Source organism: Anomaloglossus baeobatrachus, chromosome 7 (genome assembly GCF_048569485.1).
Source record: "Anomaloglossus baeobatrachus isolate aAnoBae1 chromosome 7, aAnoBae1.hap1, whole genome shotgun sequence".
NCBI lineage: Eukaryota > Metazoa > Chordata > Amphibia > Anura > Aromobatidae > Anomaloglossus > Anomaloglossus baeobatrachus.
Window position 1 is genome coordinate 14,808,902 of NC_134359.1, and position 72,089 is coordinate 14,880,990.

The 72,089-nt window shown below is 46.6% G+C and overlaps 1 long non-coding RNA gene across 1 annotated transcript; it reads left to right on the plus strand.

The window, feature by feature from the left end:
* The first annotated feature begins 11,168 nt into the window (after positions 1-11,168).
* LOC142245801 (uncharacterized) lies at positions 11,169-50,349 on the plus strand. Its single transcript, XR_012724793.1, has 3 exons — positions 11,169-11,381; positions 11,493-11,589; positions 50,269-50,349. It is a non-coding gene; the product is annotated as an uncharacterized LOC142245801 (long non-coding RNA).
* The last annotated feature ends 21,740 nt before the right edge of the window (positions 50,350-72,089 follow it).

Consider the following 72,089-nt stretch of genomic DNA (forward strand, 5'->3'; position numbering starts at 1 on the left):
ACGGAGGTAAATATGACTTAAAGGGGCTTTACACGCTGCGACATCGCTACCGATATATCGTCGGGGTCACGTCGTTAGTGACGCACATTCGGCGCCGGTAGCGACATCGCAGCGTGTGACACCAAGGAGCGACGATCAACAAGCACAAAATCGTTCAAAAACGGTGATCGCTGAAACGTCGTTCCTTTCGTTAATATCGCTGCTGCTGCTGGTACGATGTTGTTCGTCGTTCCTGCGGCAGCACACATCGCTACATGTGACACCGCAGGAATGACGAACATCTCCTTACCTGCGGCCGCCGGCAATGAGGAATAAAGGAGGTGGGCGGGATGTTCCGGCCGCTCATCTCCGCCCCTCCGCTTCTATTGGCCGGCCGCTTAGTAACGCTGCAGTGACGACGCTGTGACACCGAACGCACCTCCCCTTGAAGGAGGGATTGTTCGGCGGTCACAGCGACGTCGCTGACAATGTATGTGCGTGTGACGCTGTCGTAGCGATAACGTTCACTACGGCAGCGAGCACCAAATGTCGCACAAATGGCGGGGGCGGGTGCTATCGCTAGCGATGTCGCAGCGTGTAAAGCGGCCTTTAGTCATTGGCCTTTGGAAAATGCTCTTTCTACATACAGTATGTGCAGTCTGACCTGTAGACCTATTCCTGCTCACAGCTGAAGATTTGTTACAGTTGTATCTAGTCTAGACACTTGTATGTGAACTTTACAGTCTTGACTACAAGTTGATACATTGTAACACTGAGTTCACACGTCCAGTAATCATCCATTGGAACGGATTCATCAGCAAAAATGTTCGCAAACAACTTTTTTTGTCCATTTTGAAAATATTAATTTTTGCAGGATCCGTTTTTTTAACATTGGAGTCTATGAAAAAAGGATCCGTTAACAGATTACTTTTTATCTTCCATTTGAAATGGATCTTTCACAAATGAAAGACAAATGGAGGACTTAGAGGATTGCTAATTAGTCATTCATTTTACTTTCATTTATAGAGGATCCATTTTTTGCTTAATGGAAATGGAAGATAAATAGTAATCCATTAATGGATCCGTTCTCCATAGACTCCAATGTTAAAAAAAGGATAATGCAAAAATCAATATTTTCAAAACAGAAAAAAAAGTTGTGTTTGCAGAACTTTTTTGCTAATGGATCCATTCTAATAAATGATAACTGGACGTGTGACCTGAGCCTAAGGCTGGTTACAGACGTCCGTGTTTTAGGTACATCCATTTTTAACACGGATGCCACATGCATGTTATTCTATACTGGTACGCACACAGCTGTGTTTTCACACAGACCATGTGACCTCTCGTGACCCCGCACGCACACACAGAGACATGTCTGTTTTTTCTCCGGCAGCACGGGTGTCACACGGCCCGAACTCTGATGTCATCCGCGTGACACGTTCCAGAGAAAACACGGGTCCTTTAAATAAAAAGATGTTCTATATTCATCTGTATCCAGCGCTGTTTTCTTCGGCTCTGCTGCCTCCCGCTCCTGACCCCCGCTCATTATACTCACCGAATATTCACTCCACTGAGGAGCTGGAAGCCGGAGCATCGCGAAGACTTCAGTGCCGAAACCGCATCGCCAGGGACAGGTGAGTATCCAGGTGTGTGTGTGTTCTGTGTATACATGCATGTGTGCAATGTGTGTGTATGTGCTTGGTGTATCCATGTATGTCTGCTATGTGCGTAAACATATGTGTGTATATGTGCTCAGTGTGTGTATGTGTCTGTGTCCTGGGTGTGTATGTGTCTGTGTCCTGGGTGTGTGTGTGTGGGTGTGTGTGTGTGTGTGTAGTGAGGACCTGGAAGCCGGAGCATCGCGGGGACAGCATTGGGGACTCATCAGTTCTCAATGAACTCTGATGAACCCAAAGTCACTGTCCAGAAACCCACTGTAGCGCGGGTGCCACGGGGGTCATCAGGAGGTCATTAGAGTTCATTGGGAACTCCAATGACCTCCTGGACGTCACTGCACATTGCTTTGTGAATATTCACATATCCTCGCGATGCTGTCCCTAGCGATGCTGTCTCCGGCGCTGTCCTCGCGATGCTGTCCCTAGCGATGCTGTCTCCGGTGCTGTCCTCGCGATGCTGTCCCTAGCGATGCTGTCTCCAGCGCTGTCCTCGCGATGCTGTCTCCAGCGCTGTCCTCGCGATGCTGTCCCTTGCGATGCTGTCTCCAGCTCTGTCCTCGCGATGCTGTCCCTAGCGATGCTGTCTCCGGCGCTGTCCTTGCGATGCTGTCCCTGGCACTGTCCTCGCGATGCTGTCCCTAGCGATGCTGTCTCCAGCGCTGTCCTCGCGATGCTGTCCCTAGCGATGCTGTCTCCAGCGCTGTCCTCGCGATGCTGTCCCTAGCGATGCTGTCTCCGGCGCTGTCCTCGCGATGCTGTTGTGACGCCCTGGGCAAGCCAGGGGTCACAGGTCATCACACCACCACACCCTACACCCCAGTTAGGAACACCCAAGCTACCAAAATCCTTGTTGCCCTCCTCCAGGGGCTGATGTTCACACCAGGGGGTGGGCCAGGCGGTTGGCTCCGCCCACCGAGGAGTTCACAGCTCTGGAGGCGGGAGAAGCAGGCAGATAGAGTTTGGAGGAGGAAGTGAGTAGAGTGTTAGTCAGCTCAGGGGGAGCTTAAGTGAGGAGCTAAGTGGAGGAGTAAACAGTAGAGTCGAGTGGAGGAAAGTGAAGTGAAGTGGAAGGAAGCAGAAGTAAAGCTAAAGAGAGAAGCTGAAGTGACAGTAGTAAAGCCTGAAGTTGGTCCGGGTGTGTGCCCGGACAGTGACAGCAAGGTCAGCAGACGGCGGTGACAGTCTGGAGGGGGACTGCTCGGAGGTTGCTGGAAGGACCGCGGACGGGTAGTGGCCCGGCGGTCTGGAGCAGTACACGAAGAACAGTCAGCACCAGGGCAGGGGCCTCTCGGACCCCGGCAAGGCTAGGAGTCGCCGTGAATTTGCCAAATCCGTCAGTGAAGGGGACGTCTGTCTCCAAACAACCAAGTCCCGATTGAAGGCAACAGTCCAACCATTGAGGAGAGACACCGCCACCGCCAGGGCACCAGTTTCTCAGGGCCAGCGCCTGCGGGCAAGAGAAGTGGGGCTCCTCCGGCCCAGATCCAAGCCGGGGAGCGGGTTACCGGTGGGAACCCATCGCTACCAACACAGAAACATTAGGTGCAGGAAAAGGGACATCACCGTCACCTACTGGGGAAAGCAAGTGCAGCCGTCCGTGGGAACCGTCTTTCCAGGCGTGTGTTTACCGAGAACTGTGTCATCGTCTCAGGCTGAGTGAGTACCACAGTGCCGCAAGGCACAGCGCTGCCCCCGCGTCCCTGCGCCCACCAAGCCCTGCGTCACCCACCTCATCTCACTGGGCCCCGGGATCACCAACCCCTACCCACGGAGGGGCAACACAACAACTTGCTGCTCCCCACCATCATTCCCGGGATCCCCATACAGAGCAGCGGTGGTGCTAACAAATCACCACAACCGTGGGTGGCATCATGGACAATAGACTATATCCCAAAACCCAATCCCCTTTCACTCACGGGCGAGGAGAGCCGCTCGAGAACCCCTGGGATCCGGCCCACCGCTCGAGCCATCACTGAGCAGCAGCAGCCGGACCCGAGCAGAGGGGTGAGCGCAGTGCTGACACCCTCCTCCCCGCCCGCGACACTGTCCCTGGCACTGTCCTCGCGATGCTGTCCCTAGCGATGCTGTCTCCAGCGCTGTCCTCGCGATGCTGTCCCTAGCGATGCTGTCTCCGGCGCTGTCCTCACGATGCTGTCCCTAGCGATGCTGTCTCCGGCGCTGTCCTCGCGATGCTGTCCCTAGCGATGCTGTCTCCAGCGCTGTCCTCGCGATGCTGTCCCTTGCGATGCTGTCTCTTGCGATGCTGTCTCCAGCGCTGTCCTCGCGATGCTGTCCCTTGCGATGCTGTCCCTTGCGATGCTGTCCCTGGCACTGTCCTCGCGATGCTGTCCCTTGCGATGCTGTCCTCGCGATGCTGTCCCTTGTGATGCTGTCTCCGGCACTGTCCTCGCGATACTGTCCCCGCGATGCTGTCCAGCGCTGTCCTCACGATGCTGTCCCTAGCGATGCTGTCTCCGGCGCTGTCCTCGCGATGCTGTCCCTAGCGATGCTGTCTACGGCACTGTCCTCGCGATGCTGTCCCTAGCGATGCTGTCTCCGGCACTGTCCTCGCGATGCTGTCCCTAGCGATGCTGTCCCTAGCGATGCTGTCTCCGGCATACTGTCGCCGCGATGCTGTCCAGCGCTGTCCTCACGATGCTGTACCTAGCGATGCTGTCTCCGGCGCTGTCCTTGTGTTGCTGTCCCTAGCGATGCTGTCTCCGGCGCTTTCTTTGCGATGCTGTCCCTAGCGATGCTGTCTCCGGCGCTGTCCTTGCGATGCTGTCCCTAGCGATGCTGTCTCCGGCGCTATCCTCGCGATGCTGTCCCTAGTGATGCTGTCTCCGGCGCTGTCCTCGCGATGCTGTCCCTAGCGATGCTGTCTCCGGCGCTGTCCTCGCGATGCTGTCCCTAGCGATGGTGTCTCCGGCGCTGTCCTCGCGATGCTGTACCTAGCGATGCTGTCTCCGGCGCTGTCCTTGCGATGCTGTCCCTAGCGATGCTGTCTCCGGCGCTATCCTCGCGATGCTGTCCCTAGCGATGCTGTCTCCGGCGCTGTCCTCGCGATGCTGTCTCCGGCGCTGTCCTTGTGTTGCTGTCCCTGGCGATGCTGTCTCCGGCGCTGTCCTCGCGATGCTGTCCCTAGCGATGCTGTCTCCGGCGCTGTCCTCGCGATGCTGTCCCTAGCGATGCTGTCTCCGGCGCTGTCCTTGTGTTGCTGTCCCTAGTGATGCTGTCTCCGGCGCTGTCCTTGCGATGCTGTCCCTAGCGATGCTGTCTCCGGCGCTGTCCTTGCGATGCTGTCCCTAGCGATGCTGTCTCCGGCGCTATCCTCGCGATGCTGTCCCTAGTGATGCTGTCTCCGGCGCTGTCCTCGCGATGCTGTCCCTAGCGATGCTGTCTCCGGCGCTATCCTCGCGATGCTGTCCCTAGTGATGCTGTCTCCGGCGCTGTCCTCGCGATGCTGTCCCTAGCGATGCTGTCTCCGGCGCTGTCCTCGCGATGCTGTACCTAGCGATGCTGTCTCCGGCGCTGTCCTTGCGATGCTGTCCCTAGCGATGCTGTCTCCGGCGCTATCCTCGCGATGCTGTCCCTAGCGATGCTGTCTCCGGCGCTGTCCTCGCGATGCTGTCTCCGGCGCTGTCCTTGTGTTGCTGTCCCTGGCGATGCTGTCTCCGGCGCTGTCCTCGCGATGCTGTCCCTAGCGATGCTGTCTCCGGCGCTGTCCTCGCGATGCTGTCCCTAGCGATGCTGTCTCCGGCGCTGTCCTTGTGTTGCTGTCCCTAGTGATGCTGTCTCCGGCGCTGTCCTTGCGATGCTGTCCCTAGCGATGCTGTCTCCGGCGCTGTCCTTGCGATGCTGTCCCTAGCGATGCTGTCTCCGGCGCTATCCTCGCGATGCTGTCCCTAGCGATGCTGTCTCCAGCGCTATCCTCGCGATGCTGTCCCTAGCGATGCTGTCTCCAGCGCTATCCTCGCGATGCTGTCCCTAGCGATGCTGTCTACAGCGCTGTCCTTGTGTTGCTGTCCCTAGTGATGCTGTCTCCTGCGCTGTCCTTGTGTTGCTGTCCCTAGTGATGCTGTCTCCGGCGCTGTCCTTGCGATGCTGTCCCTAGCGATGCTGTCTCCGGCGCTGTCCTTGCGATGCTGTCCCTAGCGATGCTGTCTCCGGCGCTATCCTCGCGATGCTGTCCCTAGCGATGCTGTCTCCAGCGCTATCCTCGCGATGCTGTCCCTAGCGATGCTGTCTCCAGCGCTGTCCTTGTGTTGCTGTCCCTAGCGATGCTGTCTCCGGTGGGGGCTGTCCTCGTGATGCTCCTGCTTCCAGGTCCTGAGAGCAGTGAATAATCAATGAATATAATGAGCGGGGGTCAGGAGCAGGAGGCAGCAGAGCTGGATACAGGTGAATATAGAACATCTTTTTATTTCACAGACACGTGTTTACTCCGATACATGTCACACTTATGCAAACATGGATATCACACGTGTGACACATGTATGACCATAACCATGCGTGACTTGTACTTGATTAAACACGGACGTTTAAAACCGGCCTAAGGCTATCTGCCCACGGGACAACGTACCTGCGGACTTTTCCGGCAGGTATTTCCGCAGGTTTACCGCAGCTGTTCCCCGGAATCCGCAGCTATCCATTGCTGCGGTATTTCTGTGGAGTTGTTACGGTAAACCTGCGGAAACAGTGCCGATTTCTTGCAGAATTCCCGCCCTGTATCTCCATAGTCGAGGAGCGGGAATTCCGCAGATATTTCCGCAGGAATAATTGACATGCAGTTACGTGCGGCTGCGGGACATCCGCAGCATATTCTGCAGCCGCACATACCGCACCATTGATACAGCACTCCCCAAGTCCCATAGGATAACATGGGGAGTGTCTGTACTTGCTAGAACCTGCGGATTTATCTACAAAATCCAGATATATCTGCAGGTTTTCCACGCCATGTTCAGATTGTATCTTGATCTAGAGCGTCTTCAGCCTCCAGATTTCCCAGAATGTGTCCAGGCTGCAGAAATCTCCGGATAAGGTTCAGTATGTGCCATGTTCTGGAGCAGGTCCACAATGTTCTGTGCTTCACACTATTGTGTATATGGGTTATCCTGAATACACACAACCTGTCACTCCTCAGCTCCACCGTCTTTCTAGATATTTACCACCACTAGACAATGCTGATTAGTGTCTCCCTCCATTAAACCTGCACAATGCTGCATTCACCCTCTGCTATACAGACACAGCATAGCAGTGAAAACATGGCTCCTATGTATTCTGTGTAGAGTCCTGAATATTCCTGACATCTAGTTATAGTAACAGTATAACGGCTTATTGCAACTGTATAACGAAGCATTCAGCAACGAGACAGTGGAAGCTTAAAGCAGCTTATAATGTATATAATGTATACACTGTATATACAGAAGGCTTCAGCGCGGGATTCCTGTCACTAATGGGAAAACTGGAAAAGAAAAGCATAGTCCTAAATATAAAGATGAAAAGTATGACGTAAACTCAATGATTAAAATATATTATAACTACTAAATTAAGATGGGTGCAACCACCTGTCAGTGAGCGGTCATATGTAATGAACAAGATAATAATAACTATAATACTGCCCTCTATGTACAAGAATATAACTACTATAATACTGCCCCTATATACAAGAATATAACTACTATAATACTGCTCCTAAGTACAAGAATATAACTACTATAATACTGCCCCCTATGTACAAGAATATAACTACTATAATACTGCTCCTATGTACAAGAATATAACTACTATAATACTGCCCTCTATGTACAGGAATATAACTACTATAATACTGCTCCTATGTACAAGAATATAACTACTATAATACTGCCCCTATATACAAGAATATAACTACTATAATACTGCTCCTAAGTACAAGAATATAACTACTATAATACTGCCCCCTATGTACAAGAATATAACTACTATAATACTGCTCCTATGTACAAGAATATAACTACTATAATACTGCCCTCTATGTACAGGAATATAACTACTATAATACTGCTCCTATGTACAAGAATATAACTACTATAATACTGCCCTCTATGTACAAGAATATAACTACTATAATACTGCTCCTATGTACAAGAATATAACTACTATAATACTGCCCTCTATGTACAAGAATATAACTACTATAATACTGCTCCTATGTACAAGAATATAACTACTATAATACTGCTCCTATATACAAGAATATAACTACTATAATACTTCCTCTATGTACAAGAATATAACTACTATAATACTGCCCCTATGTACAAGAATATAACTACTATAATACTGCCTCTATGTACAAGAATATAGCTACTATAATACTGCTCCCTATGTACAAGAATATAGCTACTATAATACTGCCCCTATGTACAAGAATATAACTACTATAATACTGCTCCTATGTACAAGAATATAACTACTATAATACTGCCCTCTATGTACAAGAATATAACTACTATAATACTGCTCCTATGTACAAGAATATAACTACTATAATACTGCCTCTATGTACAAGGATATAACTACTATAATACTGCCCCCTATGTACAAGAATATAACTACTATAATACTGCTCCTATGTACAAGAATATAACTACTATAATACTGCCCCTATGTACAAGAATATAACTACTATAATACTTCTCCTATGTACAAGAATATAACTACTATAATACTGCCCTCTATGTACAAGAATATAACTACTATAATACTGCCCTTATGTACAATAATATAACTACTATAATACTGTCCCCTATGTACAAGAATATAAGTACTATAATACTGCCCCCTATGTACAAGAATATAACTACTATAATACTGCCTCCTATGTACAAGAATATAACTACTATAATACTGCCCCCTATGTACAAGAATATAACTACTATAATACTGCCCCTATGTACAAGAATATAACTACTATAATACTGCTCCTATGTACAAGAATATAACTACTATAATACTGCCTCCTATGTACAAGAATATAACTACTATAATACTGCCTCCTATGTACAAGAATATAACTTCTATAATACTGCTCCCTATATACAAGAATATAACTGCTATAATACTGCCCCTATGTACAAGAATATAACTACTATAATACTGCTCCCTATGTACAAGAATATAACTACTGTAATACTGCCCCTATATACAAGAATATAACTGCTATAATACTGCCCCTATGGACAAGAATATAACTACTATAATACGGCTCCTATGTACAAGAATATAACTACTATAATACTGCCCCCTATGTACAAGAATATAACTACTATAATACTGTCCCCTATGTACAAGAATATAACTACTATAATACTGCCTCCTATGTACAAGAATATAACTTCTATAATACTGCTCCCTATATACAAGAATATAACTGCTATAATACTGCCCCTATGTACAAGAATATAACTACTATAATACTGCTCCCTATGTACAAGAATATAACTACTGTAATACTGCCCCTATATACAAGAATATAACTGCTATAATACTGCCCCTATGGACAAGAATATAACTACTATAATACGGCTCCTATGTACAAGAATATAACTACTATAATACTGCCCCCTATGTACAAGAATATAACTACTATAATACTGTCCCCTATGTACAAGAATATAACTACTATAATACTGCCTCCTATGTACAAGAATATAACTTCTATAATACTGCTCCCTATATACAAGAATATAACTGCTATAATACTGCCCCTATGTACAAGAATATAACTACTATAATACTGCTCCCTATGTACAAGAATATAACTACTGTAATACTGCCCCTATATACAAGAATATAACTGCTATAATACTGCCCCTATGGACAAGAATATAACTACTATAATATGGCTCCTATATACAAGAATATAACTGCTATAATACTGCCCCTATGGACAAGAATATAACTACTATAATACTGCTCCTATGTACAGGAATATAACTACTATAATACTGCTCCTATGTACAGGAATATAACTGCTATAATACTATCCCTATGTACAGGAATATAACTGCTATAATACTGCCCCTATGTACAGGAATATAACTGCTATAATACTGCCACCTTCAGATGTAATTACATTTTGCAGTGAGTCTTATATTTACAGTGAGGAGGACACAATTCCGTGCCGCAGATTTCGGGGCTTGTACTTTCGTTCCTCGGTTTATTCTCTCGTTTCTTCCTCACCTCCTATATAATCTTCCAGTGAAGTTGTGAACATGAATATTTCAGCGACTGCGCTTTGCTGTCAAATTGGCAATCATAAGGTAGGAAGGTTAATCCTTCACCACAGGGGAACATTAAAACTTTCTGCTTATTGTCAGAACTTCTTGTCTTCCCGGCCATACTTCCCAGCTTGTACACTTAACCCCTTGGGCGCTTTAATCCACCAAAGAACCTGCTCCTTACGTCAGTGGTCAAGTCTTTGGGTGGAAGCCCAGAGTTTTCTCATATGGGCTTCATAGAATTTCATTGTTAATTAAAGGGGTCAGAAAAGCTTACAGATTTGCACTATAATGTTGTCTAACTAGGAAGGGGTTAGAAAATCCTCCAAGGTCATGGACTTTCTCCTGCTGGAGATATGACCACATAATGTTCCTCTAGATCCAACAGAAATTCTGCCAAGGCTTATGTTATTAACCTTTCCCATCTAAGTGAAGGAAAATGTACATCTGAACACGATATCTCCAGTAACCCAATTATATTTAATTACAGACATATCAAGTTGACGTTCCCCAGTGGATGAAAGGTTGGCGTAGACAGGAGACTTGGCCAACGATGGAGGTGCCATTGCAGACGAAGAGTAAGCTGCTGGCTCAGCTTGGAGTCCACCTAAGAAGGAACAGCCAACTCCAGATAAAGCCAAGACTTCAGCTTAGTCATTACAGCTGTGACAACAAGGAGTCTATGAGATACTGTTCAAGACTGATGTCAACGCTAAGACATCTGCTGCGTTTTTCAATATCTACCGCCAGTTTTCTTCCCGGTGATAGACCCGGGTGTATTTTTATCCTGGTCCTCAAGGACATCTTTTTCCTCCGAAACCAAGTGAAGGGGAAAAAAATAAGTAAAAACAAAATATTAACTGATGACTTGAATCGATCTTGCGGACCTTGGCGTGTCAGCGTTTCCGTGTACTACAGGTTTTTCTAAGAAAACTATGGTCTCATTATTGACTCTTTGCCGAGTCTGGATCCTTGAGGTTTCTTGATGAGCTTGGCTTTACCGAGATACAAAAGATAACCTCAGCTTCAGATTATGTGATTAGTTCACGATACATTGATGTTTTCCAGATTGCTTCAGGCAAGGGCGTCCATAACACAGAGAAGATTCACTTGGTATCTACCAATATTTTGGTTTCCCACGAGAGGCTTTTTGGAAGTTAGAAGAGATCGTCTATATATTGCCAATAATCAGGTCATCAAAAATTGTATCCAACAGAGCCCTTTAGACAACAGATGACATATTCTCATGTAATTGAGGCAACTCTCCAAGCCAGCCTTATGACCATGGACATTGTTCTCCACCAGATATGGATGGTTCACATCTTGCACTTCCACATTGGTTTAGATGAATGGAATCCCTGAACGTAAGAAGAAAGACGGGTCCGACATGCTGAATTTCTATGCTGATCCTTCTATTTTCCGGGAGATAGGCTGCCACCTCCACCCATTTCTAGATTTGGAGGTAAGTGTTGATAGCCCTTTGGCCGATGGCTATTGAAGGTGTAATGACCAGTTTGACGCAGACTTCCCAGTGTTCGGAATCAAAGTAACCTAGTCTTTCCTTCCTCTTCAGCCACACAAGGAGGTATAGGATATCTTGGTCAGATCCCCAGGTTGATGTCCATGGAGGGGTCATATATTGGTAGGAGCAGTTCTTGTAAGGATTTCAGGTAAGGGCACCATCATGTAACAAATGATTGGGTCAGAACAGCCAAAGGTCAATGTTAAGAAGAAGATCAGAATCAGAAGTACAAGAGAAGATCCAACAACATGTAGCTACAGCACCGAGCGAGGTCAAGGTCAGAGATTCCCAAAAAAAAGGAACCCGGTGGCATAAATCATAAGGATAACTAGTTAACAGATTCTTTGACCCTAAACTAACATCATCCCTGTAAAGAATCGGAAATGTTGATGACATCTATACCTTTTTGTATAATGAGTCAGATTCTCTAAAAATCCATCGGCGCATGTTTTCGCAGTTGATCTCACAAGTGCAGGGGCTAAGGCGCTACACTTATGGATCTCGGGCCTGTCTTTCTTTTTCCCCTCCCACTGCCGGCCTTCTGTTAGTGATTGACAGCTCACTTTTCTTTATAACTTGCTCTCCCCTGCTGATATCTCACATGTGCTACTATTCCCCGGGAGCAGCGCATGCGCAGATCAGTAGACGGACTTTTGCTACGTCATTAGGCCACCATACACATGTGCCACCCTTGGGAATGATAGTGCATGCACAAGATCCTGGACATGGGAGCAGGTCGCAGAGAAGGGTGGTCGGAGATCTTTAAGTGCTGGGCCAAGCCCACTGATTACCCCACTCCTTCAGTGTTCATACATCTAGCGTCCAATGTGTTTTATATTGTGTGCATCTTAATAGTCCAGTGTTGCAGTCGCTGGGTGTCATGGCAGCATTGGACTCTGTTAACACTGCAAAGTGCGACAGGCAGCCTGGGATTCCTTAGTTGCACAGCCTGTCATGGGCAGCGGCTGAGTCTGGCTGTGCTGCTGTCCAGTTCAGCAGGAGATAATTCCTGCTGTGAGCTCAAGCTGCTGATTACCATCCTCAGCCGCCTTCATCTTTTATAAGGTTCTGAATTCTGAGGCTGAGTGCCAGATATAGCTTCTGCTACCTCGGTTCCTTTAGTTATCCACTTCTATGGTGATCTACAAGTTGTGGTTCTGCGTGGTGAGTTTTCCAGTTGTACGTTAATTCCCTAGGCCTTTTTATGTTTATGAATGGAATGGTCACCTCTGTCGAAAAGAATGAGGTGCATCCAAAATCATGGGGAACCGGAATCTGAGGTTTCAGCAATGTCTGGAGGGCCATGAGCAGCTGTGGTGATGGTATCAGGCCATGGTGGTGGTAAAGTGAGGAGAAGAGAACAGGGCCGAAACCCTGGAGCAGGTGCAAAACCCATGTCACCTATGACTGGTGTATAAATACTCACACCCTCCAGTATCTCCCCCTGAGATTGTCCTCGGAGGGTCTTTCACATAGGACTGCCGGGCACCGTAAACTATCAAGACTGTACCAAATTGTGTCACTCGCGGCAAAGGGCAGTTATTCTGCAATTTTTGGCCCTTTCCTTATTATTTTACTACTCTTGTGTTTTTCTTCGCCTTTTCCTGCAGATCGTTTTCATTGCATTCTGTATATTTAGTTATTTACGTGATTCGCGGAGGTCGGCTGAACGTCTGGAGGTCGCTCTGCCGCCCCAGGGACAAATTTACCAATTAACTACAGGAATCTTCTTTTTTTTTTTTTCTCTCACTAAAGCTGCAGACCACACACTGGAAATATGTGTGGGGTTTTACTTTTCTAAATATGGCCCATGATGAGGCCGAGGCAACTCCTGATGAGTCTCGGAGGAAAACAGCTGTTCTTAAACAGGAAGGAAAATTTTCCTTGTCCGACTTTTATAAGTCACCATTCCTCTACCACATAGGAATCAATACTTGTAAGAGAGAGAACCACAAGTAACAGGCGGATAAAGGGGCACTCCACCGATGCGAAAAATCGCAATCCACTCCACCAGTGCGAAAAATCGCAATCCATTCCACCGATGCGAAAAATCGCAATCCATTCCACCGGTGCGAAAAATCGCAATCCACTCCACCAGTGCGAAAAATCGCAATCCATTCCACCGATGCGAAAAATCGCAATCCATTCCACCGGTGCGAAAAATCGCAATCCACTCCACCAGTGCAAAAAATCGCAATCCATGCCACCCCTGTGAAAAATCGCAATCTATGCCACTGGTGTGAACAATCGCAATCCACTCCACTGGTGTGAACAATCGCAATCCACTCCACCAGTGCGAAAAATCGCAATCCACTCCACCAGTGCGAAAAATCGCAATCCACTCCACCAGTGCGAAAAATCGCAATCCACTCCACCAGTGCGAAAAATCGCAGTCCAGTCCACCAGTGCGAAAAATCGTAATCCACTCCACCAGTGCGAAAAATCGCAATCCATGCCACTGGTGTGAACAATCGCAATCCACTCCACTGGTGTGAAAAATCGCAATCCACTCCACCAGTGCGAAAAATCGCAGTCCACTCCACCAGTGCGAAAAATCGTAATCCACTCCACCAGTGCGAAAAATCGCAATCCATGCCACTGGTGTGAACAATTGCAATCCACTCCACCAGTGCGAAAAATCGCAATCCACTCCACCAGTGCGAAAAATCGCAATCCACTCCACCAGTGCGAAAAATCGCAATCCACTCCACCAGTGCAAAAAATTGCAATCCACTCCACCAGTGCGAAAAACCGCAATCCACTCCACCAGTGCGAAAAATCGCAATCCACTCCACCAGTGCGAAAAATCACAATCCATGCCACCCCTGTGAAAAATCGCAATCCATGCCACCCTTGTGAAAAATCGTAATCCATGCCACCGGTGTGAACAATCGCAATCCACTCCACCGGTGTGAAAAATAGCAATCCACTCCACCGGTGTGAAAAATCGCAATCCACTCCACCGGTACGAACAATCGCAATCCATTCCACCGATGTGAAAAATTGCAATCTACTCCACTGGTGAAAAAAATCCTAATCCTCTCCACCGGTGCAAAAAATCGCAATCCTCTCCACCGGTCCGATAAATCTCTATCTACTCCACTCATGCAAAAAAAATCCCAATCCACTCCAACAGTGCGAAAAATCACAATCCTCCCGCCATTGACTTTTATGCTTTGTTTTTACAGCATGGATTGTGATTCCCAAACCTGTACACGGAACCGTGCAAAAGTATTAGGCAGAGAAAAAAATCTGCACAGTAAGAAGCAAAAATAGAAGAGTTAATGGATTATTTTTATCAATTAATAAAATGCAATGTGAATGAAGAAAAAATAAATCTAAATCCTTTCAGTATTGGGTGTCGCCGTCCTCCTTCCCAGCCCCGTGTGCATGACACGTCCTACGTCATCCACACAGGGGCCAGCATTGCTCTCCTGCGCATGCGCTCTTCTATCTGCCCGGCTGAGGACAGATCCAAGTATTGTAGTGTGCATGCGCAGGCAGTCTCTGACCTTCCCTTTCATCTGCGCATTACAGTACTTTGCTGGTGTTTCTCACATTCACACACCACAAACAGTCAGATGCCTTCCCACCGGGGGGATGGCCTGGGGTAGATAGGGGGGTGGCCATCACGACGCATGGGACTTTCCCGGACACTAGGGCGGGCACCACTTGGGAAAAAGGGAAGGAGCATCTTGACACATAGTTAACCCCAGGCACAGATTGGGGTGAGAGACACACCTGGGACCTCGGTTCAATCTTCTTCTACTCACACTTCTGGGGTCACCATAGGGCTTGTGGCTTGGAGCAGACAGCTCAGCCCGGGTTCTCTACAGCTAGACGGGATTCCAGGGTCTGCAGAGAGTGCAGGAACAACCCACAGCCCGTTCCATATTCCACATACACCGGTATGGGAGGGACCTCGACCAGAGAGGACTCACAGTGGGAACAGCGGTGGTGACCTCAAATTGCTCGGGATCGGCTGGAGACCATCATGGGGGGTGACCGTCATCTCCTGGGTAAACCAGGACTGTGAGTAAAGACACCTTGAACCTACAGAGACTGTGTCCGCCTGTCCTTGCTGGCGCCCCGTGCTTCATCGCCCACCATTACCACAACTCTCATCATGCTCGCCGGGGGCCCGCTCCACCTGTGGGAGAAGAAACATCTTAGCTACTACTACCATCAGCCCTGGAGGACAGCGACAGCAGCGGTGGCTAATTCACTGGCCGCATACCACAGGTGACGTCACGAGACAAATCCTCCACCATCATCATCCATTTCCCCCCTCCTTTATTGTACACCTCAAGGCGACGAAACCGGGCAAAAGGGCCAACCGTGATATCCCCAGGCCCGACATCACCAGGGCCAGCGACGAGTAATTTAACCCTTGCCCCGTGGGCGCAACACATATACAGTACAGACCAAAAGTTTGGACACACCTTCTCATTCAAAGAGTTTTCTTTATTTTCATGACTCGGAAAATTGTAGATTCACATTGAAGGCATCAAAACTATGAATTAACACATGTGGAATGAAATACTTAACAAAAAAGTGTGAAACAACTGAAAATATATCTTATATTCTAGGTTCTTCAAAGTAGCCACTTTTTGCTTTGATTACTGCTTTGCACACTCTTGGCATTCTATTGATGAGCTTCAAGAGGTAGTCACCGGAAATGGTTTTCCAACAGTCTTGAAGGAGTTCCCAGAGATGCTTAGCACTTGTTGGCTCTTTTGCCTTCACTCTGCGGTCCAGCTCACCCCAAACCATCTCGATTGGGTTCAGGTCTGGTGACTGTGGAGGCCAGGTCATCTGGCGTAGCACCCCATCACTCTCCTTCTTAGTCAAATAGCCCTTACACAGCCTGGAGGGGTGTTTGGGGTCATTGTCCTGTTGAAAAATAAATGATGGTCCAACTAAACGCAAACCAGATGGAATAGCACGCCGCTGCAAGATGCTATGGCAGCCATGCTGGTTCTGTATGCCTTCAATTTTGAATAAATCCCAAACAGTGTCACCAGCAAAGCCCCCCCACACCATCACACCTCCTCCTCCATGCTTCACGGTGGGAACCAGCCATGTAGAGTCCATCCGTTCACCTTTTCTACAAAGACACGGTGGTTGGATCCAAAGATCTCAAATTTGGACTCATCAGACCAAAGCACAGATTTCCACTGGTCTAATGTCCATTCCTTGTGTTCTTTAGCCCAAACAAGTCTCTTCTGCTTGTTGCCTGTCCTTAGCAGAGGTTTCCTAGCAGCTATTTTACCATGAAGGCTGCTGCACAAAGTCTCCTCTTAACAGTTGTTCTAGAGATGTGTCTGCTGCTAGACCTCTGTGTGGCATTGACTTGGAATCTAATCTGAGCTGCTGTTAACCTGCGATTTCTGAGGCTGGTGACTCCGATAAACTTATCCTCCGCAGCAGAGGTGACTCTTGGTCTTCCTTTCCTGGGGCGGTCCTCATGTGAGCCAGTTTCTTTGTAGCATTTGATGGTTTTTGCCGCTGCACGTGGGGACACTTTCAAAGTTTTCCCAATTTTTCGGTCTTTCTGACCTTCATTTTTTAAAGTAATGATGGCCACTCGTTTTTCTTTACTTAGCTGTTTTTTTCTTGCCATAATACAATTCCAACAGTCTATTCAGTAGGACTATCAGCTGTGTATCCACCAGACGTCTGCACAACACAACTGATGGTCCCAACCCCATTTATAAGGCAAGAAATCCCACTTATTAATCCTGACAGGGCACACCTGTGAAGTGAAGACCATTTCCGGTGACTACCTCTTGAAGCTCATCAAGAAAATGCCAAGAGTGTGCAAAGCAGTAATCAAAGCAAAAGGCGGCGACTGTGAAGAACCTAGAATATAAGACATATTTTCTGTTGTTTCACACTTTTTTGGTAAGTATTTAATTCCACATGTGGTAATTCATAGTTTTGATGCCTTCAATATGAATCTACAATTTTCAGAGTCATGAAAATAAAGAAAACTCTTTGAAATGAGAAGGTGTCCAAACTTTTGGTCTGTACTGTACATATACATACATACATGCACACACACACACACCCACTCAGCTTTATGTATTGGTGAGTAAAAAATTCAGAACGATTTTAAATAAAAAATTGTTTATTGGCTCCATTTTCCTTGGCTTGTATATTTTTATGTAGACTTTGATGGAGCTTTGTAGTGCTTGGTTTATTTTATTTGTTGAGCTATAATTCATAAAACTGAACCCTAAAAATGGCCCATGTGTCTGTAACTGTAAAAAGTATCAAAAAAACAAATCAATCAGGGGAGCAGCGGGAATAATAAGGGAGCAGACACTGGATACTTTGCCACTTGTGACACATCTTCAATATATATATATATATATATATATATACAGTGCCTACAAGTAGTCTTCAACCCCCTGCAGGTTTAGCAGGTTTGATAAGATGCAAATAAGTTAGAGCCTGCAAACTTCAAACAAGAGCAGGATTTATTAACAGATGCATAAATCTTACAAACCAACAAGTTATGTTGCTCAGTTAAATTTTAATAAATTTTCAACATAAAAGTGTGGGTCAATTATTATTCAACCCCTAGGTTTAATATTTTGTGGAATAACCCTTGTTTGCAATTACAGCTAATAATCGTCTTTTATAAGACCTGATCAGGCCGGCACAGGTCTCCGGAGTTATCTTGGCCCACTCCTCCACGCAGATCTTCTCCAAGTTATCTAGGTTCTTTGGGTGTTTCATGAGGACTTTAATCTTGAGCTCCTTCCACAAGTTTTCAATTGGGTTAAGGTCAGGAGACTGACTAGGCCACTGCAACACCTTGATTTTTTCCCTCTTGAACCAGGCCTTGGTTTTCTTGGCTGTGTGCTTTGGGTCGTTGTCTTGTTGGAAGATGAAATGACGACCCATCTTAAGATCCTTGATGGAGGAGCGGAGGTTCTTGGCCAAAATCTCCAGGTAGGCCGTGCTATCCATCTTCCCATGCATGGGGACCAGATGGCCAGGCCCCTTGGCTGAGAAACAGCCCCACAGCATGATGCTGCCACCACCATGCTTGACTGTAGGGATGGTATTCTTGGGGTCGTATGCAGTGCCATCCAGTCTCCAAACGTCACGTGTGTGGTTGGCACCAAAGATCTCGATCTTGGTCTCATCAGACCAGAGAACCTTGAACCTTTCTGTCTCAGAGTCCTCCAAGTGATCATGAGCAAACTGTAGACGACCCTTGACATGATGCTTTGAAAGTAAAGGTACCTTACGGGCTCGTCTGGAACGGAGACCATTGCGGTGGAGTACGTTACTTATGGTATTGACTGAAACCAATGTCCCCACTGCCATGAGATCTTCCTGGAGCTCCTTCCTTGTTGTCCTTGGGTTAGCCTTGACTCTTCGGACAAGCCTGGCCTCGGCACGGGTGGAAACTTTCAAAGGCTGTCCAGGCCGTGGAAGGCTAACAGTAGTTCCATAAGCATTCCACTTCCGGATGATGCTCCCAACAGTGGAGACAGGTAGGCCCAACTCCTTGGAAAGGGTTTTGTACCCCTTGCCAGCCTTGTGACCCTCCACGATCTTGTCTCTGATGGCCTTGGAATGCTCCTTTGTCTTTCTCATGTTGACCATGTATGAGTGCTGTTCACAAGTTTGGGGAGGGTCTTAATTAGTCAGAAAAGGCTGGAAAAAGAGATAATTAATCCAAACATGTGAAGCTCATTGTTCTTTGTGCCTGAAATACTTCTTAATACTTTAGGGGAACCAAACAGAATTCTGGTGGATTGAGGGGTTGAATAATAAATGACCCTCTGAATAAACTTTTCTCAATTTAAAAAAAAAATATAAAAAGAAATAACATTCTTTTTTGCTGCATTTCACACTTCCAGGCTGATCTACAGTCCAAATGTCACAATGCCAAGCTAATTCCGAATGTGTAAACCTGCTAAATCTGCAGGGGGTTGAATACTACTTGTAGGCACTGTATGTATATATATATATATATATATATATATATATATAATTATAAAAAAGTGAAATGTAAAGATAATTTTAATTTACTGCAAAGATTTTTTAAAAAAGATTTGATTATTTCAGAAAGTTGTAAAGTTTTTCTATCGCGCTGTTCCGTGATTTTGGCGCCGCTTCGCACCACTTTGTGTCACTTTGTCGGTGTGTCCCTTTAAATCGCGGATTCGGCTCTGCTATTCTCATGACACTTTCTGGGTAAAATATTTTTTGCCTTCCTTCAGATAAAACCTAACACGGGAGCCGGGAGGAGGGATGATGCAAGCCGTATGTTTAGAGAAAAAGTTAACGCTGACCTTTTGTTGTGCCAAAACATAACAAGCAGGAACTTTGGAAAGCTGCTTTTTTTCTAAAGGGCAGAAATGATGAGCATTTTCCGACGAGTGTGAAAATGAATGAAAAACAGCGATTTGGAAAAAGACCTGAGACAATTAGACTGAAAGCAAATGATTTGTATGGAATGTAAGAGGATTTAGGCATCGGATGTGGCGCTAATGGAAGGGAATTCATTATTTATTTATTTATTTATTTAATTATTGACTTAACTTTTTGTAACTTTTTAAACTTTTTAAAACTTTTCTTGGTCACATGCTGGATCTATATAATATGTGTTACTAGAGGTTTTCCAGAACATTAACATTGATGACTTATCTTTAGAAGAGACCATTAATAATCAACTTCCACGCCACCGCTAACAAAACGGTGTGCTATGCTGCCCGAATCCCCCTGCAGTGTCAGACAAAACTGTATCTGACATCTACCAGGATAACGTCTTCCCACCCCACCCCTCATGATTGACAGGTCTCTCCCTAATGTATGTCTATAGACAGATACCTGTCAGTCAAGGGAAACTGCTTTGGATTAGTGACGCAGGTTGCATGTTCCTGCACCCAAGCATGGTAGTGCCCGCTCATCACTAGTTACCAGTACTGAGCACCTGAGCATGGTAGTGCCCGCTCATCACTAGTTACCAGTACTGAGCACCGGAGCATGGTAGTGCCCGCTCATCACTAGTTACCAGTACTGAGCACCCGAGCATGGTAGTGCCCGCTCATCACTAGTTACCAGTACTGAGCACCTGAGCATGGTAGTGCCCGCTCATCACTAGTTACCAGTACTGAGCACCTGAGCATGGTAGTGCCCACTCATCACTAGTTACCAGTACTGAGCACCCGAGCATGGTAGTGCCCACTCATCACTAGTTACCAGTACTGAGCACCCGAGCATGGTAGTGCCCACTCATCACTAGTTACCAGTACTGAGCACCCGAGCATGGTAGTGCCCGCTCATCACTAGTTACCAGTACTGAGCACCCGAGCATGGTAGTGTCCACTCATCACTAGTTACCAGTACTGAGCACCCGAGCATGGTAGTGCCCACTCATCACTAGTTACCAGTACTGAGCACCCGAGCATGGGAGTGCCCACTCATCACTAGTTACCAGTACTGAGCACCCGAGCATGGCAGTGCCCACTCATCACTAGTTACCAGTACTGAGCACCCGAGCATGGCAGTGCCCTCTCATCACTAGTTACCAGTACTGAGCACCCGAGCATGGCAGTGCCCACTCATCACTAGTTACCAGTACTGAGCACCCGAGCATGGTAGTGCCCGCTCATCACTAGTTACCAGTACAGAGCACCCGAGCATGGTAGTGCTCACTCATCACTAGTTGCGAGTACTGAGCACTCGAGCATGGTAGTGCCCGCTCATCACTAGTTACCAGTACTGAGCACCGGAGCATGGTAGTGCCCGCTCATCACTAGTTACCAGTACCGAGCACCCGAGCATGGTAGTGCCCGCTCATCACTAGTTACCAGTACTGAGCACTCAAGCATCGTAGTGCCCGCTCATCACTAGTTACCAGTACTGAGCACCGGAGCATGGTAGTGCCCGCTCATCATTAGTTACCAGTACAGAGCACCGGAGCATGGTAGTGCCCGCTCATCACTAGTTACGAGTACTGAGCACCCGAGCATGGTAGTGCCCACTCATCACTAGTTACCAGTACTGAGCACCTGAGCATGGTAGTGCCCGCTCATCACTAGTTACCAGTACTGAGCACCCGAGCATGGTAGTGCCCGCTCATCACTAGTTACCAGTACTGAGCACCTGAGCATGGTAGTGCCCGCTCATCACTAGTTACCAGTACTGAGCACCCGAGCATGGTAGTGCCCGCTCATCACTAGTTACCAGTACTGAGCACCCGAGCATGGTAGTGCCCGCTCATCACTAGTTACCAGTACTGAGCACCCGAGCATGGTAGTGCCCGCTCATCACTAGTTACCAGTACTGAGCACCCGAGCATGGTAGTGCCCGCTCATCACTAGTTACCAGTACTGAGCACCGGAACATGGTAGTGCCCGCTCATCACTAGTTACCAGTACTGAGCACCTGAGCATGGTAGTGCCCGCTCATCACTAGTTACCAGTACTGAGCACCGGAGCATGGTAGTGCCCGCTCATCACTAGTTACCAGTACTGAGCACCTGAGCATGGTAGTGCCCACTCATCACTAGTTACCAGTACTGAGCATCCGAGCATGGTAGTGCCCGCTCATCACTAGTTACCAGTACTGAGCACCCGAGCATGGTAGTGCCCGCTCATCACTAGTTACCAGTACTGAGCACCCGAGCATGGTAGTGCCCGCTCATCACTAGTTACCAGTACTGAGCACCAGAACATGGTAGTGCCCGCTCATCACTAGTTACCAGTACTGAGCACCTGAGCATGGTAGTGCCCGCTCATCACTAGTTACCAGTACTGAGCACCGGAGCATGGTAGTGCCCACTCATCACTAGTTACCAGTACTGAGCATCCGAGCATGGTAGTGCCCGCTCATCACTAGTTACCAGTACTGAGCATCCGAGCATGGTAGTGCCCGCTCATCACTAGTTACCAGTACTGAGCACCCGAGCATGGTAGTGCTCGCTCATCACTAGTTACGAGTACAAAGCACCCGCGCATGGTAGTGCCCGCACATCACTAGTTACGAGTACTGAGCACCTGAGCATGGTAGTGCCCGCTCATCACTAGTTACCAGTACTGAGCACCCGAGCATGGTAGTGCTCGCTCATCACTAGTTACCAGTACTGAGCACCCGAGCATGGTAGTGCCCGCTCATCACTAGTTACCAGTACTGAGCACCCGAGCATGGTAGTGCCCGCTCATCACTAGTTACCAGTACTGAGCACCCGAGCATGGTAGTGCCCGCTCATCACTAGTTACCAGTACTGAGCACCGGAACATGGTAGTGCCCGCTCATCACTAGTTACCAGTACTGAGCACCTGAGCATGGTAGTGCCCGCTCATCACTAGTTACCAGTACTGAGCACCGGAGCATGGTAGTGCCCGCTCATCACTAGTTACCAGTACTGAGCACCTGAGCATGGTAGTGCCCACTCATCACTAGTTACCAGTACTGAGCATCCGAGCATGGTAGTGCCCGCTCATCACTAGTTACCAGTACTGAGCACCCGAGCATGGTAGTGCCCGCTCATCACTAGTTACCAGTACTGAGCACCCGAGCATGGTAGTGCCCGCTCATCACTAGTTACCAGTACTGAGCACCGGAACATGGTAGTGCCCGCTCATCACTAGTTACCAGTACTGAGCACCTGAGCATGGTAGTGCCCGCTCATCACTAGTTACCAGTACTGAGCACCGGAGCATGGTAGTGCCCGCTCATCACTAGTTACCAGTACTGAGCACCTGAGCATGGTAGTGCCCACTCATCACTAGTTACCAGTACTGAGCATCCGAGCATGGTAGTGCCCGCTCATCACTAGTTACCAGTACTGAGCATCCGAGCATGGTAGTGCCCGCTCATCACTAGTTACCAGTACTGAGCACCCGAGCATGGTAGTGCTCGCTCATCACTAGTTACGAGTACAAAGCACCCGCGCATGGTAGTGCCCGCACATCACTAGTTACGAGTACTGAGCACCTGAGCATGGTAGTGCCCGCTCATCACTAGTTACCAGTACTGAGCACCCGAGCATGGTAGTGCCCGCTCATCACTAGTTACCAGTACTGAGCACCCGAGCATGGTAGTGCTCGCTCATCACTAGTTACGAGTACAAAGCACCCGCGCATGGTAGTGCCCGCACATCACTAGTTACGAGTACTGAGCACCTGAGCATGGTAGTGCCCGCTCATCACTAGTTACCAGTACTGAGCACCCGAGCATGGTAGTGCCCGCTCATCACTAGTTACCAGTACTGAGCACCCGAGCATGGTAGTGCTCGCTCATCACTAGTTACGAGTACAAAGCACCCGCGCATGGTAGTGCCCGCACATCACTAGTTACGAGTACTGAGCACCTGAGCATGGTAGTGCCCGCACATCACTAGTTACGAGTACTGAGCACCCGAGCATGGTAGTGCTCGCTCATCACTAGTTTTAAAGTTGGGATATCGTTCAAAATATTTGGCTGAGATTGTAACAACTGATAGTTATATGAGGATAATGTCATGAGTGTATTCCGCCCTGGGGAGACCTCCGGCGAGTTTGGGACCAGAAGGTCACAACGCCTTATTGTTTGCAGGTCTACAACTGGTATTTGAATGTGTCTACTCTCTTTTAGTGCTGCAGGGGTTAAGGACTCTTTTCTATCTGGCTGTTCTTTGTAGCCTTAATCTCAGGTGCAGCTCTTTTGTGACCACTCCCCTTCGCTATAAAAAGTCACGTGTCTCACCATCTGATGCCAGTTCTAGGTTCTCAGTCTATTGCTGAACACTTTGGAAGGAGCTAGTCTCTGGAAGAAGCTGAGTGACTATTGTACTGGTGAGATTAGTGCTCTCATCGGCCTTCTCACTAGCCAGGGTGAGTTCAAGGCAAGTGAGGGCTTAAAGGGAACCTGTCATCAGAAATTTAGCTATAAACCTAAACGTTCCCCCCTCTGCAGCTCCTGGGCTGCATTCTAGGAAGCTTCCTATAGTTTTTGTGGCCCCTTTTATTCCAAAATAAATACTTTATAAACTTGTACCTTTTCGTATGCAAATTTCTTAAATCTTCCATGGGGGCGGGCTGCCTGATGTACGTTGCTGTCCTCCTGCCGATTTACGCCGCCCCTGAACGCTGAATTTCAAACCTCAGGACGTCGCCCCTGGGCGCCCGTGGTCCAGCACATGCGCTGTGCTACTGTAGCGGTGCCGTGCACTGCGTGCACGTGTGACCGCTAGTGACGCTTTGCGCGGGCACGAGGTTATGGGCGGTGCTGTGAGTGTCATCAGCAAGTGATGCCGATAACCTCGTGACCGCACTTTCCCCTCTTCCTCCAGCGTTCTGTGCAAACGCTCGCTGGCCAGATGACCGGACGTCACCTCCTTCCCATCCTGCTCAGCAGCAGGAAATAGATGGGAGGAGCGGACGGAGCAGTCGGTGCCCGCGCAAAGCGTCACCAGCGGTCACACGTGCATGCAGTGCACGGCACCGCTACAGTAGCACAGCGCATGCGCGGGACCACGGGCGCCCAGGGGCGGCGTCCTGAGGTTTGAAATTCAGTGTTCGGGGGTGGTGTAAATCGGCAGGAGGACAGCAACATACATCAGGCAGCCCGCCCCCATGGACGATTTAAGAAATTTGCATACGAAAAGGTACAAGTTTATAAAGTATTTATTTTGGAATAAAAGGGGCCACAAAAACTATAGGAAGCTTGCTAGAATGCAGCCCCGGAGCTGCAGAGGGGGGAACGTTTAGGTTTATAGCTACATTTCTGATGACAGGTTCCCTTTAAGGGGCAGACCTTGTATAGGGACGATAGGGAGATTAGGGTACAGAGTCAGGTGAGTTGCATGAGGTGTCTCCTTCCCCTCTGCCCATCACCAGACCCTTCCTTCTGTACCATCCCCGGTGTCACCCTTGTGTTGCGCTGCACACTGAGCGTCTGTACGCTCTGGTATAACAGGTAATGCGACTACAATTCTTTACATGAAGCACAACCTAGAAATTGTCACATAATTTCTCTCTGGTATCAGCCACACACATTGGCTGTCATCCAACCTGGAGGGAAATGCAGAAATTGCATTGTGGATTGTACTGAAAGATAAGTCATCACTTAGGATCGTACATGTCATCAACGAAACCATCATATCGCTTCAGATCTGTGAATACTAATCAGGAGTTATACTGTCAACATTAATAGCTAATTATCAGCAGAAATCTGATTTTGTTTCACGATTACTCACCAGGGAGTGTCCCAGCGCAGAAAGAGTCAAATTAATCCAACACTCAGCGCTAATCACATTAATTAGTCAATACATTATAATAAGATTTCACATATAAGCATAGATTATCGAAAAACTGACAGATAAGAGTCTACAAAACCGCATCCAAAACCTCCTCCATAGGGGCAGTATTATAGTAGTTATATTCCTGTACATAGGGGCAGTATTATAGTAGTTATATTCTTGCACATAGGGGCAGTATTATAGTAGTTATATTCTTGTATATAGGGGCAGTATTATAATAGTTATATTCTACTACATAGGAGCAGTATTATAGTAGTTATATTCTTGTATATAGAGGCAGTATTATAGTAGTTATATTCTTGTATATAGGGGCAGTATTATAATAGTTATATTCTTGTACATAGGGGCAGTATTATAGTAGTTATATTCTTGTACATAGGGGCAGTATTATAGTAGTTATATTCTTGTACATAGGGGGCAGTATTATAGTAGTTATATTCTTGTATATAGGGGGCAGTATTATAGTAGTTATATTCTTGTACCTAGGAGCAGTATTATAGCAGTTATATTCTTGTACATAGTGGGCAGTATTATAGTAGTTATATTCTTGTATATAGGGGCAATATTATAGTAGATATATTCTTGTACATATGGGCAGTATTATAGTAGTTATATTCTTGTACATAAGGGCAGTATTATAGTAGTTATATTCTTGTACATAAGGGCAGTATTATAGTAGTTATATTCTTGTACATAGGGGCAGTATTATAGTAGTTATATTCTTGTACATAAGGGCAGTATTATAGTAGTTATGTTCTTGTACATATGGGCAGTATTATAGTAGTTATATTCTTGTACATAAGGGCAGTATTATAGTAGTTATATTCTTGTACATAAGGGGCAGTATTATAGTAGTTATATTCTTGTATATAGGGGGCAGTATTATAGTAGTTATATTCTTGTACCTAGGAGCAGTATTATAGTAGTTATATTCTTGTATATAGGGGCAGTATTATAGCAGTTATATTCTTGTACATAGTGGGCAGTATTATAGTAGTTATATTCTTGTATATAGGGGCAATATTATAGTAGATATATTCTTGTACATAAGGGCAGTATTATAGTAGTTATATTCTTGTACATGAGGGCAGTATTATAGTAGTTATATTCTTGTACATAAGGGCAGTATTATAGCAGTTATATTCTTGTACATAGGGGCAGTATTATAGTAGTTATATTCTTGTACATAAGGGCAGTATTATAGTAGTTATATTCTTGTACATAGGAGCAGTATTATAGTAGTTATATTCTTGTACATAAGGGCAGTATTATAGTAGTTATATTCTTGTACATAGGGGCAGTATTTTAGTTGTTTTATTCAAGATAACTGCTACTTGGTGATTATGAAGACTGTAGATGAAGGGGTCAGGTACAGTCCTAGGGGACCTCTGAGTGTTACACACGTCTTTTGCAGTAATGTGATTTGCTTTACGGTATTGGATCCAGTGAGGAGTTTTATCATGGAGACGTTTTCATTCTTCCTAAATCGGATTTCTGCTTAATCCACGTGTGCAGTTTTGCAGTACGCTGTGACGTGGCGGATCGCAGCATTTTATATGTATGAGATGTAGATTGCAGCTTCTCCTAGTTTATAATCACATAATTAGCCTCCTTCTTGTTGATAGCCCCATGTCCGCAGGCAGCGCAGCCCATGAAGGGAGCAGCAGATTATGAGGATTTAATCACAGAAACAGTGGATGTCCGCCAGAAACATTTCATCTCTTCCCCCGGCTCGTTCCAGGGTTTTACATCTGCTTTCCCATGCAAAGTAACATGATTATATATGGAGGTCTGCAGCGGATGTGTCACAGCACTCGGCTAGTATGTAACAGGTGATGCTGGGAGTTGTAGTGGATAGGAAAGAATGCCAGTGCTCACACTACGTACAGATTATCATGGGCATCTACTAAGGTCATGTTCAGTGGTTGGGTCATGATGGGGGTTGTAGTACTCAATGTATGAAGTATAATACAGTTGCGTTTTGTCCATGTTCAGTAGTTGTCACATGTTGGGGATTGTAGTCTTCGATACTGAAGATCAAAATTACAGAACACACACACACTTTCCTAATTGTTGTGTCATCCTATGTGATTAGATCCTAACATGAGGAAACTCGCAGGATTTTCCGCTTATTTCATAAATTCAATTTATTGTAAAGCAAATCATAAAAATGTAAATGAGATCAATGAAAGAGAACATTGTCAGATCCCTGCAAGTTATTGGTGTTAATCTGCACCTGGAGCTAATTTCCTTCATTATCTCACAAACCCTATGTAACTGGCAGAATAACTTTCCAGTTTGCACTGACTTTGCCGTTCCAAAGTGACTGAAACCCTCCGGCAGCAGGCTATCCAGATGAAGGCCAAAGGGGTGACCCTATCAGCAATAGCAAGAGAAGTTGGTTGTTCCAAGTCTGTGATTTTGAGAATAATGCATATTTACAACATCACGTTCTCTTTCAAGTCCCCCAAGAAGGCTGGTCACCCCCGAAAGACAAATGCAAGAGAGGGTAGGATAATGCGGAGAATCTCCATGGGTAATCGTTTCCAACCTGCAGCTGGAATTGCCGCCAGATCAGCACTGAACAGGGTAAGGATCTGTCTCGTCATATGGTGTCACGACGTGTAAGAGAATTTGGACTGAAAGCCCACTCTACGGGGACCATACTTCTCATTAACAGAATAATTGTCTGGACTCCCCTTTGGTGAGGAGCATGTTGTCTGGACAGAAAAGTGTCCACAGCTCATTCTTGTGATGAAAGCAAATTTAATTTATTTGGGTCTGATGGGAAACATTATGTTCATCGTCAAACTGGGGAAATACTGAACCCAAAGTGTGTTCAGAAGTCGCTGAAAGGTGGTGGAGGAAGGGTCATGGTTTGGGGAATGTTTTCTGCAGCAGGAGTTGGACCTCTCATACAGATACATGGCAGAGTGATACAAGTGTGGATCAGAACCTTCTTCACAACACGCGGCTCCTTACTTGTGTCCATCCCTCAATCAGCAGAAATTCTCATGCAGGACAATGCCCCCTGTCACACAGCAAAACGGGGAAAGCAGCTCCTGGAAACGATGAAACGGCCATAGCCCAGAGTCCTGATCTCAACCTAATAGAAAACCTCTGGAAAATCCTTGGTGACAAAGTTATGGCCAAGAAACCCCCAACAGTCAAAGAACTGTGGAAGAGACTGAAGAGTGGACCAAAATCCCCCCAGAGCAGTGTGAGAGACTAGTGATGTCCCGTGGAAGAGACTGAAGAGTGGACCAAAATCCCCCCAGAGCAGTGTGAGAGACTAGTGATGTCCTGTGGAAGAGACTGAAGAGTGGACCAAAATCCCCCCCAACGCAGTGTGAGAGACTAGTGATGTCCTGTGGAAGAGACTGGAAGAAGAGTGGGCCAAAATCCCCCCAGAGCAGTGTGAGAGACTAGTGATGTCCTGTGGAAGAGACTGGAAGAAGAGTGGACCAAAATCCCCCCAGAGCAGTGTGAGAGACTAGTGATGTCCTGTGGAAGAGACTGGAAGAAGAGTGGGCCAAAATCCCCCCAGAGCAGTGTGAGAGACTAGTGATGTCCTGTGGTCGCAGATGTGCTGGAGTCACTCACAGCGACGGCCGGTGCACGTCCTACTGATTGGACTGTTGTCACCTGCAGAACATTTCCTCATCATCTCTCTACAGTCATTGCTGCTCTCTAATTATCAGCATCACGCTCTGGGCAAAATAAAAGCTTTCTGTTGATAAACTTTGGATCTTTTGTAAACCCTGCTCTAGTGGCACAGTGCGCCCCTTACCCTGCTCTAGTGGCACAGTGCGCCCCTTACCCTGCTCTAGTGGCACGGTGCGCCCCTTACCCTGCTCTAGTGGCATGGTGCACCCCTTACCCTGCTCTAGTGGCATGGTGCTCCCCTTACCCTGCTCTAGTGGCATGGTGCACCCCTTACCCTGCTCTAGTGGAATGGTGCTCCCCTTACCCTGCTCTAGTGGCATGGTGCACCCCTTACCCTGCTCTAGTGGAATGGTGCTCCCCTTACCCTGCTCTAGTGGAATGGTGCGCCCCTTACCCTGCTCTAGTGGCATGGTGCGCCCCTTACCCTGCTCTAGTGGCATGGTGCACCCCTTACCCTGCTCTAGTGGAATGGTGCGCCCCTTACCCTGCTCTAGTGGCATGGTGCACCCCTTACCCTGTTCTAGTGGCATGGTGCACCCCTTACCCTGTTCTAGTGGCATGGTGCTCCCCTTACCCTGCTCTAGTGGCATGGTGCACCCCTTACCCTGCTCTAGTGGAATGGTGCTCCCCTTACCCTGCTCTAGTGGCATGGTGCACCCCTTACCCTGCTCTAGTGGAATGGTGCTCCCCTTACCCTGCTCTAGTGGAATGGTGCTCCCCTTACCCTGCTCTAGTGGCATGGTGCACCCCTTACCCTGTTCTAGTAGCATGGTGCACCCCTTACCCTGTTCTAGTGGCATGGTGCTCCCCTTACCCTGCTCTAGTGGCATGGTGCACCCCTTACCCTGCTCTAGTGGAATGGTGCTCCCCTTACCCTGCTCTAGTGGCACAGTGCACCCCTTACCCTGCTCTAGTGGCATGGTGCGCCCCTTACCCTGCTCTAGTGGCATGGTGCGCCCCTTACCCTGCTCTAGTGGCACAGTGCGCCCCTTACCCTGCTCTAGTGGCACAGTGCGCCCCTTACCCTGCTCTAGTGGCACGGTGCGCCCCTTACCCTGCTCTAGTGGCATGGTGCTCCCCTTACCCTGCTCTAGTGGAATGGTGCTCCCCTTACCCTGCTCTAGTGGTACAGTGCACCCCTTACCCTGCTCTAGTGGCATGGTGCGCCCCTTACCCTGCTCTAGTGGCATGGTGCGCCCCTTACCCTGCTCTAGTGGCATGGTGCGCCCCTTACCCTGCTCTAGTGGCATGGTGCGCCCCCTACCCTGCTCTAGTGGCATGGTGCGCCCCTTACCCTGCTCTAGTGGCATGGTGCGCCCCTTACCCTGCTCTAGTGGCATGGTGCGCCCCTTACCCTGTTCTAGTGGCATGGTGCACCCCTTACATGATTTCGGAGCATGGTCATCAATGGAGATTTACATTTTTTCTAAAAGAAAAAAAAAAAAAACAACTGATCAGACCTTGTGCTCTAATTTTCATCTATAGTGTATATATAGAGTATAATATTAATGTATTTTGTTCATGGTCGGTAATTCGCTCACATTGGGAGTTGTAATCCTTCATGTATAGAGTATAATATAGTTGCATTTTGTCCATGTTCAGTATTTGTCACATGTTGGGAGTTGTAGTCCTCTATGTTTGGGGTATTATATAGTTGTGTTTTGTCGCATGTTGGGAGTTGTAGTCCTCTATGTAAGGGGTATAATAAGGTTGTGTTTTGTCACATGTTGGGAGTTGTAGTCTTCTATGTATGGGGTATAATATAGTTGCATTTTGTCCATGTTCAGTATTTGTCACATGTTGGGAGTTGTAGTCCTCTATGTATGGGGTATAATATAGTTGCATTTTGTCCATGTTCAGTATTTGTCACATGTTGGGAGTTGTAGTCTTCTATGTATGGGGTATAATATAGTTGCATTTTGTCCATGTTCAGTATTTGTCACATGTTGGGAGTTGTAGTCCTCTATGTATGGGGTATTATATAGTTGTGTTTTGCCGCATGTTGTGAGTTGTAGTCTTCTGTCCGCACCTGTCACTGTTATGTATCTGACATGACAGCTGATTACCTTCGGCGGAGCTGATGTTGCCCGCGTCTGGTCACACACACCTGCAGTGCCAGGAGGCAGTTTGCCCTTTGTTGAGGAGATATTGACATTGATAATGGGCATTGAAAGGCAGGAGAGCGGCAGACAATGGTCTGATGAGTGATCACTCCAGAGCGGATTACCCGGCATTTGGCATCGTCTCGTTATAAACCTGTCGGTGACTAATTGTTTTCTTTGCAGACTTGTATCTCGCCTTGAATCTGATCTGCGCTATCTGCCAGATTACGGCTCAGGTGACTGGAGACCTGTGTGACTGGGGATAGGCAACAAACAAGAGGTTCAATGCCCAGACACGAGCTGGCATCGTCTGCCGCACCGCGGCGTTGGCACGGGGCAGGTACAAGAGATTAATGTGCTAATCACCTTGTTCAGCGACTGTCGCTCACCGGCTCTCCCCAATGTCTGCACCTTTGCTCTGCGGCTCTGAGGTTTGTACGGATTATTTTGGGGCCGGGAGGAGATTTGGAGGAGTTTACTGATATGTTCATTTATGTCAACTGAGAAAATCCTTCCAAATCGGATTTCGTCCCCGCAGGTTGTTATTTACTAATGATGAGTCACGGCGGTAAATAGCAACCAACCGTACAATGCCGTCCACAGATCACTGTGTATTGGTAACCACCGCACGTGCCAAAAATAAAAATGCCCGGTGTCTGGGTCATAGGTTGCACCCCTTGTGTGCAAAAAAAAATCCGTATAAGGTTAAGAGGTTACCGTGCAACAAGTGGCATCGCCGATGGTGGCATCCAACATCTAGGGCGTGAAAACCCAACCTGACTTGTCTAAGGCTTGGGTCAAATTAATACATCGTCAGAAATTCCCCCAAAGAACTTCAACGGGGTCCATATAGAGCTATTCATTAAAAGAATCTGACGGAGTATTTGTTACAATTGTTGCCAGACTGTGGGCTAAACACTATGGACTTCAGGTTGATACATTTTTCTGGCACTGATAGGTAAGAGGGTGGTCAGAGGAAGTTACTTCTATTCATTGCCTCACGACATCTGTCGTAGGACCAGGACCACAAGGAACCGATCTGAAAGGAGTAGGATTCCTCAAGGGAAAAGTTAGAGGGAGAAGCCGAGTAAAGTGACAAATGTGGCACAGTTACAAAATATAAAAAGTTGGGCCGGCAGCGAGAAGGCAGAGTTGGGGCCAAGATTCCCAAGGGAGCAGATGGATGCACAGCAGGTTAGGCCGATGTTGCATGCGGTGGAATCATCTGGAAGTGTGCTGAGCCCAGAGGAACCCAGAGACTGCATAGTGTCACCAGAGAAGCCCAGAGAAACCCAAAGACCAAATACCCCTTCCAGAGGAAACCGAAAACCGAACACCATCGCCAGAGGAACTTGAAGACAAATATCATTGCCAGAAGAACCCAAAGACCAAATACCATCCCTAGAAGAGCCCAAAGACCAAATACCATCGTCAGAAGAATCCAAAGCCCAAATACCATTGCAAGAAGAACCCAAAGACCGAACACCATCACCAGAAGATCCAGGAGGCTGCATACCATCGCCAGAGGAAACCAAAGATTGAATGGCATTGCCAGAGGAACACAAAGACCAAATACCATCACCAGAGGGACCTGAAGACCAATTTCCATCGCCAGAGAAACCCAAACACCAAATGCCATTGCCAGAGAAATCCAGTGACCAGATGCCATTGCCAGAAGATCCCAGAAACTGTATACTGTCACCAGAGGAACCTGAAGACTGCATAATATCGCCACAGGAACCCAAAGACCATATGACATTTCCAGAGGAACCCAAAGATCGAATACCATCAACAGAGGAGCCCGAAGACTAAATACCATCGCCACGAGAACTGGAAGACTGCATGCCATCAGAGGAACCTGAAGGCTGCATACCATCACCAGAGGAACCCGAAGACTAAATGGCATCAGCATAGGAACCCGAATACCATTGAAAGAAGAACCTGAAGACCGATTACCATAGTCAGAGGAACCCAAAGACAAATTACCATCTCCATGGGAACATGAAGGCCAAAAACCATCGCTAGAGCAACCTGAAGACTGAATATCAATCGCCAGAGCAACCCAAAAACCGAACATCGTCTCCAGAGGATGTCAAAGATTGAATACCGTCATCAGAGGAATCCGAAGACCAAACATTGTTACAATAAGGGGATCAGACTACGCGGTCAAACACCGAAAATTGGGCATTGAGAACCAGAGACTGAGAAATGAACATTTGTTCCAGAGCGGGATCTAAGTGAGCCGGGCCATTGCTTCCCCGTGTATCGTACTATACTGAGAGAGAATAACTGTCTGTGTATTGCATCTCAACATAGCTGCACCACGTTTAGTGAACCGCCAGCGTAAATAGATTGTGGAGGTAACAGATTCTTGTTTAATTCTATATTGTGAGTATAATAATGGTGACGCTCCCTACATGGAAGGACCGGGACTGGGTTATTGGTAAGAGGATTTGTGTATGATGACATTCAGTGATGGCACGTACCTGACACACTAGGTACGAGGAAGTACCAAGCGAGCGGCGAAAGGGAAGGGAAACCCTGTGTCTAGGGAAAGGGAAGATGGTGACCCCTGACCGAACCTACCGCTGGTCCCTGGGGTTCCTCATCATCCTATATAGATTCCGCATCTATGCGCCGAACAGGATACCTGACCCTAGGTATCCCTAGTGCTGGACCCTAAATAGGGAACGGATGGGATGAGCTCTTGTCAACCCCACTATAACGTTCCTATCACAGAGGAGTGCGAGATGCAGTACTCAGGCTGTACACTAGGTGGCAGTGGAGATACCTAGAGGCTGAGGGAAGTCAGGCAGCTGGGGTCAGAACAGAGAGGACACGAAGAGAGACAGGGATCAGACAGGAGAGAGGTCGCCAGACAAGCCGGAGGTCGGGTACCAGGAGACCAAGTATAAACACAAGGGGCATTAAGAGAGTAGTCAGGGGAGAAAGCCGAGGTCAGGAGCCAGACGGGCATGGAGAAGTCAGAAGGGAGTAGACAGAGGAAAGTCAGGGGTGAGTCTGGGGTCAAGTACCAAGATCAGTCACTATAACCAGGAGAGAATATGACTGGCGCCACTCCGGGCATGAACTCTACCAGATAAAGCAGAGCAATTGCCCGGAAGCGTAAGCCCCTCCCACAGCCGGCAAACAACCCAATGCAGGGAACGGCCCATCACAGGGCAAAGGATAACATGAGACCACACGCAGGAGAACCTAACAGAAGGTCCCAGTGCAGGAGTCGCACCGCAAGTCAGGGCCGTGACACGCACTAAACACTATAGAAGACACAAGGAGGACAGGGGGAAAATAAATGAACTCCGGTAGAAGTTCAGCAAAGTTCTCAGCAACGATACCACAGAGGAGTACAAGCCACCTGCTTGCAACCTCGGCTTGAATGAACTGAAAATATCACCAGCACCAGTCCAGGGGAGAAGGGGTATATAAGCACTCAGCCTTTTCATGTACAGTAATTGGCTGCAGTGGTCATGTGATTGTACATGATGTCAAAATTGCAGGAATATAAACAAACATCAGTGGGAATCACTGGAGCGTCAGCTCAAAAAAGCATCACAGAAGTCAGACTCTTCTGCACAGACCTTGTGTTGTTTCCATTAACCCCCTTTAAGGGTCACTATTTGGACAGCAGAGTTTCAGACCTCAGTAAGTGTCTCTGCAAACACATGGAAACATTTTATAAAACTCCTGACAAGCCCCATAAATGTCGTCAGAAGCCCCCGACCAGCAGACTGTTCACTGGATTGTGCAAGTGGAGAAACACTCGGCTCGTGAAAGAAGAGTCCGGGTCAAGTGTGGGTCCCACCATGGATATCTGACACTTGTGGGGCCGGTAACGTCCACAATCTGCACCCCGCAGACCTCCCCCAACACATGTTCCACTTGCTGCTGTTTAAGTGGGAAAACAAAGTGCAAGGACCGGTCATTTGTCTCAAATTATCAGGACGGTGGAAGTCGTGAGCCGCACTAGGAGTGTGATTTATCTGCGAAACGCGTCAGGGGATTTGTTTCGCTGCATATTTCCCAAATAATTCTTCACAGAATCCATAAAAACAAAGTTCCTGTTATTTTTATTATCAATATTAATTCTCCTACTTGGAAACAATTCATCTCACTTGTCTCGAGTCTCCTGACATCATGTTTTCTTCTCCTTTCGAAGGATGTAGCTGAACTTTCACCCATCAGCTGTGGAAAGTGAACAGCAAATGTTCAGCCTTCCTGCAGCGCCACCACAGGTGAAAAGAAGGATTGCACACTCCTCACTGAAAGCAGCAATCCGCCCGAGTAATGTATGGCCGTGCGACTCCTCCGAAGTGCATTTTGGTGACATCTTGGGCTGCACAGGGCCATATACTGTTCTTGCACAGGGGCCATATACTGTTCTTGCACAGGGGCCCATATACTGTTCTTGCACAGGGGCCATATACTGTTCTTGCACAGGGCCCATATACTGTTCTTGCACAGGGGCCCATATACTGTTCTTGCACAGGGGCCCATATACTGTTCTTGCACAGAGGCCATATACTGTTCTTGCACAGGGCCCATATACTGTTCTTGCACAGGGGCCATATACTGTTCTTGCACAGGGTCCATATACTGTTCTTGCACAGGGCCCATATACTGTTCTTGCACAGGGGCCCATATACTGTTCTTGCACAGGGGCCCATATACTGTTCTTGCACAGGGGCCATATACTGTTCTTGCACAGGGGCCCATATACTGTTCTTGCACAGGGCCCATATACTGTTCTTGCACAGGGTCCATATACTGTTCTTGCACAGGGCCCATATACTGTTCTTGCACAGGGGCCCATATACTGTTCTTGCACAGGGGCCCATATACTGTTCTTGCACAGGGCCCATATACTGTTCTTGCACAGGGGCCCATATACTGTTCTTGCACAGGGGCCCATATACTGTTCTTGCACAGGGGCCATATACTGTTCTTGCACAGGGGCCATATACTGTTCTTGCACAGGGCCCATATACTGTTCTTGCACAGGGGCCCATATACTGTTCTTGCACAGGGGCCATATACTGTTCTTGCACAGGGGCCATATACTGTTCTTGCACAGGGCCCATATACTGTTCTTGCACAGGGGCCATATACTGTTCTTGCACAGGGGCCCATATACTGTTCTTGCACAGGGCCCATATACTGTTCTTGCACAGGGTCCATATACTGTTCTTGCACAGGGCCCATATACTGTTCTTGCACAGGGGCCCATATACTGTTCTTGCACAGGGGCCCATATACTGTTCTTGCACAGGGGCCATATACTGTTCTTGCACAGGGGCCCATATACTGTTCTTGCACAGGGGCCCATATACTGTTCTTGCACAGGGGCCCATATACTGTTCTTGCACAGGGGCCATGTACTGTTCTTGCACAGGGCCCATATACTGTTCTTGCACAGGGCCCATATACTGTTCTTGCACAGGGGCCATATACTGTTCTTGCACAGGGGCCATATACTGTTCTTGCACAGGGCCCATATACTGTTCTTGCACAGGGGCCCATATACTGTTCTTGCACAGGGGTCCATATACTGTTCTTGCACAGGGTCCATATACTGTTCTTGCACAGGGCCCATATACTGTTCTTGCACAGGGGTCCATATACTGTTCTTGCACAGGGTCCATATACTGTCCTTGCACAGGGCCCATATACTGTTCTCGCACAGGGGCTCATATACTGTTCTTGCACAGGGGCCCATATACTGTTCTTGCACAGAGGCCGTATACTGTTCTTGTACAGGGCCCGTATACTGTTCTTGCACAGGGGCCCATATACTGTTCTTGCACAGGGGCCCATATACTGTTCTTGCACAGGGGCCCATATACTGTTCTTGCACAGAGGCCGTATACTGTTCTTGTACAGGGCCCGTATACTGTTCTTGCACAGGGGCCCATATACTGTTCTTGCACAGGGGCCCATATACTGTTCTTGTACAGGGGCCATATACTGTTCTTGCACAGGGGCCCATATACTGTTCTTCCACAGGGCCCATATACTGTTCTTGCACAGGGTCCATATACTGTTCTTGCACAGGGCCCATATACTGTTCTTGCACAGGGGCCCATATACTGTTCTTGCACAGGGGCCCATATACTGTTCTTGCACAGGGGCCATGTACTGTTCTTGCACAGGGGCCCATATACTGTTCTTGCACAGGGGCCCATATACTGTTCTTGCACAGGGGCCCATATACTGTTCTTGCACAGGGGCCCATATACTGTTCTTGCACAGGGGCCATGTACTGTTCTTGCACAGGGCCAATATACTGTTCTTGCACAGGGGCCATATACTGTTTTTGCACAGGGGCCCATATACTGTTCTTGCACAGGGGCCCATATACTGTCCTTGCACAGGGCCCATATACTGTTCTTGCACAGGGGCCCATATACTGTTCTTGCACAGGGGTCCATATACTGTTCTTGCACAGGGTCCATATACTGTTCTTGCACAGGGCCCATATACTGTTCTCGCACAGGGGCTCATATACTGTTCTTGCACAGGGGCATATACTGTTCTTGCACAGGGCCCATATATTGTCCTTACACAGGGGCTCATATACTGTTCTTGCACAGGGGCCCATATACTGTCCTTGCACAGGGGCCCATATACTGTCCTTGCACAGGGGCCCATATACTGTTCTTGCACAGAGGCCGTATACTGTTCTTGTACAGGGGCCGTATACTGTTCTTGCACAGGGGCCCATATACTGTTCTTGCACAGGGGCCCATATACTGTTCTTGCACAGGGGCCCATATACTGTTCTTGCACAGGGGCCCATATACTGTTCTTGCACAGAGGCCGTATACTGTTCTTGTACAGGGCCCGTATACTGTTCTTGTACAGGGGCCCATATACTGTTCTTGCACAGGGGCCCATATACTGTTCTTGCACAGAGGCCGTATACTGTTCTTGTACAGGGCCCGTATACTGTTCTTGCACAGGGGCACATATACTGTTCTTGCACAGGGGCCCATATACTGTTCTTGCACAGGGGCCCATATACTGTTTTTGCACAGGGGCCCATATACTGTTTTTGCACAGGGGCCCATATACTGTTCTTGCACAGGGTCCATATACTGTTCTTGCACAGGGCCCATATACTGTTCTTGCACAGGGCCCATATACTGTTCTTGCACAGGGCCCATATACTGTTCTTGCACAGGGGCCATGTACTGTTCTTGCACAGGGCCCATATACTGTTTTTGCACAGGGACCATATACTGTTTTTGCACAGGGCCCATATACTGTTCTTGCACAGGGCCCATATACTGTTCTTGCACAGGGCCCATATACTGTTCTTGCACAGGGCCCATATACTGTTCTTGCACAGGGCCCATATACTGTTCTTGCACAGGGGCCATGTACTGTTCTTGCACAGGGCCCATATACTGTTCTTGCACAGGGGCCATATACTGTTCTTGCACAGGGGCCATATACTGTTCTTGCACAGGGGCCATATACTGTTCTTGCACAGGGGCCATATACTGTTTTTGCACAGGGGCCATATACTGTTCTTGCACAGGGGCCATATACTGTTCTTGCACAGGGGCCATATACTGTTCTTGCACAGGGGCCATATACTGTTCTTGCACAGGGGCCATATACTGTTCTTGCACAGGGGCCATATACTGTTCTTGCACAGGGCCCATATACTGTTCTTGCACAGGGGCCCATATACTGTTCTTGCACAGGGGCCCATATACTGTTCTTGCACAGGGGTCCATATACTGTTCTTGCACAGGGTCCATATACTGTTCTTGCACAGGGCCCATATATTGTCCTTACACAGGGGCTCATATACTGTTCCTACACAGGGGCCCATATACTGTTCCTGCACAGGGGCCATATACTGTTCTTGCACAGGGGCCCATATACTGTCCTTGCACAGGGGCCCATATACTGTTCTTGCACAGGGGCCCATATACTGTTCTTGCACAAAGGCCGTATACTGTTCTTGTACAGGGCCCGTATACTGTTCTTGCACAGGGGCCCATATACTGTTCTTGCACAGGGGCCCATATACTGTTCTTGCACAGGGGCCCATATACTGTTCTTGCACAGGGGCCCATATAATGTCCTTGCACAGGGGCCCATATACTGTTCTTGCACAGGGGCCCATATACTGTTCTTGCACAGAGGCCATATACTGTTCTTGTACAGGGCCCGTATACTGTTCTTGCACTGGGGCCCATATACTGTTCTTGCACAGGGCCCATATACTGTTCTTGCACAGGGGCCATATACTGTTTTTGCACAGGGCCCATATACTGTTCTTGCACATGGGCCATATACTGTTCTTGCACAGGGCCCATATACTGTTCTTGCACAGGGGCCCATATACTGTTCTTGCACAGGGGCCCATATACTGTTCTTGCACAGGGGTCCATATACTGTTCTTGCACAGGGTCCATATACTGTTCTTGCACAGGGCCCATATATTGTCCTTACACAGGGGCTCATATACTGTTCCTACACAGGGGCCCATATACTGTTCCTGCACAGGGGCCATATACTGTTCTTGCACAGGGGCCCATATACTGTCCTTGCACAGGGGCCCATATACTGTTCTTGCACAGGGGCCCATATACTGTTCTTGCACAGAGGCCGTATACTGTTCTTGTACAGGGCCCGTATACTGTTCTTGCACAGGGGCCCATATACTGTTCTTGCACAGGGGCCCATATACTGTTCTTGCACAGGGGCCCATATACTGTTCTTGTACAGGGGCCCATATAATGTCCTTGCACAGGGGCCCATATACTGTTCTTGCACAGGGGCCCATATACTGTTCTTGCACAGAGGCCGTATACTGTTCTTGTACAGGGCCCGTATACTGTTCTTGCACAGGGGCCCATATACTGTTCTTGCACAGGGGCTATATGCTGTTCTTGTACAGGGCCCGTATACTGTTCTTGCACAGGGGCCCATATACTGTTCTTGCACAGGGGCCATATACTGTTCTTGCACAGGGGCACATATACTGTTCTTGCACAGGGGCCCATATACTGTTCTTGCACAGGGGCCCATATACTGTTTTTGCACAGGGGCCCATATACTGTTTTTGCACAGGGGCCCATATACTGTTCTTGCACAGGGGCCCATATACTGTTCTTGCACAGGGGCCTATATACTGTTCTTGCACAGGGGCCCATATACTGTTCTTGCACAGGGGCCCATATACTGTCCTTGCACAGGGGCCCATATACTGTTCTTGCACAGGGGCCCATATACTGGTCTTGCACAGGGGCCCATATACTGTTCTTGTACAGGGCCCATATACTATTCTTGCACAAGGGCCCATAAATTTTTCTTGCTCAGGGGCCCATATACTGTTCTTGCACAGGGTCCCATATACTGTTCTTGCACAGGGGCCCATATACTGTTCTTGCACAGGGCCCATATACTGTTCTTGCACAGGGGCCCATATACTGTTCTTGCACAGGGGCCCATATACTGTCCTTGCACAGGGGCCCATATACTGTTTTTGTACAGGGCCCGTATACTGTTCTTGCACAGGGGCCCATATACTGTTCTTGCACAGGGGCCCATATACTGTCCTTGCACAGGGGCCCATATACTGTTTTTGTACAGGGCCCGTATACTGTTCTTGCACAGGGGCCCATATATTGTTCTTGCACAGGGGCCCATATACTGTTCTTGCACAGGGGCCCATATACTGTTCTTTCACAGGGGCCCATATACTGTTCTTGCACAGGGGCCATATACTGTTCTTGCACAGGGGCCCATATACTGTTCTTGCACAGGGGCCCATATACTGTCCTTGCACAGGGCCCATATACTGTTCTTGCACAGGGGCCCATATACTGTTCTTGTACAGGGCCCATATACTGTCCTTGCACAGGGGCCCATATACTGTTTTTGTACAGGGCCCGTATACTGTTCTTGCACAGGGGCCCATATATTGTTCTTGCACAGGGGCCCATATACTGTTCTTGCACAGGGGCCCATATACTGTTCTTGCACAGGGGCCATATACTGTTCTTGCACAGGGGCCCATATACTGTCCTTGCACAGGGCCCATATACTGTTCTTGCACAGGGGCCCATATACTGTTCTTGTACAGGGCCCATATACTGTCCTTGCACAGGGGCCCATATACTGTTTTTGTACAGGGCCCGTATACTGTTCTTGCACAGGGGCCCATATATTGTTCTTGCACAGGGGCCCATATACTGTTCTTGCACAGGGGCATATACTGTTCTTGCACAGGGGCCCATATACTGTTCTTGCACAGGGGCCATATACTGTCCTTGCACAGGGCCCATATACTGTTCTTGCACAGGGGCCCATATACTGTTCTTGTACAGGGCCCATATACTGTTCTTGCACAGGGGCCCATATACTGTCCTTGCACAGGGCCCATATACTGTCACTTTCACCGAGCGTCCATGTGTCCTCATTGGTGAAATGGGATTACCCTGTCATTGGCTAATGTCTTGTGTGAACAAAGGATGGGGCATGCAAAAATCCAACATGTCTAATATTTCTGTCTGGTGTTCACTTGCCATCAGGGGAGAGGGTGACACCCCAATACATGGTGGATGGTCGACTCCTGACATTGGCGCGTTTAGCTCATGGTCATCAGTTATATATGACTTTAACAGTAATTTGTAAGGAGCCGTCACCTGTGCGTCCATCACAAGAAAAGAAGTGATCAGTACAAGGAAACTACTGCAGGAAAGCAAGCAGAGATCTTACAAAGTGTCAATCACTGATACAGGAAATATTTGTAAAGTCTCATCACTGCGGACTAAAATATGCTAGTGAGTGATACAATGTAGCAGATCTGAAGTATCGAATGCATCACTGCACAGCTGGCTGATTTCAGCTCTGAAGTCTAGAAAAGCTGGGTTACAGAGCCTTGTGAAAGTATTCAGCCCCATGAATTTTTCACCCTTTTCCCACATTTCAGGCTTCAAACATAAAGATAAAATGTGAATGTTCTGGTGAAGAATCTACAACAAGTGACACAATTGTGAAGATGAACGAAATTTATTGCTTATTTTAAACTTTTATAAAAAATAATAAGCAGAAAATTGGGGCATGCAATATTATTCATCCCCTGTAAGTGAATACTTTGTAGCGCCCCCTTTTTGCTGCGATTACAGCTGCAGTCTCTGGGGGTATGTATCTATCAGTTTTGCACATGGAGAGGTGAAATTCTCGCCCATTCTTCCTTTGTAAACAGCTGGAGCTGAGTGAGGTTGGATGGAGGCGTTTGTGAACAGCAGTTTTCAGCTCTTTCCACAGATTCTCGATTGGGTTCAGGTCTGAACTGTGACTTGGCCATTCTAACACCTGGATACGGTTATTTGTGAACCATTCCATTGTAGATTTTGCTTTATGTTTGGGATCATTGTCTTGTTGGAAGACAAATCTCCGTCCCAGTCTCAGGTCTTTTGCAGACTCCAACAGGTTTTCTTCAAGAATGGTCCTGTATTTGGCTCCATCCATCTTCCCATTAATTTTAACCATCTTCCCTGTCTCTGCTGAAGAAAACAGGCCCAAACCATGATGCTGCTGCCACCACCATCTTTGACAGTGGGGATGGTGTGATCAGGGTGATGAGCGGTGTTGCTTATCGTTTAGAATTGTGCCCAAATAGTTTGATTTTGGTTTCCTCTGAGCAGAGCACCTTCTTCCACATGTTTGGTGTCTCCAGGTGGCTTGTGGCAAACGTTAAACAATACTTTTTATGGATATCTTTGAGAAATGACTTTCTTCTTGCCACTCTTCCATAAAGGCCAGATTTGTGCAGTGTACGACTGATTGTTGTGCTATGGACAGACTCTCCCCCCTCAGCTGTAGATCTCTGCAGTTCATCCAGAGTGATCATGGGCCTCTTGGCTGCATCTCTGATCAGTCTCCTCCTTGTGTGAGATGACAGTTTGGATGGACGGCCGGGTCTTGGTAGATTTGCAGTGGTATGATGCTCCTTCCATTTCTATATGATCGCTTGCACAGGGCTTCTTCGGATGTTTAACGTTTTGGAAATCTTTTTGCAACCAAATCCAGCTTTAAACTTCTCCACAACAGTATCCTGGACCTGCCTGTTGTGTTCCTTGGTCTTCATGATGCTCTCTGCGCTTTACACAGAACCCTGAGACTATCACAGAGCAGGGGCATTTATACGGAGACTTGATTACACACAGGGGCTTATATTTATCATCATCAGTCATTTAGGACAACATTGCATCATTCAGAGATCCTCAATCAACTTCAGGAGTGAGTTTGCTGCACTGAAAGTAAAGGGGATGAATAATATTGCACGCTCCAATTTTCAGTTATTCTTTTTTACAAAAGTTTAAAATAAGCAATAAATTTCCTTCCTCTTCACAATTGTGTCACTTGTTGTTGATTCTTCACCAGAACATTCACATTTTATCTTTATGTTTGAAGCCTGAAATGTGGGAAAAAGTTGAAAAAGTCAAGGGGCTGAATACTTTCGCAAGGCACTGTATGTATCAAACAGATCAGTTACCCAGCTTTCCCATAATGAGATATATTAAGGAATAACCTCGGAGGAAGCCGACGAGTGAAGAATGAAGGTTTTTATATTGGCAGATTACAGGAGAGAAACACAAATGAAACTAATTACCCAGAACATAAGACGTCTAGAACGGTTAATCTTTAAGATCGGCCGCATCAGCTGAAATCACAGCAGACGCGCTGTTTCTATTACATTTTTGGATGACAAACTGAGAATAAATGGTTGGCAGATCCGGGAGGTGTTCGTCTGCGCGCGGTCACTGGGACAAACAAAAAATAATGTGTTTAATTTTTCTAAGAAATAGCGCCACTCCAGCCCATGGTCGTGTCTGGTATTGCAGCTCAGCCTTATTTAAATGAATGGCAGACATAGCCATGGACAAGAATGACGCTGCTTCAGGGAAAAAAATGGCAGATTTATTTATTGCTTGCAAATTCAATAGTTTATAAACGTAATTGTTGGCTGCAGTATATAATACCCATAAGTGAGAGTGCGTATATATAGGATTAGGATTAAAGCTGGACTTAGGGCTAGGCTTAGAGTTAGGACTAGAATTAGGCATAATGCTAAGGCTAGATATAGGACTAGGCTTAGGTTTAGTGTTAAGGACAGGGCTAGGATTACATCTAGGACTAGGGTTATGGTTAGGCTTAGGGTTAGCTGTAATAATATCAAATAGTTGCATTAAAATAATAGTTATATAGTTATATTTATAAAGTTAATATAATGTCAAAAAGTTTTGTTTATAAAATGTTATATTCAGAAAAAAAATGAAAGTAATTAGAGGGTCTAAGGGCAAATTATAATATTTTGGAAATATATCTGTCACACAGAGTTGTGCACAGACTTCCCCGGCTGTCATAGCGGCGTTGGGCGCTGTTCAGATTGCAGATTCTGACACTCCGCCTGATGGTTTCTCTGGTGTCTGGGATGAACACAGGCAGACTCGGGTGTTGACCTGCTGTGTGCTGATTCATAGGCAGGCTAGCAAGAGTTAATCTCTGCTGATCTACTTGTTTTTTTGATCACATGTTGTGGGGAGACCTATCACATCTGCTCCCCTGCTATTTATGCTGGTTGAATCCTTCCACCCATGCCAGCTATAGTTTACTCTATGTTGGTCTGTGAGGTGTGGTGTCTCAGACTTATTGGTGGAAGTGGTGTTCATTGCTTGGTGCGATTATGGAGTTTACCCCTGATGTTTTGTTGCTTCCTTCCTGCTCTTGTGTTTCCTCCTGAATCCCTTAATGTCTTTACCATAGTGTGTCTGTGTGCTACATGACAGAGGTTTGGGTTTCCCTTGCTTGTCTTTATCTGTGGGTTTAATCCCACTTCTACCCAGTCGCTCCTTGGGGGGAGGGAGAATTAGATCAGGACTGGTCAGGAGCAGGATCAGGAAGGAGACTCGGGCATCTCCACCATTAGGGGTATTCCTGAGGTTAGGGATAGTATAGGGCCCCCTGACTTGAGTCACCTTGGGAGCCATGGTCTCCTGCAATTCCAATAGGCATTGTGACAATACATTGGGGGAATAAGAAATGTAATACTGGAAGTGTGAAAGGGACTCCAGGAGTGCTAAGGGATTCTTGGTTATGGGTGCACAATTCTCCCCATTCCCCGGGTGCTGGCATCCCAGGCTACAACGCTGCTGATACCTCACATGTCAGGCGGTAGTGTGAGCCCACTGCACATATACTAAGTGCCTACTGTGTTATACAAGTGGCATCTGCCGTGAAGCCTGTGACAGCAATATATAAGTGCCCTTCATCTTACTACCCCACCCCTGTCACCGCCATCTTTGTACTCCCATGTAGCTTAATTTACACCACTCTCTTCCCGAAAAAAAAAAAACAAGCCCTCATACTGCTATGTCAGTGGAAAAGTAAAATAGTTATGGTTCCTGAAGGACAAATAATGGTGCTAAAAATTGGCTGCAGCAAAAAGGGTCCAAAAATAAGATCAGAGCTCTGGCTGCAATGTGCAATTAAGAGTTTTTGCTTTGGACAGTTCTGATGAATGAGGAGTGGTACTGGTCACACTGGGTGCACGGGTCACACTGGGGGCACTGGTCACACTGGGGGCACTGGTCACACTGGGTGCACGGGTCACACTGGGGGCACTGGTCACACTGGGTACACTGGGTGCACTGGGTGCAGTGGTCACACTAGACACACTAGGTGCACTGGTCACACTGGGTACACTGGTCACACTGGGTACACTGGTCGCACTGGGTACACTGGGTGCACTAGTCGCACTGGTCACACTGGGTGCACTGGTCACACTGGTCGCACTGGGTGCACTGGTCGCACTGGGTGCACTGGTTACACTGGTCACACTGGGTACACTGGTTACACTTGTCACACTGGGTGCACTGGTCACACTGGGTGCACTGGTTACACTGGTCACACTGGGTGCACTGGTTACACTGGTTACACTGGTCACACTGGGTGCACTGGTTACACTGGTTACACTGGTCACACTGGGTGCACTGGTTACACTGGTCGTACTGGGTGCACTGGTCACACTCCAGAGCCCTGATTTCTCCGCACGGTTTCCACTTTTCGCACCAGCAGCTGCGCTGATACTTTGTGACACAGGAAGCCATCGCTCTCCAGCACTCGCTCATTTCCTCTCGGGTTTGCAGAATCCCGGATGATCCATTGTGAGTGATCCAGACGGTGCAGTGACTCCTCCGCACCTCCTAGAACACAAGGCTCCTTATGTTAGGGTGAACTCTTAACCAGAGATCACTAGCTGCCTACTGCCTGGCCGAATTGATATGGGCCAAGTGCATGCGTAAAGAACTCACACCAGACACAGTCGGATATGAAGTCTCTTCTTGGTCACAGTAGAAAATGGCACCAAAACAGACAGAGAAGGAACATGCGTCCTCTTTTTATGGCTCTCCTCAACACTTACACCCCACATGTTAGCCGAACTGGGGAAGGTGAGAAAAAGAGCATATCCTTCCCGTAATGTCAGTTATAGTCCCACAGATCGTCCACAATCCTCATTTACCGGAACACGCGCGTCTGGCGAGCAGCCTCGTAAAGCGCACTCCAAATATTTACACAACATTCCTTACATGAGAATGCTGGGAATCAGCACGGGGACCGCTCATCATGATGGGAAACGGGGGGAAGAAAATGCAGAAATCCACCTGATCCGGAAATCCTAATACTAGGACCGGAGATCATTAACATGGTGGAGTCTACAGAACCCCAAAAATGCCGGACACTGCAGTGAGGAACAGGGTGGACAGATGGATGGAGAGAGAGGGATAGATAAATAATAGAGAGATAATAGATAGCATATAGATAGAGGAATAGATATATAACATATAGATAGAAGATATATAATAAATGATGCAAGGTGTGGATTCGTATTGAATTGATGATGCTCTACAATTTTTTAATTCACTTTTTTTCTCTCTTGTTCCGTTTTCGAAATAAAAATGCTAACTCCGTTGTTTTCCACCAGGTGGCGCTATAGGTGGTTTCATTGCGTAGTGCATGGATACTTTACTATACCTAGACACCACTTCTATTTCTATAGCTGCCGCCGTTCTCAAGTTAATGGTGGAGGCCACATATGGATGGACACACTGTATATAGGTGCGGTGTATACAGGATATGGGTGGACACACTGTATAGAGGTGCGGTGTATACAGGATATGGGTGGACACACTGTATATAGGTGCGGTGTATACAGGATATGGGTGGACACACTGTATATAGGTGCAGTGTATACAGGATATGGGTGGACACACTGTATAGAGGTGCGGTGTATACAGGATATGGGTGGACACACTGTATATAGGTGCGGTGTATACAGGATATGGGTGGACACACTGTATATAGGTGCGGTGTATACAGGATATGGGTGGACACACTGTATAGAGGTGCGGTGTATACAGGATATGGGTGGACACACTGTATATAGGTGCGGTGTATACAGGAAATGGGTGGACACACTGTATATAGGTGCGGTGTATACAGGATATGGGTGGACACACTGTATACAGGTGCGGTGTATACAGAATATGGGTGGACACACTGTATTCTGCACCACTTTATAGTTTGGGGGGACAAGGTAACAAAACATTACGACATTACAGAGTAACACATAACTAATAATAAGCAGTGAGGGCTGCGCTCACCAGCTACAGTCTATCACTATCAAAAAATAGTATAATCGATATTTATATAAAGGGACTTTAGTCAGATGATTTGCACAATGTGTAACGTGTGACACACACAAGGTATGTTCAAATAGTAAGGTGCCCATCAAAATAGAGCCATGAGCTTATAGTGTCCAGAAGCATGGCTATGGAAGCTACACAACAAAGACAAATGACAGGTTCTTGTCCGAGGTGAACACCGTTTTCAGGACCAGTTATTCCATTGATGCTGTGAGGCTCCTTCTGTCACTGTCAAGAATTGTCCTCCATGAGAATTATTTCATGCTTAGTGAAAACTTTCTTTATGCAATTAAGGGGCACCGCTATGGGGTCAAATGTAAGGCCCTATATACACTTGTGCTCAAAAGTTCACATACACCGGCAGATTTCTTCCTTTCTTGGCCTTTTTGTTTCAGAGAATATGAATGATAACACAATTGGTTTTTTTCCACTCATGGTTAGTGGTTGGGTGAAGCCATTTTTTGTCATCTACTGTGCTTTCTCTTTTTAAATCATAATGACAGCCAAAAACATCCAAATGACCCTGATCAAAAGTTCACATACGCTGGTGATTTTGGCTGATAACATGCACAGAAGTTGACACAAATGGGTGTGAATGGCTAATAAAGGTGACATCCTCACCTGTGCCCTGTTTGCTTGTAATCAATGTGTGCATAAAAGCTGAGTGAGGTTTTGCGATCCAGACAGACACTTGCATCTTTCATACAGCCACTGATGTTTCTGGATTGTGAGTTATGGGGAAAGCAAAAAAATTATCAATGGATCTGCGGGAAAAGATAGTTGAACTGTACAAAACAGGAAAGGGATACAAAAAGATATGCTGGGTATGTAAACATTTGAGCACAACTGTATATGGTATTATTCAAGTAAAAGTTCGCCTGTGTATCTCACCGGCATAGCCATGTTCTGAGATTGTGGCGGTATATAGACGATACCTTTATAGTTTGGACGGGTCCCATTGTTTTTTATAGTTACCTAAATGATGACAAAGTTCAGTTCACTTTTGACTTCTCCATTTGGTTCATTACCTTTTTGGAATTGACCATTCACATCTCCGGCAATAGATAAAGAATGCCGGCTCAGAATTAGATAAATAGATAGATAAAACAAGCGCACTTTGAGAAGCACCCGTGGAATCCTTTTAGCGTTTAAAATATTAGAATTGCTCACCTTTGTTGGTTGTGCGCCCCCGCACAACTTCAGTGTAAGCTTATCAGTCTGGAGTTCCTCCGAGCAGATCCTGTAACCAGGCTTCAGGAGTCCAGATTTGGGGTAACGTTGTCAGTTACTGATTTCCACCGGCACCATGGAATTCAGGTTTTTTTTCCCTTCAATCCTCCAGCTACCAGCTGGATTTTTTGATATGTCAGCAGGTCCTTTGCAGCTATTACCGATTCCCAATGGGGAGGGGGTATATGAAAAAATTCTTTCGGTCTAATATAGCGCAATAAGGATATATGCTGATATTAGTTATTTAAACTTTATTAATTAGGCGCTCCTATTATTACAACGCGTTTCAGCGGAATTGCTTTCATCAGGTTACCTGATGAAAGCAATTCCGCTGAAACGCGTTGTAATAATAGGAGCGCCTAATTAATAAAGTTTAAATGGCTCAGAATTAGAGTTATAGATCATGTATCATTTCCTAGAAGACGGGAGAAAGGGTCTTTGATGAAAAAAAAAAGGTCAAGTTCACTTCGGACTGAATCTGGATTTTAAATTGAATGTCTTCTCCGATAGTTGAGGTTACAGTGACGGATTGTGGCCGCTGTTTGACCCTTAGCAGGGTCCCAGTAATGCCCTTGGGCTATAGATCGACATGTGTTTTGCATCTATGTTGCGATTTTATTAAGAATTATTCTTTTGTTAGTCTTTTACAGAATAGAAATCTTATCTACTAGGTGCAATGTCACCAATTCTACACTCTGTATCGAGCTTTCTGTCTAAAACTTGTTTGGTGCTGGAAAGAAGAAGCAGGGGTTAATGCCGAGCTGCCGAATGAAGAAATTTGTTGATTATTAATAAATTCTTTTATTTCATAGGTCTACGCGTTTCAGGGATCTAGTCCCCTTCTTCAGGACAAAAAAGGAATCACCAGTCAATCAATCAATCAGAGAAACTTGGGTAAGTCTCTCTCCTGTAGAGTGTAAGCTCTTATGGTCAGCGGTGTCCTCTCTCTCCTGTAGATTGTAAGCTCTTATGGTCAGTGGGGTCCTCTCTCTCCTGTAGAGTGTAAGCTCTTATGGTCAGCGGTGTCCTCTCTCTCCTGTAGATTGTAAGCTCTTATGGTCAGCGGTATCCTTTCTCTCCTGTAGAGTGTAAGCTCTTATGGTCAGCAGTATCCTCTCTCTCCTGTAGAGTGTAAGCTCTTATGATCAGCAGGGTCCTCTCTCTCCTGTAGATTGTAAGCTCTTATGGTCAGCGGTATCCTCTCTCCTGTATAATGTAAGCTCTTATGGTCAGCGGTGTCCTCTCTTCTGTAGAGTGTAAGCTATTATGGTTAGCCAGGTCCTCTGTCTTCTTTCTATCTATCTCTCTATCTCTCTATCTATCAACTATCCCGCTATCTATCCCTCTATAAATAAAATAAAATAAATCTTTATTTTTATATAGCATTAACATATTCCGCAGCGCTTTACATACATCAGGAACACTGTCCCCATTGGGGCTCGCAATCTAAATTTCCTATCTGTATGTCTTTGGAGTGTGGGAGGAAACCGGAGAACCCGGAGGAAAGCCACGCAAACACGGGGAGAACATACAAACTCCTTGCAGATGGTGTCCTTGGTGGGATTTGAACCCAAGACTGTAGAGCTAACCACTGAGCCACCACAAGACTGCAGTGCTAACCACTGAGCCATCGTGCTATCTATCCCTCTATCTATCCCTCCATCCATCCTTTTCACGGTTACGTCTTTCTCACATGTGATACATGACAGGCACCAGATCAGATGCAGGGAATGCACCATCCTCTTCCACAATATGTGAGCGTTTTATGTTAACGATGGGAAGATGGAGGGTGAAATCCCGGAACATTCTGTTCTGGTGCCAGGTTCAGTAGCCGGACAGAAATGTCCCAACCTCTGATGTCAGGAGGTCGGCAGCTGGAGGTGGAAAATCGCCACCAATAAATTGTCATGGGAGAAAGTGTTGAAACCTAGTTAGTACCAGCAGATTTCGGGGCCCAGCTGTGCACAGACGGCCGTGTGCCGGCTCATCAGCTTACATATCACATACACACGTGTGTTTCCAGCCTGGTGTCATCATAACGTATGGATCACTCTGCAGACCGGATCCTCATGGATCATCATTACATTGGATATACAGCCCTGCAACAAAACCTATTTTACTCCAATGCTAAAATAAAATAGAAGCATCTTAGTCATTAGATCTTATTATACATTTTCTGCCACTTTGTATCCACAGCTCCAATACTAAACAATGTGTCTCCATGGTTACAGACTACAAACATTCCGTGTGTAGTCTGATGCTGCAGCCCTGAGTTACTCAGCTCCTCTGGGTGATAATCCACAGACGGCAGAAGACACAGCCGAAAATCCTTACATAATTCATTATTAGGATCAGACTATTGCTATGTATAGGGGGTCCGGCGTAATAGCAAATACCGACCAATGGGTACAGCATAGCAGATCTAAACATCTTATCATGTGTCCTCGGCTAGATCCCAATATACACAATTTGCCATAAGCAACTGGAGGTTCCCTAACTCAAAACCTATAAAATGTAACATTTATTGTCTTTTTTTAAATGTATCATTTAACACTTAACATTAAAACCACAATAGTCGGGGACATTCTTCATACTGTCTGTAAGGACTAACAAGACGTGGACCTGAATCTCCTATATTAATATTTTTGATTGTCTTACCCTAATGCTGCAACTAAAACCTATCACCTCCTATCCTCCCCGACGTGTTTCACCTTGTCTGGCTTCTTCAGGGGAATGAGGCTACAAAGCACTGCAGACATGTCTTACAGATACATCACCATTCTGTAGCACAGAACACTGTAAATTAATGTGGATTAATAGCTGCTGAGAAAAAAAACGCAGGTAATGTGGATGGTGGGTGAGAAAAAAAACCCCACACGGTCGAATAGAACTCGCATGACATAAGGTTAAAGTGGTATAAGAGATGTCCCTCGTCCTACTCTACTGGATTCAAATCCAACCAATTTTTTATACGCAAATGTCAGTGAATGCTAATGAGGATCTCCCCCCAAATTTACAAATTAAACTGCATATATTGAGAAATAGAGATCTTAGACCTGATGAGGCAGTTGTATTTCCTCTGAAAATCCTTTTTAGAATGGCTGTACAATCCAATTTTAAAGTTTTCCCACCTATGAAGAGCTTAATAGCACAGTCATTCTGAGATAGATTTTTCACCGTAAGTACACCAACCCCATCAGGTCTAAGAGAGTTATTTGCATTTATAGAGCAAAGAAAAAATCCCACAGCTCACCTAGACCTTGCAATTCATGTGGTGACAAGATTAGATGCCCGGTTCCAAGACAGGCCGGATCCTGCCGAAAAACATGCACAAGGAGTAGAGGAAAAACCAGCACCTACTCAGGAGATCCAAAAAAACCCTTCTTTATTGCAAAAACCATGCATATAAAAACATAGTGCAATATTAAAAGTAGACCACGTCTACGCGTTTCAGGCCCCAAAAACTTGGCCCTTGGTCATGATTAAGGGCCAAGTTTTTGGGGCCTGAAACGCGTAGACGTGGAATACTTTTAATATTGCATTAGGTTTTTATATGCATGGTTTTTGCAATAAAGAAGGGTTTTTTTGGATCTCCTGAGTAGGTGCTGGTTTTTCCTCTACTCCTTGTGCATGTTTTTCGGCAGGATCCGGCCTGTCTTGGAACCGGGCATCTAATCTTGTGACCACATGATTTGCCAGGTCTGGGTGAGCTGTGGGATTTTTTTTTTTCTCTCTAAATGCGACAGGTTCCCTTTAAGTACTAGACTAATGTAACATCTCAGCGAAGAATCATTTTAAGGGAAACTTTGCAGACTGTTACATTGTATGTGTGAGTTAGACGGTGACCTTCCCCACGCCCTCGCCCTCCGCTCCTGGCACGGCCATTGTTGTGTCTTTCTCTGGTCCCTGCCCTTCAGTCTGGACTATTCCTGACTTTGCACATAATGCCATTTCAACACTCGCGACGGGAAACCGGTCCAGAATTATTTCTTCCTCCCTCTGTCTCTTCATAAAATCGCAGCAGATGCCGCTGGATAACACCAGGGTTTGTGTCACTTTTGCACGAAACACATCTGACATTTGGGGTCATCGTTGGTTTGGGTGCAGAATTCCTGACCCGTCTCTACATAAACGTCTGACCAGAAACTAGACGAAGCCTCCTCCATAGTGACAATGGCCTCCATTGGTGGAGGATTAACTGAATGCCCCCAATGCTGGGGGTGAGGGCGTTGTGATCCATGCAGTTCTGGAGCATTGGCTTCTGTTGTGGGGACGTTGCAATCACCGCGGCCCCCCAGCAGCCGGACAATGGTGAATGGCTGCAGTGCGTATATAGAGCTAAAGGCATGGCCGAATTATTGATCCAAGCTCCGTCACGTCTATAACATGGTGCCCATAGATTGCTGGGGTCACACCTTATCTTTGGGTGGACAATCCTTGCAACATCATATAATGGCACACGGAGTCCATCTGCCGCCGTACAGACTCTATGTACAAAGCTTTGATACGTACCTTGTTTTCACAAAAATAAGACCTACTCCGAAAAAAAGCCCCAGTAGGGTTTTTTGGGCATTTTTTTAGCATGTTAAAGGCATGCCTAAAATATAAGACCTGCTCCAAAGTTAAGCCCTAATAGGATTTTTTAGGGTTTTTTGAGGCTGCTTAAAATATAAGACCTACTCAATAAATAAGCCCTAGTTGCAGTTCCATAAGGAAGTGTCCAAACAGTTAAAAAAAAGTTAAACACCCAAAAAAAGCAGACCCCCCCATTTAGAAAAACAAAAAAAATGCACTCACCAGACCAAAAAACTATAGTTGGCAACTGCCGATGGTTGATGGGCTCTCACACAGAGATCGGTCACTGTCAGGTCCGTCGCAGTTCCAGCTGCATTGCACTGCAGCTCTCACAAACAGATCAGGTACCAGTATCTCTCCGCGCAAGTGATACTACTCCCAATCACCAGGGGGAGCCACCACTGTAGAACACAGGGGGACCTGACAGCGACACAGATCTGTATGTGAGAGCCCATTCACTTCCCATCTCTAATTGTTCGGGGTCTGGTAAGTGAGATTCTTTTAGGAGGTGTCTGCTTTCTTTTAGGGGAAAACATAGTAGTACACAGAGAAAAATAAAATTAAGCAGATAATTTAACCCTCTGTAAATCTGGTCTGTGCCCTCCACTACAGGACTGGATCACAAGAATAGCAGATCAGATAAGGACAGTGCCTTGTGAAAGTATTCAGCCCCCTTGAATTTTTCAACCTTTTCCCACATTTCAGGCATCAAACATAAAGATAAAATGTTAATGTTCTGGTGAAGAATCAACAACAAGTGACACAATTGTGAAGATGAAGGAAATTTATTGCTTATTTTAAACTTTTATAAAAAATAAATAACTGAAAATTGGGGCGTGCCATATTATTCATCCCCTGTAAGTGAATACTTTGTAGCGCCCCCATTTGCTGCGATTACAGCTGAAGTCGCTTGGGGTATGTGTATATCAGTTTTGCACATGGAGAGGCTGAAATTCTCGCCCATTCTTCCTTTGTAAACAGCTGGAGCTGAGTGAGGTTGGATGGAGGCGTTTGGAACAGCAGTTTTCAGCTCTTTCCACAGATTCTCGATTGGGTTCAGGTCTGGACTGTGACTTGGCCATTCTAACACCTGGATACGGTTATTTGTGAACCATTCCATTGTAGATTTTGCTTTGTTTGGGATCATTGTCTTGTTTGAAGACAAATCTTCGTCTCAGTCTCAAGTCTTTTGCAGACTCCAACAGGTTTTCTTCAAGAATGGTCCTGTATTTGGCTCCATCCATCTTCCCATCAATTTTAACCATCTTCCCTGTCCCTGCTGAAGAAAAGCAGGCCCAAACCATGATGCTGCCACCACCATGTTTGACAGTGGGGATGGTGTGTTCAGGGTGATGAGCTGTGTTGCTTTTTACTTTGTGCCCAGATAGTTTGATTTTGGTTTCATCTGAGCAGAGCCCCTTCTTCCACATGTTTGGTGTCTCCAGGTGGCTTGTGGCAAACTTTAAAGGAGTTGTCCGACATAACAAAAAATTTTGAGTTTAAGCTAATCTGTGCTGTATTGTCATATTAAACACCCCTACATTGTTATTTTTTGTTTTCTAACTTTTGTTCCTCTTGAATTATTCCTTTATTCTCTGCAGCTCTCTGTTTACATTCAGCTCCAGCAAACTGACCACTTCCTGTGCAAAACCTCCCAGTTAGAGCTGGCACTGCCCGGCCTCAGTGTCCAGCCCCTCCCCAGTGTCCAGCCTCGCCCCCTGCCTGCCCCCTGCACACACACATTCCCTGTCAGTATTCTGCCCCAGCACTGACCTCTTATCACTACAGCATTGCAAATAACAGCCCCACATCAGGCTCTGCACCCCACACCACATCGGGCTCTGCACCCCACACCACATCGGGCTCTGCACCCCACACCACATCGGGCTCTGCACCCCACACCACATCAGGCTCTGCACCCCACACCACATCGGGCTCTGCACCCCACACCACATCGGGCTCTGCACCCCACACCACATCGGGCTCTGCACCCCACACCACATCAGGCTCTGCACCCCACACCACATTGGGCTCTGCACCGCACACCACATCGGGCTCTGCATCCCTCCCCACACACACATAGGGCTCTGCACCCCACACCACATCAGGCTCTGCACCCCACACCACATCGGGCTCTGCACCCCACACCACATTGGGCTCTGCACCGCACACCACATCGGGCTCTGCACCCCACACCACATCGGGCTCTGCACCCCACACCACATCGGGCTCTGCACCCCACACCACATCAGGCTCTGCACCCCACACCACATTGGGCTCTGCACCGCACACCACATCGGGCTCTGCATCCCTCCCCACACACACATAGGGCTCTGCACCCCCACCACATCGGGCTCTGCACCACATAGACACATCGGGCTCTGCACCGCATATACACATCGGGTTCTGCACCGCATACACACATCGGGCTCTGCACCGCATAGACACATCGGGCTCTGCACTGCATACACACATCGGGCTCTGCACCACATAGACACATCGGGCTCTGCACCGCATATACACATCGGGTTCTGCACCGCATACACACATCGGGCTCTGCACCACATAGACACATCGGGCTCTGCACCGCATACACACATCGGGCTCTGCACCGCATACACACATCGGGCTCTGCACCGCATACACACATCAGGCTCTGCACCGCATACACACATTGGGCTCTGCACCGACCCCCCCCATAGGAAACACATGTAGGGAGTACATACTCACCAGTCCTCGGTCCCCGCCGCTCCTGCACGTTCGCACGCTGTCTGTGCTCTGGACATATCAGCACAGTAGTGACGTCACCGCTGTGCTGAAGAGAGCACAGACAGCCGGGCAGTGATGAGAAGCAGCGCTGCGCTCCCTCTCATCAGCGCTTTCAAATGTACCGGCATCTGTGATCTGTGATGCCGGTACATTTGAATGTGCGATCCTGAGCAGGGGGCCCAGTGCTGGCGGTGACATCATGGCAGCCGCCGCCAGGCCCCGCCCCCAGGTCACGGGTCTCACAGAAGTGCAGGGGGAGGTTGTGGGCAGAGTACGGGTGCGGGGGAATGTGTGGGAGGGTGCAGGGAAGGGGGCGGGGACTCCTCGCATTGTACAGCCCAGCATGGAGGCGACATGCTGTTCCAGATTTGCATGTCAACATGGCCCTGCCCATGTTGACATGAAATGACCGGAAGCAGCAAAATCGCGGCAGGAGCGGTCACATGACCACTCTGAGCCGGGGGAGAGGGGCTGACAGCAGGGCAGGTAAGTGGTCTCTATCTACTTACCTGCCCCAATGTAGCCCAATAGGGTAATAATGAAAAAAACTCAAAATAAGCCGGATAACCCCTTTAAATTACACTTTTTATGGATATCTTTGAGAAATGGCTTTCTTCTTGTCATTCTTCCATAAAGGCCAGATTTGTGCAGTGTAGACTGATTGTTGTCCTATGGACAGACTCTCCCACCTCAGCTGTAGATCTCTGCAGATCATCCAGAGTGATCATGGGCCTCTTGGCTGCATCTCTGATCAGTCTTCTCCTTGTGTGAGATGAAAGTTTGGATGGACGGCCGGGTCTTGGTAGATTTGCAGTGGTATGATTCTCCTTCCATTTCAATATGATCGCTTGCACAGGGCTGCTTGGGATGTTTAAAGTTGTGGAAATATTTTTGTAACCAAATCCTGCTTTAAACCTCTCCACAACAGTATCACGGACCTGCCTGTTGTGTTCCTTGGTCTTCATGATGCTCTCTGCGCTTTACACAGAACCCTGAGACTATCACAGAGCAGGGGCATTTATACGGAGACTTGATTACACACAGGGGCTTATATTTATCATCATCAGTCATTTAGGACAACATTGCATCATTCACAGATCCTCAATCAACTTCTGGAGTGAGTTTGCTGCACTGAAAGTAAAGGGGATGAATAATATTGCACCCCCCAATTTTCAATTTATTTTTTACAAAAGTTTAAAATAAGCAGTAAGTTACCGTGGTGTGCGGTAACTGGGAGTACTGCCGATGGGAGTACCCGGGGTGATGTAAGGAGCAGCAAGGTGCCGTTGCCCTCCACGGGTAGGGGTAGGCCCTGGGACTCTGGATGATACTACTGGGTGCCGTGGAAGGGGAAATCACTCAGGTACTCACTCAGCCAATAAGCAGACGCTGACAACCGGGTAAACCAAGTCTCTGGGTGCCGCTACCGTTCAAGGGGAGCTCGTCTGGGTCCCGTCCCCTGCTGTGCTGCCTGGTGATCTCTGACCTGCCTCCTGGCACAAAAGTGTAAATTCACTGTAGTGCCCCAGTAGGTTGGAACTGGCTGAGCCCCGCTCCCCACTATAGCTAAGTGTGGGAGCTTGTTCTAAGGGCTCACGCTTGGGATTTCAGTGGACCGCTTGTATGGAAGGCCCTATCCCCCTCATTGCGCTAGTGCCCCGATTCTGGAGCTGGTGGGAACAGTCCATAAAGGCTCCGTTCTTCGCAGGTAAATTGCCAGGTTGCCTGAAGCTTCTCCTCGACTTAGGGTCCGTGTACCCCGCCGTGCCTTCGGTCCCGGACTGGTGATAGGACCAGGCTGCTGACCGTTCTCTGTGACAAGTCCCAGGCACCTAGCCTCAATCCCCTGCGACCGAGGGTCCAACTCCTCTAGGTCCAGACCACCGTCTGCAACCTAGTAAACTTCTCCTGTGAGCCACCACTCCTTACCTCCTTCTCCTTACTCCTCCACTACTCAACCACTAACTCCACTGACTAACACTCCTCACCTCCCCTTCCTGACCCCCAGGTGGGCTCAAGCTGCCCACTGGTGTGTCTGGTGGGTGTGGTGCAGGGTGTATCTAGGATTTGGTTTGCTGTTGGAGGCAGCACCGCAAGATGGGGACCCAGAACCATGAGGGATTTGGATACTGCACTTAAGAGAAAGAGCGTGCAGTACCCTGTGACCACCTGATAGTCAAGGGGGTCACACATCAATCGGAGCAACAAATAATATAACACCCTGTATTATTTTCGGGGAAACACTGTAGATATCCCAATAAAATAAACTGGTCAATATCTAGAATCCTGGAAAGCTCAACAAATAACAAATAATTGGCTGAATCGAGCTTTTACTGCCTGGGACAAGTCAGCGATTCTCCATCTCACAGTGATAATGGGGGTTCCACTCATTTTTAGGGTCTCAGGTGTCAGATGGACGGGGATATTGGGAGGGTAATTTTGGTGTCATCTGTGATTAAAGCTTCCACATCCGCGGATCTCGGCACTAATCACTCACCTCTCCGCCTAATCCGAGCTCGCCCCGATCTTATCTCTCTGTTCTGACAAGTTTCTGAATGACACAATCTAGAGCCCACATCAACAAGCGCAATCACATGTCATCCATCCTCCAGGACGTGCCGGGGTCTCTGCAGCCCCCGAACCAAAACATGTCACAAGTGTTTTACCATTAACGAAAAAAATGACTCCTGACATTGTATAATGTAGAGAAACGTGAAGAAATATACATTGTGATCAAAGAGCGAAAACCGAAATAATGCGAGAAATGTGCTGCACCCCGGATTACAGATCAAAGGAACGAGGAACGAGGAAAGAGGACACCTGGAAAAGTCCAAACACAAACATGAGAAAGGGCGAAAGCACGGAAAAGACAAACAATCACTAAAACAACAGCCCAGCATCAAATCCTTATTAATTACCCTGTATAGAAATAGAATCTGCCAAAACATCAAGTAGAGTATATAAATAGCTGTACATACCAAATAAATAAACCCCTAATACCACTGCTCCTATGTACAAGAATATAACAACTATAATACTGTCCTTATGTACAAGAATATAACTACTATAATACTGCCCCCTATGTACAAGAATATAACAACTATAATACTGTCCTTATGTACAAGAATATAACTACTATAATACTGCTCCTATGTACAAGAATATAACTACTATAATACTGCTCCCTATGTACAAGAATATAACTACTATAATACTGCTCCTTATGTACAAGAATATAACTACTATAATACTGCTCCTATGTACAAAAATATAACTACTATAATACTGTCCTTATGTACAAGAATATAACTACTATAATACTGCTCCTATATACAAGAATATAACTACTATAATACTGCTTCTATGTACAAGAATATAACTACTATAATACTGCTCCTATGTACAAGAATATAACTACTATAATACTGTCCTTATGTACAAGAATATAACTACTATAATACTGTCCTTATGTACAAGAATATAACTACTATAATACTGCTCCTATGTACAAGAATATAACTACTATAATACTGCTCCCTATGTACAAGAATATAACTACTATAATACTGCTCCTTATGTACAAGAATATAACTACTATAATACTGCCCCTATGTACAAGAATATAACTACTATAATACTGCTCCTATGTACAAGAATATAACTGCTATAATACTGCCCCTATGTGCAAGAATATAACTACTATAATACTGTCCTTATGTACAAGAATATAACTACTATAATACTGCTCCTATGTACAAGAATATAACTACTATAATACTGTCCTTATGTACAAGAATATTACTACTATAATACTGCCCCTTATGTACAAGAATATAACTACTATAATACTGCCCCTATGTACAAGAATATAACTACTATAATACTGCCCCTATGTACAAGAATATAACTACTATAATACTGCCCCTATGTACAAGAATATAACTACTATAATACTGCCCCTATGTACAAGAATATAACTACTATAATACTGCCCCTATGTACAAGAATATAACTACTATAATACTGCCCCTATGTACAAGAATATAACTATAGTACTGCCCCCTATGTACAAGAATATAACTGCTATAATACTGTCCTTATGTACAAGAATATAACTACTATAATACTGCTCCTATGTACAAGAATATAACTGCTATAATACTGCTCCTATGTACAAGAATATAACTACTATAATACTGTCCCCTATATACAAGAATATAACTACTATAATACTGTCCCCTATATACAAGAATATAACTACTATAATACTGTCCCCTATATACAAGAATATAACTACTATAATACTGCCCCTATGTACAAGAATATAACTACTATACTACTGCCCCTATGTACAACAATATAACTACTATAATACTGCCCCTATGTACAAGAATATAACTACTATAATACTGTCCCCTATGTACAAAAATATAACTACTATAAAACTGCTCCTATGTACAAGAATATAACTACTATAATACTGCCCCTATGTAGTACAAGAACATAACTACTATAATACTGCCCCTATGTACAAGAATATAACTACTATAATACTGCATCCTATGTACAAGAAGATAACTACTATAATAATGCCTCTATGTGCAAAAATATAACTACTATAAAACTGCTCCTATGTACAAGAATATAACTACTATAATACTGCCCCCTACGTACAAGAATATAACTACTATAATACTGCCCCCTACGTACAAGAATATAACTACTATAATACTGCCCCTATGTACAAGAATATAACTACTATAATACTGCTCCTATGTACAAGAATATAACTACTATAATACTGCTCCTATGTACAAGAATATATCTACAATAATACTGCCCCCTATGTGCAGGAATATAATAATAATAATAATAATAATAATACTGCCCCTCTGTACAAGAATATAACTGCTATAATACTGCTTCTTGCGTTTTAAATTGAAATGTATCTTTTCCAGCTGATACAGTTACAGCTTCTTACAAGAGACAGTTCTGATACAATGTAATAAGCTTTACACTTGTTTAACTTCAGCAGTTACGACAGGTTTCCAGACCCAACTGTGATGAAGAATTCTTGCATTCACTGATATGAAAGCCTGATTTGTAAAGCTGTAGTGGTGGTTTAGAGGTTGCAGAGTCCGGACAGGTTCCCGTCTGCCTGCGGCCACCACTAGGGGGCACTCATTGTCTGTGTAGTCATTATTGAGTTTAATGTATGGAAGGTCTGCACTGAGCAGCCCCCAGTGGTGGCTTTATACAGGTAGAAGATTAGCTTGTTACTTTGTCTATGTTGGGGATTTGGAGCTCTAGATCAGGAACAACATAGATAAAATATGACAGTAATCAGCACAGAATTGTGGAGCCATTTCTATTAAAAAAAAAAACCCAGCAATTAATAAACTTCTCAGAAATGGAAAACTTCGGTGAAATAAATACAGACTTTTGGCTCCAGATCGCCATCATCTGGATACAATATATTATGTGGTTGACATATGGTTGGAAGAAACCATCAAGTTTAATATTCTAAAAATTATCAGCATAATATTTTAAAAAAGAAGCAAAAGATTTGTTGTCTTCTTTCTTATTTTTTTTTTACTTTTTGCAAACACTAGAAATGAGAAAATTGATATGTAGGATCTTAGTCCCGTGGTCGGGTCAATATTTTGAGGCGCCGGACAAGAGGCCTGCACCCCACCTCCTACCTGACCGCATCCCCGGCTTATCTTTTAATTAGCCTGTGGTCACAGCAAACCCCCTCCTCACATAATAACACTGTCCATCATATAAAGTGACCTAGTCACAGTACAATGTATAAATGGAGCTCCTGAAATACTCTGTGCTGCATGGGAAACTGTCCAGAGAACTATGTAACTCTCAGTCTGAGATCTGTAAACCCTCCGCTGGGGAGAATGTCCACTTCATCAGCAGTTTACAAAGTTACAAAGTATTGCTATCATCTTATGTGCCTGTTCAGAAAAAACTGTTGTGTTAATGATGAATAACAGTATTACCAGACATTAGATAACTTGTATCCTGCACATGCCACCAGTTTTCCACTCTTCAGCCTCAATCTCTAATTTGCAGTTGTTTCTGAGCTGGTGGAAGAAACTAGCTGCTCTGATGTCTCCCATAGCCAGCCCACACAGGGATTCCTGCGCTACTGTCTGTATGTAGCACATGTGCAGGAGTAGTAGCATCATAGAGGACAAAATACAGCAACATGGAGGACAAAATACAGCAGCATAGAGGACAAAATACAGCAGCATGGGGGACATTGTACAGCAGCATGGGGGACATTACATTACACAGCAGCATGGAGGACAATATACAGCATTATGGAGGAATTGTACAGCAGCATGGAGGACATTGTACAACAGCAAGGAGGACATTTTACAGCAGCATGGAGGACATTGTACAGTAGCATGAAGGACATTTTTGGTGTTACTGGGGCACTGGGGTTCTGGGTCCCTAAGGAGGTAGGCCCTGCATCCTGGTGGGGATGCAGAACCTTGTAGCACCCTGATGGCTTCAGGGGCGCTACAGTTGTACACCAGCATAGAGCACATTGTACAGCAGCATGGAGGACATTGTACAGCAGCATGGAGGACATTGTACAGCAGCATGGAGGACATTATACAGCAGCATGGGGGACATTATACAGCAGCATGGGGGACATTGTACAGCAGCATGGGGGACATTGTACAGCAGCATGGAGGACATTGTACAGCAGCATGGAGGACATTATACAGCAGCATAGGGGACATTATATAGCAGCATGGGGGACATTATACAGCAGCATGGGGGACATTATACTGTAGCATTGAGGACATTATACTGTAGCATGGAGGACATTATACAGCAGCATGGAGGACATAATACTATAGCATGGAGGACATTATACAGCAGCATGGAGGACATTATACAGCAGCATGGAGGACATTGTACAGCAGCATGGAGGGCATTATACAACAGGACTGTGCGGTGTAGATGTGACTCCAGCTCTGTGATAAGTTAAATCACTCACTAGCTGCATGATGACTTGAGGTACTGCTTATACCCCTCTCCTAACCATAATAGACCATGTAACCTGTCACTTAAGAGTTAGCAGGGCATCTTGAGCTGTGTTTTCAAAGTGGATGATGAATTCAGGAGGCAGAGCGAGGGAATGAAGTGTCAGACAAATGGAGAAAAACAGAATTCTCTGATAAGGTATCTTAGAAAGTGTCTGATAATGAAATGTATCATTGATTTAAGCCAAGTTTGTGGAAACAACAGTCATAGATAACATAGTAATATACAGTCATCTACGAGTGGCACATACTCCAGAGCTGCACTCACTATTCTGCTGGTGCAGTCACTGTGTACATACATTACATTACTGAACCTGAGTTACCTCCTGTATTATACTCCAGAGCTGCACTCCCTATTCTGCTGGTGCAGTCACTGTGTACATACATTACATTACTGATCCTGAGTTACCTTCTGTATTATACTCCAGAGCTGCACTCACTATTCCCCTAGTGCAGTCACTGTGTACATATGAGGGGCTGCTGATAAGTCTTTGGCTTTACCCAGAAAGAAACGAGCTAGGATGATGAAACTTTCCATATCTTCCACATACTTTCCACTGATGACAACACACTTCTTACATCGGTATTACAAGTTCTGTAAGCCTTGTAAAAAGAAGGATTTCGGTTGTGCCTCAAACCAGGCATCTGTAGCAGCCATGGCATCAGAAATGGTGTGAAATTTGGTACATTGAGGTGTTTCTTCAGGCTTGGAAACAGATGATCATCGGAGGAAGCTAGATCTGGTGAATAAGGTGGGTGGTCACCAGCTGGAAGCCCGGCTCTGCCAGTTTTGCCTCGGTCGCTTGTGCAGTGTGAGCGGAGGCGTTGTTGTAGGAACAGAATTCCTTTGGACAGCTTGCCGCGCCTTTTTGCCTTCAGAGCTGCCTTCAATTGGTCCAAAAGATCAATGTAATACCTTGCATTAATGGTGGAACCCTTTTGAAGGTAGTCCACTAGCAGCACACCCTCCTTATCCCAGAACACAGACGCCATCACCTTACTGGCTGTTTTTTGCACCCTGAACTTCTTTGGACGAGGAGAACCACTGTGCCTCCACTCTGTTAACTGCTCCTTGTTTTCAGGGTCATACAAATAAATCCAGATCTCATCCATAGTGACCGATCGCTCCAGGAAGTTCTTCACAAGAAATGTGTGGATTCTCCAGTATGAGGTTGTGCGCAACATCGACGATATCCGGAACAACAACCACTCTCGGGCGTCCAGGACGTTCCTCATCATTGAGGCTGAAGTGGCCCGTTTTACATTTGACAACCCAGTTCTCACCTGTGGTATATGAAGGGCATTGATCCCCCAATGCCTGCGACATATCTCCATGAATATCCGACGTGGACTTTCCTTGCAGAAACAAGAATTTTATCCCTTCTCCGCTCTCAGTTGCTGTGAATATCGCATTAGACGTCGCCATGTTGTTTTCCCGCGTGCGGAGAACACTGTTGCCATAAGCAACAAACACAACATTTTGAAAACAAATATTAGACACCTAAGGATTTCATGTGATGTAACATTCGTTACCATAGAAACAAAAAAGATCACAAAGCCAAAGACTTATCAGCAGCCTCTTGTACAAGGTGTCACCCACATACGCCGGTATATTCCGCCAGCCTCGCGGAGTCCTGTATACACCACACCCTTATATCGCCCCCTCGCTCGCTCGCTTTACTGAAGAATTTTCCACATGAAACTATTTGCATTTCTGAAGGGAGAGGGCGATCATTTATCTGGACATTCCTTGTCATGCAAAAATCCAATTTGTTCAAAATTCCGGGCCCACATGAAGGAAAAGCAGCAATAACCGTCCAAAAAAAGGGTAATTTCCATAAAATGTCAAACAGCGATCCCGCTGCTGGCGGTGGAATCCAGCTGCTGCTGTTTAGTCACAGGCTGCATTTACATAAGATTCTCACTGGAACGTCTTTAGAACGTCTGTATCTTCACAGCTCCTATTATCCGGCTCCTTCCAGGGACCGAGATTCCCCCGCGATGTCCCCTCCGCAGAATTCACGGCTGATGGGCAGAGCCGCCGCACATTGTCTGCAGATTCCGACAGCTACAACCACAGATTTAAAGTTTTGCAGTTTTTTCATGGAAGTAAATCCCATTGCGGCTTCTGTTGTCACAAGTGATAAAGATCTGCGCTGACTGTCAGTGAATGGAAACATTGGCCCCGATTCATCGGCATTGTGCACCAAAATCATCCAGAGGTGCAAGAGATGTCACCCGGTCAGGGGCGGAGGGGCAGGTCAGCCGTCAGTTTTGCCGCTTTTTTTGTAAATTGTGATACTTTGCCGACCGTCCTCCACCGATCGCTGCAGATCTGGCTGGGACTGGAGGAAAAAGTCAACACACAACATTTTTGACAGTTTTTTGCCAGAATTTTGCCAAAAACTCTGTGATGAATCGCACTCATTGTTTCCATTTCAAAGTCCCATAACATATCCTGAGCGTTTGTTACAATGTATCAGCATGCTTTGTAACAAACGCTCAGCTACATGAACAAGGCAAGGAGTAGTATTTAATCTTTGAATGAAAGTTAAAAATGTTTCCATTCACTGATGTCAAGCAGAGATGTGAAAGTTACTGAAGACCGGACAAGCCAGGCATGATTGACACATGGGTAGAAGGTATCGGGGTCTCTCCGCTGCTCTAGTAGGACCCCCAAAAGGTGCCACACTGAGGCAGACAGGGAATGGAGGATGCCCATGTGCATAGCTCTGTGCATTCACTTCTATGGGATTATTGAATCTCCCATAGAAGTGAATGGAGCAAAACAGACAGAAAAGGGCCCTGTGTATGAACAGCAGATCACCTCCTGTGCTCCTGCATGGTTTACAGGTTGCACCAATGATACGTCCGCCCTCTGGATATTGCCGTACACAAGTGACTCCACCTCACAAGGCAGGTGACAGGACCCCTGTGGATAAAGCAGGAAGGTCTAAGTTGAGGATATTCCACTTCAGGGAAAATTACTAAGTTCTGCATTAGACATGAACTTTAGTTTATGTGGCTCCCCTGACTACATCAGGATGCTACAGGGAACTGCATCCTGTCCTCAGGGTGCAGGACCCAACCCGCATGGTTCCAGGTTCCCAATAACCGGTGTCACACCATCAGCACTACAAATCCCAACCACACCTCACATCAAACCTGTCAGAAACACCAGTGGGTTGGTTAAGCTGAGATAGGGCCAGCAACCTAGTGGTCAGACAGACTGGTGGGAGGGAAGAAGTGGAGAGCAGAGCAGTGAGAGCCCTCAAATAGTGAGGAGCTGGGGAGCGAGACCAAGGTTGGGTCGCAGACGGTGGTCCGTGACCACAGCAGTCAGGGACCGGTGGCAGTGACATTGGAAAGGGTGCGACGGACATAGTCTAGGAGGACTGCCGGCATCAGAAACCCAAAAAGAACTGACCGGTACCGAGCACGACGGGGTACAGGACCCTAGGTCGGGAGCAGGTTTTTCCATCTTGATAATTAACCTGGGAGGGAGAGTATCTTCAGGAACTTCCCTAAGAGCTCAGCGATTGATATAAAGCAGCTCACTAAAATCCCCAAGTGCCAGCCATCAAGAGCACAGCTGCCTTACACACGGGTAGCGGGGCCCCAACAGCTTCATGCCAAGGGGCCACAACAGACAACTAAAATTGTGCATGGAGGAAGGGTGCGGGTTATCAAGTGACATCGGTGGGAGCGGACACCTGGACGGGCCTCCCCTGTAGAGACTGTGATGCACAGAGCCTTTGGTTTATCATCAGTGTGAGCGTCTGCTTTATAATCCTCATCCTGCACCACAACTACCCGCAGTGAGTACCCTGAGCCCTGCACTCTGTGCTCCCAAACATCACATCAAAATCCCTAGAGGCTGGGGCCTTCCCTACCTGCGGAGGGACTGACACCTTGCTGCTCCACACCATCTGCCCCGGTACTCCTTCCAGCAGTGGTGGTACTCCAATTACCGCAACCCGCAGGTGGCATCACGAACTTCTCCCCTGTAAATATCCCCTTTCAAGGATTGGAGTGTTAGCCGAGCCCGGGTCCGGACCCCTCGAGCCACGACCACCCCGGATCAGAGCACCCCGGTCTGCGCCGTGGCGGCACATTTACTTCTCATATCATGTATCAAAATGTATTTCTTCTCTATACCGGCCCATGACCGCGGGGACTCAACCACCCCCAGAGCTGCCCCCTGCACTGGGGGATTTGAACGGGGAAGAACCAAGCAAATGGCAAAATGGAAGAGAGACCCTGTGCCTAGGGAAGGGGGAGATGGTGACCACTGACCAAACCTACTGCTGGTCCCTGGGGTTCCTCACCACCCTAGATAGGTTCCGCACCTATGTACCCAGCAGGATACCTGGCCCTGGCTGACCCTGAAATAGGCCGTAGGTAGGGAACGGATGGGATGAGCACTAGTCAACCCAACGAAGCTCTAAAGAAGACACAGGGATAATAAACAGGGGGACGTGAACAATAACTTATCTCCAGATGACTCAGGGAGAGGAACTGCAAGCAACAACAAAGTCTCCCAGATGGATACAAGCTGGCTGCTTGCACTGAAGGGTATTAGACCTATCACCAGCACAGAATAAGGGGGAGTTAGAGTTTATAAAGACACCAAGGGAAGTGCTGATGAAAAGCAGCTGAAAGGTGAGGAACTCCGCAGGGTCCTAAAGGAAATGGGATGAAAACCAAGTAGCAATAATAGAAAATCAGGGAGCAGTTTGTGCAGCCAAACACTGTGACCTTCCACAGCCGGACACCACAGGACTGTCTGTCACCTGTGCCAGGACCCTCCTGTATGACACATTAATTACAATGGGCACAGTGTACTATTTCTTTACACCTGTGGGAGTTCTGCAGGGCCATTATTACTGATCTCTGGGGGTCTAGGCTTATCATCAAGGGTCTCATCTATCATCTTGGGGAGACATATTCGAGAACAGAGTTTAACTTTATGAATCTAGATCCATTAATGGCATTTTCTTCAAGGAGCACATTCGCTTTTTTCCGCTTCCTCTATTATTCTTACATGTTTTCTGTTTGCACTTGGGAAGATGAACCCAACTTGCCCCCAATAAAATCCGCCACCGCTGCCATTCTATACCGTACACATCTGCTAACGCGGGACAGCAGCAGAAGTTCTGCAGATGCTTCCAGGGCTGAGCTTTTCCGACCTCTGGGGATTGTAACGAGGCGACATCTGGAGCTGCGAGCACAATATGAAGCAAATGGTGAAGGTCTCGCGGAAACTCGGCCTCGCAAACCGGGTGTTGGTGACGTGAGAATGAGTCTCTGTGAGAGCCGCTGTCATTCATCTGTCCCGGAGAAGAGGGGGCAGCGCGGGTCCACGGCCACCGGCTCCACAGTGACAGGTGTGGACCCGACATCTGCCCCAAATTCTTTGTTTCCAGGATATGAGCAACATAAATATAGAAGGAAGAGCGCGGTGAGAGGAGCTGCTCTCCATCCATCACCGGGGCTAAGAATAGCGGCCGGGCACCACGGCCTGAAATGCGTTTCCACAAGTCAGACCCTTGCTTCATCCATTATACTAAGCTGTGTACTCATCAAACTGGTCCAGCTCCAAATGAGAGGAGCAAAAGACCCCAACACACAAATATTAAAGGGTCTCATGGAAATCAAAGCCACAGGGACAGGTCAGGGACCTAAAGTCTTAGATAGGGACTATGGAGCCCCATAGCATTCATCAGTCCTAGCAGGAGGAGCAGACAAGAAGCCACAGGCAGGGGCTTAGCATAGAGTTCCTGGCTCCAATGCAAAATCTATAAAGTCCCCCTGCCCGCTACCATGAGCCATTCATAATAATGGAACCTGGGCGGCACAGTGGCTCAGTGGTTAGCACTGCAGTCTTGTGGTGGCTCAGTGGTTAGCACTGCAGTCTTGTGGTGGCTCAGTGGTTAGCACTGCAGTCTTGCAGTGCTGGGGTCCTGGGTTCGAATCCCACCAAGGACACTATCTGCAAGGAGTTTGTATGTTCTCCCCGTGTTTGCGTGGGTTTCCTCCGGGTTCTCCGGTTTCCTCCCACACTCCAAAAACATACAGGGAATTTATGTTTTTAGGATAGGAATTTAGATTGTGAACCCCAATGGGGACAGTGTTCAAGATGTATGTAAAGCACTGCGGAATATGTTAGCGCTATATAAAAATAAAGAACCTCTTTAATCTCCCTTAGGCACCAGTGTGATCAGAGGGATCAATGCAAAATCTCGTACAGTCTTACACCAGCTATTAAGAAGAAAAAACAAAAAGCCAGCACTAAATGTGCACTTCAGCACTAAAAATTCCAAACTGTACTTAGTATAAAAATTTTGCGATTTTTGGCAAAAAATTGCAATTTCTTGAGCCACCCCGCCACGTCACGGCAAATCTCATTTGAGGCAGTCCTACACTAAAATATTTTTATAAAATGTGCCATACGGCCTCTACATCCCAAATTGGTGGTTGACCCCCACCTTGCTATGCACCCCAATTTGGGATGTATTTTACCTGTCTAGATTTTGGCGGTTGGTGACTGTTCACATTCAGTCATCAGGCCTTGTCCACAGGCTATTTACTTCATGCAGCATTTGCTTGGACCTGTCCCGCCCACAGCCATGACTCAGTCATGGGTACGGGATTGAAATAGACCAGGTGAGTGCTGCTGAGAGCAGTTCTACTATTCATATGTGAGGCCGTATGGCACATTTTATAAAAATATTTTAGTGTAGGACTGCCTCAAATGAGATTTGCCGTGACATGGCGGGGTGGCTCAAGAAATTGCAATTTTTTGCCAAAAATCTCAAAATTTTATAATAAGTACAGTTTGGAATTTTTAGTGCTGCAGTGCACATTTGGTGCTGGCTTTTTGTTTTTTTTACACCAGCTATTGTAAATTATGGGGGTGTCGCAATACATGCCCTACTATGGCACCCAAATAATTTGAAAGTCCTTGAAACCAATGCAAAACCTCAACCATCATCGTACCTACTTTGTGCCATTTATATTACTGTTGTCCCTTCCCTATAGGCTCCATAGGCACCCGGGGTCAGTGCTATCTACAAAGGTAAAAGAGGGACAAGCTGGGAAATTCCTGTGCCTTGGTGTATAATCTATGGTGGTCACCCCGATACTGTGCGCCATTCATATTACTTGGGCCCCTATGGATCTCCTTAGGCACCATGGTGAGACTGATACCTCCATTCACCCTATTGGTATGTTCTAGCACTGGCGGATACTGTTGGAAGAAGGCCCCGATCCAGGAACAGTATTGGGCCCTTTGCAGTCCAATATTGATCTCAATGCACAATTCCCCCTATTTTGAAGGTAGATGTGGCCCCCTGACCTCTGTGGTGGCAGAGGTTGCACCAATGATATGTCCGCCCCTGTGGTCTAAGCTTAAGGTGCTGCAGAGGCTGCAAAGAACCATAAATTTAGGTTTCTTTGTGTAGCTCCTAGATGTCCTTTATAATCCTTGCGTCCATTTGGGCTTCCTTGGGTACCAGGCTTGATTAGCTTCTGCTACTTCTCTTCCTCCAATATCTATACCAATGGCCCAAGGGGAACCCACATCCGGCCCCTGGTGGTTGAGGTTGCGACCAAGACCCCTCTACCTTATGACCGTGCACCAGCATTAGAAATGCTCCATACTGCTGTAGAATGGGGTCTTCTTCAGATTTTGGGATGTGACCCGTGAGCTTACATCTCTGAGAAGCCGCAGAAATGGGAGAAATCAATCACAGTGAGCTTCTATGACTGCGGGATCAGACTACACATGCGGCTTGTTTGTAGTCTGTTACCATGGAGACACATGGATCTGAATAGGAGCTGAAAGCAATAAAGCGAGCAGAGATTGTTCATGAATACGCTTTGTCATATTCCTTATTTTTATTGTCTCAATCTATTTTAGTAAAACAATTGTTTGCACATGTTTTCCCACCCTTGAAGGCCACGCTGTCTCCTTGTCGGGGTCGGTTTTCGCCTCCTGCAGTTTCTCAGTCTTTGGCCACTTTCTGCCGGTTCCTGATCTCGTCCTCGGTGCTGTGAGCAATGGGAAAGATGATGGTGAGCGCAGATTGTTTGCAGCAGCCGACGCTCCGCAGTGACACCGCCCGGCGCACATGTGGACCGTGAGATGGATTTCAAGTAATCGCAGGTGTTTGGCCCCGGAGTCTGGACAGGCAACATTAGCAGGCAGTAAATTTTAC